General features: G+C 45.8%; 4 protein-coding genes across 17 annotated transcripts in view; all 4 read left to right on the top strand.

The window, feature by feature from the left end:
* The window catches only part of LOC137864206 (serine protease inhibitor Kazal-type 5-like), a 96,890-nt gene extending 64,469 nt beyond the window's left edge, over positions 1 to 32,421 (top strand). For 7 of the 13 annotated variants that reach the window (XM_068698107.1, XM_068698100.1, XM_068698096.1 and 4 more), the window contains 14 exons: positions 11,087 to 11,292; positions 17,844 to 17,869; positions 18,876 to 19,060; positions 19,555 to 19,618; positions 21,073 to 21,200; positions 21,284 to 21,335; positions 23,376 to 23,506; positions 24,081 to 24,162; positions 24,654 to 24,697; positions 25,679 to 25,769; positions 28,017 to 28,144; positions 28,511 to 28,574; positions 31,655 to 31,707; positions 32,171 to 32,421. In XM_068698107.1, coding sequence (XP_068554208.1) covers positions 11,087 to 11,292; positions 17,844 to 17,869; positions 18,876 to 19,060; positions 19,555 to 19,618; positions 21,073 to 21,200; positions 21,284 to 21,335; positions 23,376 to 23,506; positions 24,081 to 24,162; positions 24,654 to 24,697; positions 25,679 to 25,769; positions 28,017 to 28,144; positions 28,511 to 28,574; positions 31,655 to 31,660 — 1,207 coding nt within the window. In that variant the 3' untranslated portion in view covers positions 31,661 to 31,707; positions 32,171 to 32,421. Of the gene's footprint in view, positions 1 to 11,086; positions 11,293 to 11,987; positions 12,053 to 16,257; positions 16,713 to 17,843; positions 17,870 to 18,875; positions 19,061 to 19,554; positions 19,619 to 21,072; positions 21,201 to 21,283; positions 21,336 to 23,375; positions 23,507 to 24,080; positions 24,163 to 24,653; positions 24,698 to 25,678; positions 25,770 to 28,016; positions 28,145 to 28,510; positions 28,575 to 31,654; positions 31,708 to 32,170 lie in introns of those variants that run through there. The other 6 variants (XM_068698104.1, XM_068698099.1, XM_068698106.1 and 3 more) reach the window with 6 other exon arrangements.
* Positions 32,422 to 37,821: 5,400 nt separating this feature from the next.
* LOC137864528 (ovoinhibitor-like) lies at positions 37,822 to 48,323 on the top strand. Its single transcript, XM_068698670.1, has 16 exons — positions 37,822 to 37,959; positions 38,752 to 38,771; positions 39,613 to 39,749; positions 39,933 to 39,993; positions 40,101 to 40,234; positions 40,667 to 40,727; positions 41,700 to 41,836; positions 42,303 to 42,363; positions 43,224 to 43,360; positions 43,797 to 43,857; positions 44,971 to 45,104; positions 45,199 to 45,259; positions 46,534 to 46,670; positions 47,068 to 47,128; positions 47,480 to 47,595; positions 48,130 to 48,323. Exons 1-16 carry the CDS (start codon positions 37,905 to 37,907, stop codon positions 48,173 to 48,175), a joined length of 1,419 nt encoding a protein of 472 aa, XP_068554771.1. The 5' UTR covers positions 37,822 to 37,904; the 3' UTR covers positions 48,176 to 48,323.
* Positions 48,324 to 55,094: 6,771 nt separating this feature from the next.
* LOC137864529 (ovomucoid-like) lies at positions 55,095 to 64,775 on the top strand. Of its 2 annotated transcripts, none has more exons than XM_068698672.1 (8): positions 55,095 to 55,210; positions 55,304 to 55,424; positions 61,404 to 61,540; positions 62,077 to 62,134; positions 62,427 to 62,563; positions 62,928 to 62,988; positions 64,002 to 64,111; positions 64,594 to 64,775. In XM_068698672.1, exons 1-8 carry the CDS (start codon positions 55,143 to 55,145, stop codon positions 64,637 to 64,639), a joined length of 738 nt encoding a protein of 245 aa, XP_068554773.1. In that variant the 5' UTR covers positions 55,095 to 55,142; the 3' UTR covers positions 64,640 to 64,775. The 2 variants fall into 2 exon arrangements, with proteins under 2 accessions (XP_068554773.1, XP_068554772.1); XM_068698671.1 differs by lacking the exons at positions 55,095 to 55,210; positions 55,304 to 55,424 and adding exons at positions 59,376 to 59,676; positions 60,659 to 60,678.
* Positions 64,776 to 66,245: 1,470 nt separating this feature from the next.
* On the top strand, positions 66,246 to 68,650 carry LOC137864227 (ovomucoid-like). The gene is made up of 4 exons (XM_068698145.1): positions 66,246 to 66,476; positions 67,317 to 67,333; positions 67,813 to 67,928; positions 68,438 to 68,650. The coding sequence occupies exons 1-4, from the start codon at positions 66,422 to 66,424 to the stop codon at positions 68,481 to 68,483; spliced, it is 234 nt and encodes a 77-aa protein (XP_068554246.1). The 5' UTR covers positions 66,246 to 66,421; the 3' UTR covers positions 68,484 to 68,650.
* Positions 68,651 to 68,993: the final 343 nt, after the last annotated feature.

The following is a 68,993-nucleotide window of genomic DNA, read 5'->3' as shown; positions in this document are numbered from 1 at the left end:
GTCAGGAAGCAGGGGTTGCTTCAGGAGCTGTTGTACTCTTGAAGGGTGTCTTTGGGCTCCCCCCTTCAACCTGTAAAACAGGTGCAAGTGGAATTGCAGCAGGAGGGGATGCTGAGAGCTCCCTTGGGTGGAGGACAAGGCCCAAATTTGCCAGCAGAGACCACCTAGGGCAGATCTGATGGGCCTTAGGGTTGGATCCTCATATCTCTTTCCAACCTTGGTGGTTGGAGCTCAGGTAAAAGCAGAGTGTCTGATGTTGGCAGGTGGCAGAGAGAAGGTGCTGGGCCCTAGCTGTAGGCTCTGCTCTGGCTCCCAGTCCGGCAGTATTTTGCCTGGATGCTGGGTTCAGTTCTCCCAGACACCAGGCGAAGAGATTATTTCTACCATGCATAAAAAGATTGCAGGGTTTGGCATCTGCTTTGAGGCTTTCGCTGGCAGGCTTAGTAAAGAGGCTTAGGACTGCTCAACCCAGGGAAGTAAATCTGCTGCATCTCTCCTCACATAATGGAGAGCAGGCTTCAAAGGAGGAGGAAAACCTTTGCTTTGTAGCCTGTGTACGTGTTTGGTCTCGCTGATCCTCAACCCTGTCTCTTTGCACTGGTGTAACAGTGGGGAAAAGAAATAGAAACTGATATGTCTAGGAATAGATCTGGTGGGTGGGACACCTCTAGTGCTGGCTGGGGGAGGCTCTTCAAAGAGCAGGGATGTCTGTCTCCTCCTGGGCTGCGGGCTGCCGAGGGGCAGGGCTGCGGCGCTGCACTCACCTGCATCGCACGCGGCCGCCCGAGGGGGATTTTTATGGAGCAATCATGGTAATTAGCGAGCACAAGTTTTTCCACGTACCAAACATTGTCGAGGGCAGTCATTCAGCCCTGTGCTTGTTATTGCACTGAGTGTTGGGCAGGAGTGTCTTGGGAATTTGTCACATCCCAAGGAGGAGGGGGGGGGGAGCCCCATCAAAGTGTCCTCGACTTGCTGATGTTGGCTTGCCACCCTGAAACAAAGGGCTGATGAAATAGCATTAGCCAAGCTGGTCGCTAATGAGGGCAGAACATCTGGAGCCAGGATTTGTTTATACCTCTTTGTTTTGTCATTGTTGGGGAGACAGAAGAGGAAGTGTCACTCAGAATATAAATCGTGACATTCAAACAAAGGGCTGACATCTGGGTGTGATTTTGGACTTCATGTGTGCGGGATCTCCTGAGGTTTAAGCCCAAAATTTTAGCCCAAGATGCTGGCAGTCCATTCTGTTTTCAGAAGGTTTAGTGTCACTTCAGGACAGGGACTAAGGAGGCATCCCAACCTTCAGGCTGCAGCTGGCATGTGCTGAAACCTGGGAATGTCCACATCAACTCCGATGCTTCAGCAGCTGGGGAGAGCAAACCCCAAACCTGGGTGCTGATCTGACCATGGCTGGTTGTGGATATTGAGGGGAATAAACAGGGCGAGCACAAAGCAATTCTTCCTGTGATAAAGCTTCCTGTGGCTTGGGGACTCACCAGCCAGAGGCTGCATCTCCATCATCATCATGTTTAATAGCCACTGATGGACCAGTCCATGAGTTTAATTGACTTTTGACTCCCTTGATGTGTTTGGCATCCACAACATCCTGAGGCAATGAGTTCCACAATGCAATTAGATTGTATGGGAAGGGGGAAAAAACTTCCTTTTGTTTGTTTAAACCTACTATACGATAATTTCATTTGCTATCATTTATTTTGAGAGCTGTGAGTAATCTTAGACATCTCCTGTTCATTTTCTCTGGGCATTCCTTATTTTAGACTGTCATACTCCTATTCTCTTTGTAGCCTGCCTTCCACTATAAGTGTTCTGGTAAGTTTAATCCTTCTCTGGACAAAAGCCCTTCCTACCTCTGTTCCTCTGGGTGGCCAGGGCAGGGGCTTTCTGTGGCTTCCTACAGCCCTGCTGTAGGAAGCTGCAGGATTATCATAGTAATAATTTTTCTTTTCTCCCTCTTAATGGTTCCAATCAGGTGCTAGATATATCTGGTTGCTGAACTCTGGCCTGATGTCTACCTGTGGCCTTACCTACAATATCTCCATGATACACCCCTGAGGGAGCTCTAATAGGCAGCTAGAGTATAGCTAGCTAATTTCCCCTTCTACATCTTTCAATACTGAAATTCGTCTGCCATTTTCTTGTCTAGCCACTGTGTCATGAGTGACTTATGCTTTTCTCTTGGGTGATTTGGAGCTTTGAACTTTTCTGAATCATTCCAATAGTCCCCTTGCTAATCCCTTTTCCGAGTCATTTATAATAACTTGAGCTGCAGAGATTCCTGTTGGGTCCCACCCCCACTGGGACAGCTGTCCTGTCATTACTGCTTTCTTTTTTAACCACTTCTTAACTCACTTCTCCTTTACTCTATGGTACCTTAGTTTCCTAAGAAGCCTTTAGAGGAGGGATCTCAAGATTGGATTAGAAGTAAAAGTCAGTTGTGTCAAACAATGCCATTGTCCATGCTTGGTGGAACTCTCATGTATGACAAGACAGGACTTTCCTACCCAAAACCTGTCATGAGTCTTCCCTGGTCTGTCCTTCCTCTGTCCTTACTGCATTATTCTGTTTGTATGAGCTTTTCTCCCTTTACTGCAGAAGTGCAGTGCAGAGCTTGGGCTGGATGATCATTTTTTGAGTTCCTTGAGTGCTGCTGAAGGATTTAGTCCCTGTATGTGACCCTGTGTTAATGGGATTTATCCATGTATTGTGAATAAAGAAGTTAATTTAGCTTTTCTGCTATGGTGTTATCTTCCTTGGAGGCTCCCTTGTCCCTCTGATCATGGACACTCAAATTTGTTATTAGTGCCTGTGACTTGAAAAGTTCTGCTCAGAATATTTGTAGTATATTTTGGCACAGCAGAAGGCTTTATATTTTAGATTGTTTTTAATTCCATTATTTGAACAGTACTTCTTAGCCTTGTCTTAGTGCTGTTTGTACTATTTTCTGCTAAGCACACTAACTTTTTTAGAAAAAAAAAAAGCCCTTAGGAGATATGTACTTACACTAATCGTTTCTTCAAATGGTCTTCTTGCCTCTGGGGCATGTTTTTTCCCTATTGACTCTTCCTTTCTAACTTTAAACACGTGTCTGTATTTTTAGGCAGCTTCCTGTTTTTAAGTGAAGTTTACAGTAGCAGGGTTGTAAGGCCTCTTCAGGACTGTTGGTTTTGAGCATGTCACCAGTGGCTCCTTGCTTCTTGAAATCCAAAGAAGTGGTGCTCCTGGGTGCTGCTCAGAACATGATGAAGAAGTGACTTAATGCTTCAGAGGTCACTAATTGCTGCTGGAGAAGCAATAGCTTCCGTTCTTAAACTTTGACATCTTTCTGTCCTGTTACTTGCACCATCTGTATGCGAAGATGGATATCTCCCATTGCTTGTGTTTGCTTCCTGGTATTTCTATCACAGCCTCATCTTAAGTTTCATGGTCATTGCCCTGTTCTGGATGGGTGATGGGATAACTACTTAATATTATAATGTCCGGGCATGGGACTGCAATCCTAGGGACTCTGGCACTTGTTGATACAGTTAACTTGGTTGTGCTCTTTGATCGGCTCTCCTTTAATGTACAGCTCAGCTCCTCCACCTGCCCAGCCTACTCCCATTCCTGTATAATTTGTTGCCACTCATTACCATGTCCCGCTGCTTATCTTCCTTCCACCAGATTTCTAAGGTGCTGGTTATGTTAATAGTCCCATCTGAAATCAGGGCACTGCTGTTCACTCATCCTGCTTTTAGACCATTGGCACTGGGATAGAAATGCGTACATGGTGTTGTCTTATTCTGTTCCCTGGCTCTGCATGCCTGAGAGGGCTGTTGTCTGCTGGGGCTGCAGTCTGCTGTTTCCTCCCTGACTGTTTTTGGCAACTCTCCTATCCTTTTATTCAAGGATGCAAAATTTTCATGACTTCTCCACTGGAGACTGCATTTTCCCAAACCACATGTCTTGTCAAACTCTTGGCTCTCCTACAATATTTAGTTTAAAAGACCTTCTTTATGTGCCAGCAGCCTTGATCTATTTTCATTTGGATTTAATATTTAGATCCTTGCCGCATGATCTGTGCCTATTCAAGCCTGTCCTCAAGGTACTATTTCCTGAACCTTGCGATGTCTCTGGATTTTTCCACAGAGCACTGGAAGGAGCTTTTCTAAGCATGTAACCGAGTTGGTCCTGGCCTTTAGCCTGCTAGCTACCAGCTAAATCTTGCCTTCAAGATTGTTCTCCTCCTCCATCCTGTGTTGGTGGAGACCATGTGGACCACACCACGAGTTCTTCCCCAGCTCACTGAGTAGGGGGCAGTCCAGATGTGAGACCACCCTCTTTGCATCTAGCAGGCAAGTGATGTTCTGCTCCTCAGCTGTTTCTATTGCAATAGCCTTTCTCATCCTTTTCACTGAATTCCTCATCTTCAGAGGGATGTCAACAGAATGGATCTCCTTCCTCAGGCAATTTTGGAACTGCTGGTCTAAATAAGTTTTCCCCAGCATCCTTAAAGGTGTCACTGTTGTGCCTTAGTCCCAGCAAACCTCTAGCCTGATCATTCTTGCTACAAGGCATGGCACTTTATCATTGAGGTCTATGGGCTTTCGTCACCATGTACAGACCCGTATGACCTGCCCATGGCCAGCCATAACACGTGCACCTTGCTGTTCAGCTGTGCAAGTCTAACAGCTCAAATCCTCAGCAGTCATCCTCAGCTCAACCCTCGTGATACCATTAGGAGGGACTGAATGGAATGATCTGAAAAGGGTCTTCAGATGCCCACTAAAAAGACTGGATAAATTATTCACATGAATAATATCATGATCAGATGTAAATACTTGGATGTTTTTATTTTGATAAGGTTTCGGCACTTGTCTCAAGGCTGTTGAGGCTGTTGCTTTTTGAGAGCTCCTACAAACATCCAGCACAAAGCTACAGAGATGTCTTCCCTGCTGGGCAAAATGTGATTGTTTGTCCTGTTGCTCAGAGGCAAGGTGAATTCGTGTTCTGTCACTTAGTGATTCAACCCTCCTTCCCCCCCCCCCATTCCCACTGCGTATGCAGGATTCCTTAAGCAGAATTTGCTGTGAGTTTTGGGCAATTCCACTATTCATAACCTTACACCTGGCTGAAAAGCACCCCAAATGCAATGGAAGCATTAATTCTGAATGTGTTTTGAATGTTAGTGATTTGCTATCTAAACTACATATCAATCTGGAATATTATGATTTTGTGAAATATGAAGTACAGAAAGATTAAGAATGTAGAAAAACACTGTTTGAACTAAAATTATTTTATCCCTTTAAGTTTATTTTTTCCCCAGAATTGACAGTGAACAGCGTGTGTACTAACACCGTTATAACCATGATGAAATGTATACCTGTTCAGTTAGGAGAAAATATTACAACAAAAATTCCCCAGGTCTCTTAGTAAATGAGACTTATTTGTTTATTAATTAAATCTCTAGCCTGAAGATATGCTAATTATCTTAGATGTCAGCCTAATCTCTAGGAGAGCATCTTCAAAAGCATGTGGAAAAAAGCCCAGGGCATGTGGATGCAGTACTTCTCAATTTTATTTTCTTACCTTGAAAACAAATAAATTCCAGCTAACTGCTTTCTTTTGGAAGCCTGGTGATGGGTGCAGCTCTTAGGGTGGGATTTAAACCAGTTAACTGTAGCAAGAGAATTGCTTTGAGTTAATTCTTGTTTCAATGGGAGCAGTGATTTTTTAAAACCTTTTCTTTCAGCTTGTGGATTCCTATGGTTCTCTCCAGGAAGGTGAAATTCCCACTGAGTGTACTATTATGGAGCTGATGGGAAAGGCTTTCCTTTGCCTTTTGCAAACCTTGTATCAGTAGTCCAAAGACATGTAAAGTTGAGGCAGAAAGCCACTGGATAATACTGTGTTGGTAAAACATTCAGACTAGACTGAAAATTTTCAGGTGATGCAGGATGCCCTGGACTGCTGCTCTTCTGCACAAACCTGACACCGTTAAATGGGGTAACCCTTGTTGCCAGCCTGACTTCACCTAGGTGCAGCTTCCAGACTTTGGATCCTTTATTCCTCTGCCAGACCAAGGAGCCCATTAGCTGTGACAGGCCAATCAACCTTTTCCTAATTGATCTAGTGATGTGGTTACTAGTGACGACAGGCAGATGAACTTGATGACCCAGGAGGTTCTTTCCACTTCTGTACTCCGTGGAGGTAGTGCAGTGTTTGATGCCAGGGTGAATCACGGGTGTATCTGTCCTGCATCTTTGGAAGCAGGTTCCATGGAATCACCGACAACAGTGATTAACAAGGCAGAACGTGTTCCCTAAAGCCAGTACACCAGGTAAAACAGCCAAACGTGTAGGGCAATGAATACAAGAAAACAGCTTTTTGGGTGCAGCATCTGGTACTGAGTCAGTCTGCAGCAAGTGATGGGTGGACAGCTTCTGGAGAGATAAGGACTTGCTCAGGGATGGACCTCAGCACCAGCAGCAGCTGGGTGGTGTGCCCGTGCTGCAGAAGGACAAGCAGCAGCAGAAGCCATGTAAACATGTAAAAAATGTAGAAGGGAGAGAAAGGAAAAAGGCTGTTCAAATGCAATAGACTTAACTTGCTACAAGCAGAAATTTCTAAAAAATGAAGGGGGGATTCCTGAGGTAGCAGCTCAGTTGCTGTGGCAATGTCTCCTTTTTGGCTTGTAGCTGTGTGTGTACAGGTGTACTCAAGTGCAATAGCTCATCTGTGGCATCCTTTGTCCCATGCCTTGTTCCTACAAACGGTGCAAATGCAAGAATTACAGAAACTTACTAAATCCTATTTGGAAGACTGCATTTCTGCAGCCTAAATGTTGGATCATGGCCTTATTTTCAGCTGGGAAATAAATGGCAAATGGAAGCCCAGTCCTGGAAGGGATCACAGGCTCAGATCCCAGAAGTCTGCCAGCAAAGACAATATTGCTGTTGGTCCCTCACCAACACAGACAAACACATAGAGCACACTCAGCCAAGACACTGGATGTTTTAATACAAAGGTGAGTGCCCACGGGAGCTTGGCTCCATGGTTGGATAGCACCCATATGATATTTTATGGGTGTAGCCCTTCCGCCAGGCACTGACTGGTGAAGAACAAGGCCAGGTCATGTTCTAGATGTTCCTAGAAAAACCTTGAAATAGCTTTGACTTGGGTATTTCCCTGGCCTTGTTTCAGCTCTGGGGTGCTGTTGGTGTTTGCCATGTGCTGCTCCCAGTAGCAAATTTTCTAATTGATCCCCACTGGTGAACGTGCTGCTGCCACTGCTGTCATTAGGCGTTCGTTAACCTCTCTGCTTCTCCACCAGACTGGTGACCTGGTTGCAATGGGATGCTTATTAAGTTGGACATGGGTACACAGGCTAGTGTGTTGTGTGGAATGGTGTTATTAAATGCAAGGGAAAAGCCACAGGTAGTTAAAGGTAATCAGGTAAACCTCAGGGCTCTGTGGTGAGGACATTCCTGCTGCAGGTATAACAGAACTGCGTGTGGATGAGTGCCCATGGAAAAGAGTGGTTTATAACAGTCCCTTGGGGAAAGTGGTTGGGTTAAATGTGTGCTGAGCTGCCATGGAGTGCACGTGCTTGACAAGTTGACAAAAGCACTCTGATTTTTCAGGGGTTAGGAGAGTGCTTCAGACCACCAAATAAGATGAAAAAGCCTGAAAGGTCCAGAAATTCTTTAGGAAAAGTTCTTTCCCTATCTTTGATGGTGTAAGTGGGAGGTCAGAGACACGGAACAAAAAAGAGCCAACAGCACAGATATGGTCTCTTGTGCTGTTGAGAAGGAAGATGGCTTATTCCCTTCTCTGTCTTCCAGAAGAGGAGATGAAGGAAAAAATAATAATAAAAAAAAGACTGCCATGGCAATCAGCTGTGTCTGCTGGAGATGTTCTGGAGATGTTGGAAGGTACCCGTAGCACAGCAGATGACCAGTTGGTGAGTGTTTAGCACTCCTGCTGGGTGGTGTGATCCATGCCTATGCCTGGGGGAGCCCAGAGGCAACCTTCATCCTACCTGCAGGGTGGGCAGGGCCTGGAGAGTCCTGTATATGGTGTGCCCCAGCTCACTGGCCACACGGACAGCTTGCTGGGATGTCTCCACAACATTTATGTGGCTCAGATCAAGCTCTGTACTCAGCACAAACAGACCTGTCTGGCTAGAAGGTATTGTGTGGAAAAGTTCTGGCTCTCCAACACAAAGGAGAGCTTTACTGTGGGATGCTAATGCCAGAAGTCTCACATCTGCATGCATGCTAGCTGGAAATGCTCAGTGTCCTAGTACAGTTGCTAGAAAGGGCCTGGTGAACACTCCCAACAGAAAACAGGGATTATTCGTTCAGTAGCAAGCATATTAGCTGGGAATCAGGTACAAACTTGCAACTTTAAATACCCACATGAAACCCAGGTTTTGGCACGTGGATACACAGCTGAGTAATGAGGATGGAATGAAGATATGTGTTAGACCTGATGTGATTCCTGAAAATCCTGGTGCATTTCTGGTGCTTTGTCTCTCTCCTAAAGTATCAAGGACTGTGCCATCAGCTTTGGCAAGGATGAACCAGAAGTGATTGAAAGTAATGATGCTATTTGACAACATGCCTCCCCTTTCAGCTGTTTAAACCTTTATGCACCTCACAAAGGAACAAGTTTTGTCTTACCCAGGTATTGCCACACCATCATCAGATCGGGGAAATGTGGCACAGTGTCTGAAATGCAAGCTATGGGTACCTTGAAGATGTCTTGTACCTCTTAATTTCAAAACAGGGTTTTCCACAACATGCAAATCTGTGTAATTTGTGTGCTTTCACCTAAGTTGGAAGAATACAGAAAGACAGAAGATTATGGAAAATCCATAGGTCTCATGCACACACTTCACTTCTTCAGATGTGACTATTTTTTAGAGTAAAATTGATAGTTTTCTTTGGAGAACTTTCAAGCAGTTCTAGTCACAAACCACGGCATCAGGTACTTCTAGTAGTGTCACTATTGTCTTCCCCATCCTTAGTCTTTTGTGTGCATGGAAATGCCATATTCTCAATTACCTTCTACAAGGGAAAGAAATGGGGAGCCTTCCTGCAGGTTCCCCCAGAGGAACGACCAGTGTTGTGATGGATCACGTGCATGGCTAAAAGTAGTGGCACTGGCATATGGTGGAGATCAGAGTTTCATGCTGCAATTAGCAGAGCGGGGCGTGGTGATACTATAATCTGAGAGCAACCAACACCCACACAGGGCATGTTTTGGCCTCCTGCTGTTGCTGTGCTGATGGGTACTGGCACTTAGGCCACCACGCCCTGTGGCCAATTCCAACATTATAGAGCCTTTGCCACTAATAAAACATAAATAATAATTTTGTAGAGAGAAAAACACTGTGTTCTTGTCCCTCCTTGTTCAGGTGGGGATGGCTGGGGATGAGGGTTGCTGGAGGACAGGGAAGAGCCTGGTCCTCTCTGGAGGGCAGCTTATTGATACCCCTCAGTGGAGCAGTGCTTCTAGGGTCCAGCTGGCAGCATGGGAGGGGGCAATGTTACTCAAATGGGTTATTTCATGTTGCATAATCCTTTGTGAGCTGTGCTTGTGGGCTCACTGCTGCTGTTCTTACTGTCCACAGGAAACCAATCTCAGGATGGATTTTTCTTCCTCTGTTGAAATTCTGCTGTTTCAGCAGCCCACTGACAGTCATTGTCTTTTATTTCCATGTGTGAGCTGAAGCCAGAATCAGAAACATCCTACTTTGTCTCCAAACAATGGGGCTGGGATTTTTTTTGCATGATGACTTCGGCTTTTCAGCTGGTGTGCTGTGCTTCGCTTCTAGCTGTGGCCCATGGCTGGTGCTCAGCAGAAGCTGGAAAATACCCACAATGAATCCAGGCAGTTATGCAACGCTGCACATGAAGTAAAATTCCTTTCTAACCCCTGCAGGCAATCAGTTTACGCCCTGAATGATGAGATTTTGATTACTCTTATCTAAGCTACAAATACTGTTAACGGCCACGAAATCAGCTAGCTCTGGTAGGGCCCATCAAAGTGCAGATCTTGGTGGCCTTCCGAGCCTGCAAGTCCTTTGCAGCTCCATGGGATGTCAGGGTGGGAAGTCCTTTCACTGTGCAGCTGTTATTTGCTGAGGCCTTGTAGATCAAAACCCAGCTCCCGCCACTTCCAGCACAGCCACTTTTAATGAGCGAATACTGCCCTGGAAAGCGTTGACATCAGGATCGGCAGGCTGCTTCCCCCCAAGCTGGCAGGGAGAGCTTGTTGCTTCCATGCTGGATCTCCCCTGAATGCAGAGGCTGTTTCCAGCATCCTGTTGCCCCATTCCCACATGGTATTGCTTATAGCTCGGGGAGCAGCTTTGCTCTCTCAAGGAGCCCACTTCCCAGGGCAGCTTCATTCTTCTGCGAACAAAAGCTGTTGAGCTGTGGGGAGGCTCCTGGCTGGAAGGTGGGACCTTTCCATGGGCCAGGCTGAGACTGCTGCCCGAATCGAGGCTGGGTGGTATGTTAGATGCTCCCAGATGCATCTCTCCCTTGGTTTTCTGTCATATTTCACATCAAGAAAGATAAATATTAAAAGCATCCAAGCCAGCAATGAGGCAGAGCTCCTTGTACCTTCAGCCTGGTAGGAGGGGAGAATTGATTAACTGGTAGGTATTCAAGGCCAGGAGAGATCAATAGGACCAGTCAGCCCAGCATGCTGTGCAAATCAGACCATAGATCATACTAGTGATTCCCACACCAAGCCTGTCTGAGAGATAGCATTGTTGTTTTGACTGGTGGGAGGATCTCTCACACCACAGGGATGAATACCAGTATAAGACCAGAGATGAATAGTCTGAAATAGGTGTGACCCAGAGGATAATGTGGCCTTCTGCATCTTAATATACCCATCTGTGAAATGCAAATAATAACAGGGGAACCTTGTAGGGATTCATTAGTGCTTTGAAGATGGCATGTGTTACACGCTGTTATTGTGATCTTCCAAAGTTAGCCTCATCCCTGCCTTTCAGACATACACCTCTCACGGTTGCTCACTTCCTGATTCATTTCCCCCTCCTCCCCAGCATCGTCAAGCCAAGTCAGCAGTGGCAGAGGCCTGTCCAGAAGAGTCAGCCACATGTCATGGTGGCTCATGGCCTAAGAAGGATTGCAAAGGCAAGGCTGGCTCGAGCACAGAATGCTGGAAGTTGCTGTGATTGTACTGCAGATGTGACGCGGGGAGCTGGTGTGTGTCACGACCTTTCCGCGCTGGAGTTTGTGCAAATGACATGTAAGAGTCCATAACCAAAGATGCTTTTTGCAATTTTAGTGTTGATCGGAGCTAAAAGGTAGATTTGGGCAGGAAAAGACATGGTGACAGGGAAGGGCATGACTGATGAGATCCTGGGTCTGGAGGAGGATGCAGTAGGTGCTGGGTTTAGGCAAAGCTGTTAGATGCTCTCTGTGCATAGAGGTTTATAAAACTGCAGATACAAATTAAGCTCATCCCTATTTTTTCCCTTTGAAGCAGTGAGTCCACTTGACACACAGTTTTTTGTTGGTGAAGCTTAGTGCTGTGCTCCAGACATGCTTCTGAAACATTTTGCTGAAGCTCTGCGCACTCTAGGATGTGCAAGACTTGCTCTGCAACCGAAATTCTCAGAGGTAGATGGAGTCAGGAAATTCCTGTCATTCTCCTCCTGGCCTCTAGCAATTCACTCTCCTTTGTGATCCGCTCCAGAGGGAATAGTGCTCCAGGATGCTGAGAGTTAACACAACCAGCCGTTGCAGCAATGCAGCCAGGTGGTGTGCTGCTGGGCTGAATTGCATACACAACACAAGGGTTGGAAATGAGAAGCTACTTGAAGGACTTTTCACTGGGTCGGGCTGGTGGGGCTCAATTTCGGGCTCAGAAAGCTCATCCTGCTCGAAGGAAGAAGACTGTGGTATAGACCTTGGGTGACTGTGCTGTAATTTGGATTTCAGAATGACTGAGACTTGCTTCCCTGGAGGTCTGGGCAGAGCTTGCCTGAGAGCTGTGGCAGCAGCAGGTATGAACAAGGGAGCTCTGAGGCACATAGCTATTGCAGTCTGGAAGCTCAGACTCCGTTAGTTTGGGGCTGACTGGCTTGTTGGCTGATCAGCTACTGGATTTCAGCCATAGAAGTGGGTGCAAGCTAAAGAGGTTTGTCTGCTGTCATAAACCTTGTCTTGCACGGGATGTGTGCAGGTGAGGTGCCTCCCAAATTGTGCTGAGGAGATGGGTAAGACTCGTGGCTCTTGCAGCACGGGGTGGGTGAATAACCGGGTATCCCTGGAGGGGAGGAAACGGTACTGATGTTGTTGTTGACAGAAAAGATGAGTCCTTTTCCAAGGCACTAAGCAAGGCAGCAGGATGCAAAGAATGGGGACTCTGTGCGCAACACCCACATAGCTGCAGCCCAAAAGACTGTTAGCTTGCAATGTTAGTGTAGCAGCATGGTGCTCTACCCTTTATTTTCTATTTGAGAGCTGCAGATGAGCCCAAAGGAGCTGCAAGGGGCCTCTTGTGCTGAGAGGCTGATTAAAAATAGGAAAGTGCCTTTGAAGTCCTTCGGTTTTGAAATATCTCACTCTGGAGGTGCAACTCATATAGCACTACTGACGTTGAGAGCTCTGGACTCTGCTTCTCTGGGAAGCAAAATACCATCTACTCTACATTTCCTTTGCTAAATATGCCAAACAACCATGTCTCTTCTCTTTTAGCCCTGAGGGTTGCTGGTTTGAGAGAGATGTAGTGGTGGGCTGGAAAAGAAGTTTCAGAGAAACAAGCATCAGGTGTTGCTGTGGCCAGAGTTGCTCTGAGAATGGAAAAAGGGAGGGAGGTAAAAAGCATGCCAATCAGGACAGAAAAGAATATCTCTGGTGGGAATAATGGCTAGCTCTATTAAACATTGGATTATTTCACTCCTCATGTTATTTCTTGCTGGGCATGAAGGAGTTTATTTCCCTGGACCGTGAGAGCAGCAGAGGGCAGCTGGTGTCACTGGTTGCATGCCCTAGTGAGAAGGGGGTGCCTGGAGAGGTGACAGAGCACGAGCTGCCCAAGGGAGCACCCTGAGACCAGTGAGGCTGTGCTAAGGTGAGCTCGGCTGGTGCTCAGCAGGAAAAGTGAGGAGCCCTAGGCTCTGCAGGTGAGCAGGGCTAGCAGCTCATGGAATCATGTGTTACTTTTTTAGTTTGGTCTGAGGACCCAGCAGTGGCACTGGGCAAAGTCCCTTTTGTCACTGGGAGTCACAGTTACGGTGCTGGAGTCACAGCGCTGATCGCAGGGATGCAGGGCATCCTGTGGAAAACAAGAGTCAAACTTAACGCTGCAAAGGGGACAGTCCCCGGCAGAATACCAAAGTAGATGAAATGTGGGCTTGTCCTTATTGGGGTCACTTTGTTCTCACGTGGTGCCTTTAGAGATTTGAGCCAAAACACTGCATTGCTCTGGGGTGAGAATGGGGCTGCACTGTTCCTGCTCTCAAACATGGAGCACACCCTTGGAGCTGCTTGGGGTGGAGGCTGGCATCTGACCAGCGAGGAACTACCAAGGCAGAGAAGCTGAACAGTTATACTGTCAGGGACTGAAACATCCCCAGGTGATGCCGAACCCACCAGAAAGGAGGTGATGCCATATACAAAATGGGATAGTGCCATGTCACGAAAGGAAGGAAAATGATGAAAGGATAAGGCATTTAAATTATTTGTTTGTGAACTATTTGGCTGTTTATTGGACTCTTTCCTGAACTTTTTGTGGGCTCTGAATGAGGAAGAGGTAAATGTCTCTGCCTGTGTCCTGCCCACGCTGGGGCTGTCCCAGTTTGATTGCTGTTCTGTTTTGTCCCTAGGATTCCTTAAAACCTGTTGGATTTCTGCCTCACAAGTTTGCCTAAATTTCACATTATTCTCCATCCTCATCCCCTGCATTTTCCAAGTTGCTCCTCCATGATTATTTTTATCCCATTCTCCAATTTTTCTAGCAGAGTGCGTAGGAAATTGGGCTCTGTGAGAGCTGTCCTACCTAGCACCGTTTTATACGCTCTTTACTTCTCTTCTAAATTTGAAATGGAGAAAAGAACAAAAGGGTCTTTGCAGCATCTCTTGCTTCCAGCTGCTTTCCTCAATGGCACATCGCTCTTCAGATGTTTGGCATTATCTTTAAATCAAGATTAGCAAGGCACTGTACCAAATTCATTGCTAAAAGATCAGGAACATCTCTTCTACAGCAGATTAGATCCTGCAATACAAAATCCCACAGAAATTAGTGGGTTGACTGGATTCCAGTGCAGGATGGAGACTTTATTGTGTAAATCCATCAATAAAGGCAATCAAGTGAGTCAGGCAAGGTTTGTTTAATACTCTTGCTGTCATCCTTCGTTATTGTGACTGGGTTTCCTCTTGTAAGTCAAGTACACAGGACCAAATCCTTCAAATCCTATGGCTTTGTAGGGTTCTCCCCATCCCCTCACATCACTTTTCATACCATTGATTGTTTTTATTTTATTTTTTTTCAGGAGATTGTAATTATGTGGTAGTAATTAGAAGGAAATCTTTCTCTTTTTTGGAGAGATTTAGTACTGAAAGTGGCTCTGGCTTTGGTCTTAAGGGACTTTTGGGGTATTCTGGCCTTCTCCCACACATTGGTGTGGGTTTGGCTAGTGGATGGGGTGCAAGGGTGCGAGGATGGGAGTGAGATGCAGCAGTCACAGGGTTGGTCTGGAGTTGGGGTCTGGGTCTCTTCCCTCTTCCTTGACCTGAGGTGTGTTGTCAGGGCTGCAATTTGTTCTCACTTGGCCAGTCTGACCGGGCGCAGGACCCACAGTACCTCCTTCAGGAATGAGGTGGTCAGCCAGCTGTCTGAAATCAGGGCGTTCTTTCACTTTATGGGAATGGAACGTTTAGTGGAAAAAATGATCTTTAAAATAAAACCCATCTAAAAACGCATCTCCCTTACTACCCTGTGACTGACTCATGGGAAGACACCTCAGTAGCCAAGAATGTCTTTTGTTTTTGTGCTCCAGAAAGGCTTCCAGCTCTATGTAGTTCTAAATTACCGTACATTTTGGCTTTTTCCATCATGGTTCTTTTCCAGTTTCTCCCAAGAATTTACTGAGACATGCTATATCAGGTTAGTTATTTTCTTTTCCTGTTGGTCTCCCCTCTAATTCCATGCCCAAATACGTGTACAGAAATGATGTCATGGTTCAGGGCAACACACAGCTCTTCCAATCTACCACTAAGCATCTGTGTGACCTCGGGCAGTTTCATTTTCCAAATTCACCACTGTGAACCTGCCTATGACTTAATTTTTTGAGTGGAAAAGAAACATTAGGGATGACCACATACCAAATTAGGACTTTCTACTCGTTTGGCTTTGGCTCCAGTTGTAAACAGTAGCAACTATTCTGATTTGGGAAACATGTGGCAGCAATTTATTATGAGAGTTTATGCTTGAGCTGAGCTGCGTTGGCCTCTCTGGCCAAGTGCATACGTCATGCGAAAATATGTTTTCTTCCTTCTTCAGATGGAGCTGACTTGCCTCTCTGGTACGGCCTCTGCCTGCTTGCCTGTGTTCAAGTACCTTGCAGCTCTGGTCTGCTGGATTGCCATTTATCCACCTTCAAACCTTACAAATGACTTTTCTCTCCAAATTCTCCTATTCTTCCCAGTGAACAAGCTGCACAGCTTCTTCCTGTGTAAATCATATTCCAAAACTTTGACATTAACCTTATTTTCTTTTCTTGCATCTTCTGATAAACTCTGTCCCCTGGAACAACCACCTTCATTATTTCACCTTTTCTTTGGGAGAGACTTAAGCGAGGCCACGTTGCTGAACCCTTTAGCATCAATAACGTCACACCTCTGTGAGCACTGATCTGCTTGAGGAGCAGTATCTATATGGTCTGCCAGGTCCCAGGTGGGCTGAGGAAAGGTTTTTCACTAATAACACTGCCCTTTCTTCCAAAGATAATGGAGAAAAACTGGGAAGGGATGAATGAGGATCTTGCAATAAGGTTTTCTCGTTAACGCAGCACTATGTGAATTGTAGGAACAAATTCAAAGTCTTTCAACACTGCCTCAACCCTGGTGTTTTTCAAACTTGCCTGGATGCTTACTATTTGGCTTCAAACTTAGGTGCTTTAATGAAAGCCGACTGACTTGCAGAGGTCTTGAGTGACCCAGTCTTCCCGTTGTCTGCTGAAACAAAATAATTACAATAAACCCCTTTCAGCTATTTTGTTGAGATATGAAAAACAATTAGTGGTATGCTCTGAAATACCTCTGTCTTATAAACCACCCTGAAGGTGGTAAGAATTCCCCCGGCCATGTGGGTAAAATGAAATGATCCATTTATAATTTTCTTACCTTGACAAAATGCAGGGAGTGACTCAAATATGTCCCATCCTTATGGAAATTAATTGTGTTAATGGGATGATTAGAATTTAAAGCTACTGTCATCAAACTGGTTTTTGCGGCTAATGATGGTTCTTGGGAAGATTATGTCATAACGAAGGCGGAGAATCTGCTCATCTATATATACGTGATCTGACCTGAGCCCTTTCTTTGGGTCTCATTGAGCAATGCACTAATAGAGTCAACACAGGCAAACAGTCGCCACCCTCACCATGAAAATAGAAGGTGCCTCGGTGGTCCTTGCTCTGGCATTTTTCTGCTTCTTCTCAGGTTAGTAAATTCTGTTCTTTGTGCTGAAATCTGGGCCTGGTACAGCACTTAAAGACAGCAAAATAGAGGATTAGAGAGCCCTTGCTCTTTAAAAGGAGCAACAGAAGACCATTTTTTCTGTACCACTTATGGGATTGATTTTTATTTAACACATTCTTGATAATTGCTTTTTCTTTTGCACATGAGAATGGTAAAGTTCCACCAATAGATGGAAATATATTTAGTAGGGTTAACAGTTTAAAAATAATAAAACAAACCCTAAAACCAATCACCCCAGTTGTTTATGTGGAAGAATACAAATTTCCAACCTGGCTGGACTTTCACGTAAAATGTTTAATTTTGAACAAAAGTATATTTTGGTGAATTCAGAAAAATGGGAATTTATTGTCAAAGTTCTTGCTAGTGAATGCATTTTCATAGGGCTGCAGTAGAGAAACTTCAGCAGGAGTTCAGACTTGATGTAATGGTCTTTCACTTTGCTGCCCATTTATACTGAAAAAGAGCTGATGGAGGATTTTTTGATGGTTCCCTGTGATGCCACAGATGATGCAAGAGAAAAGGATGAAATATATATTATACTTGCTCTAAATGGCTTAGTAGAAAGAAACATATCAGTGACTCATCTACTGACTCATTAATTTGGTAATTTATAAGAAATACTGCGAATGGAATGGGCCTTGAAAAGGAATTTGAAGGTTTGGATAAACAATGATATTATGGGCTGGCTCTAGTGTCCCAGTTTTATGTGAAGATGAAGAAAGCTAAAAGTATTTGTGTAAGGCTGATGCCACTACCAAGGCAGTGGAGTAGAATAATAGAGAAACAGTTATCAAACAATCCTTGAAATTGGGATTTTAATACTCTGAAAAGTAACACAGTGAAGGGGGGCACAAAAAAGGATTTGTTTTTGCATTTGAATTGCAAAAAAAAGCAATCTTCCAGAAAGTCTCTAATGCCCAGTCCTTTCTATCAATGTACAATAATGTATTGGATTAGTTTTTATTTAGAGGTATTTGAGTGGATTATGAAACTGCATCAAGTATTTTAATTAAAGGCTTTTGATTTTAAAAATTTCCTTTCAAAGACTTTGTATGGTTTCATTGTTTGTTTGTTTGGTTTTTTTCTCCACAGATGTTGCCAGCCAAGCTTCGATTAAGGCGAGTCCAACCTTTTCTATTTTGGTTCTTCTTTTGTTTTGACAGCTACACTACTTAATGCACGCTTTAAGCAAAGTCATTCAGACAAACTGTACTGAGAGATCATGCTGTTGTTCTAGGGCTGAAAACAGGGATTGAATTTCACCATGTTTAGAGACAACATGCTTATAATCAGCAATGGCTCTAGCTGACAGTGTGTGTTCAGATATGTGTTCAGCATAGTGCACCAAACTGCTCAGAGCTGGAAGTCTTATGGGATGAAGTTAGAAATGGCATGAGCTATATTTCTAATGTTATTTGCTTCTGATTCAGCAGAAACCACCTTTTCTGAGTCTGATAATTAAAAGAATTAAGCAAAGTCCTTTGAGATTCAGAAAATGATCTGATTCAATGACCAAGAAGTCAGCTCTATTCATGTTTTAATCAAACTAGCTTGTCTCTCCCTAGCAAAGACCCATTTAGAAAATATAGTAGACAAAAAAAAAACAAAACAAAATACAACACTAAATGCTTCGTTCATTCTCCCTAACATGCATCTCCAGTTCCCCAGCAGAAGAGGCAACTGGCTGATGCCATATGAGACAATGTTGGTGCTCCGCTCCCTGAGAAGATTGTACTTCTCTGTGGCTCATCCCTTGCACCCGAATCTCTCCTCACTCTGCTCTGGCCAATTCATTGCTTTCACATCCCGCTGGCACTTCTAGGGCTTTATTTGCTGCTCTTGAATTACTTTATAATATACAGTCCTCCCCTGCAGTGGGTAGCAATTTGCAGCTGTATGCAAATTAAATGTGTATTCCTTTTCTCATGAATAATGGCCCTTGCAGCGGGCTTTGAGCTTTCTTGTTGTCTCTTCTGCCTCGGGAGCCACAAGAGGGGCTCCTGGCACAGCCTGTGGTGAGGGATGGGGGCAAGGAGTGTGGTAGCCACCCTGGTGTGGAAAGCTCATTGTTGTCCAGAGAACACAGACCACCCCAAAAATGAAATGTGAATGAACTGTCCTCAGGATCTCGATGGCCTCCGAGGGAACCCTCCGCTGACTACCCTCTTCCGCACGTTTCAGAACGAGTGCATGAAAATTTGGTCCCTCCTTCGCAGCGGCAAGTTTTCCTGCCCCACCAACAAGCAGCCCATCAACGGCCCGGATGGCAAAAGGGACCTCAACAAGTGCCTGATGTGCCAGAGGCTGCTGTGAGTATCGGTCGCCCGGATCCGTGGGTGCCTTCTCTCATCCCATAGCGAAGTGCCTGCTCCTGGGAGGCTCCATCTGAGTGCTGCAGCCCCGGGCCAGGCAGATCTGTCCATAGATCTTCATCAAACCTGCGTGCCCGTTAGTGCTCTGGAGCTGATAGCACAGAGGGCAGGGGGGACAGGCTGTGAGGAACAAGTCCACGGGGGAGAAAAAAACACGTGGATTTCATTTCTTGTTGCTGTAGATGATGTTGAATGGGATGGAACACCTGGGTGTTAGGCAGAGAGAAAGGATGGCAAAATGCCACTGATGAGGAGATGCTAAATACCCTGAGCATGTCTCACGGGGCTGGAGCCCCGAGTCCTGGGCCGTCCCGCTGCGTTGCACAACGGGGAGGTGGGGTTGGCAGGGCTGGCCTTTAATCACCCCTTATTTTGGTTTTACGTCTGAGGGCTGCATGCTGCTCTGTCGCTCACACCTCCCTTTCTTGCAGGGAAAGAGACTCAAAAAACAAAGGGAGTGGTGGAGAAGTGAACAGAGACGTGAGCTCCGGAGAGGTGAGGTGAAGCATCGCTACTTCTGGTGGGACACCACCAGTGGGGCGATGCCGTGGCATGGCCTTGTCGGTCTCCAACCCACTTGTTGTGTGCTTCCCTGCCTGCAGTCCCTATCAGGCAGTTACCAACACAGTACACATGTTCTGTGTAGAGTGTAGGCTAAGGAAGATGTCTCCTGCTTATAAAGCACACTGCTGGCATTCGGCAAATAATTAATAGCAGTGGTGGTGCATGTGAGCTCTGACTAGGGCAGGGTGTGGGACAGGCTGGATCTAATTGTGCCTTGTTTATCTTGTTGATGCACCTGGCTGGTTTCTTTTTTACCCACAGCTGTTTTTCTAGACAGCATGTCTTTACGTAGAGGGACTTGTCCTTTCCAGCCTTGGGTTTTCATTCTGTGTAGGAGAGAGTTGGTGTTCATCAGATAGTGTTGGTTACAGGGATTTAATTTTTTATACCTCCTGGTTAAGTAGGATAGCTTTCTTGCTCTGGTCTGTCCAGGTAATTGAAATGATTTGTAAAACATAGCTGATTGAAGGGAAATCTTTTTTAAACATCAGACTTGCCAGCGTGTGGCAAAAGGACTGCTCCAGGGTGTCAGGCAGAGACCTACCCTGAATCTCGTTGTTCAGCCACAGGTTCAGTGTGGCTTTTGGCAAGTAATTTTCTGGGCTTTCCTATCAGCAGATCTGGGATAAGCTGCAATACCATCTCCTCCAAATGCACTGTGAGGGGAAAAAACTGTTACAGACCACATGGCAGATAACCTTAAAAGTGCTGCATAAAGGATTTTAAAGACTTGCACATAGTGTGTGCTGCTGGTGCTGCAGGCCTATTCATGTGTCCCAAAAGCCATAGGAAAGCTGCTCAGAAGAAAGTAAAGGCCAGGCTGAAATGCTGAAGAAGGTTTTGCTACAAAAGTATTGTTGTGGAAGAGTGCTTTGCTTAAATTAATACAGTGTCAATCTATGTAGAGGGTAAAAATGTCCACCTATTTTTCCTTTGTGCCTGGAAGTGTGAGCTCTACAAGGATTTTTTTTAATGCCTGCAGCTTCATCTGTCTACTGTCCACTGCTTTTTAAAATTCTTGGTAGCGTGTTTACTCGCTAGCAATAGGAAAACTAACAAAATTGTTGCTTTTATACATAGAGCAGAACCTAGGTTCTTCAGGCAAGCTCTTGCATGTTGTCTCTATTAGAAGTAGGAATAAGACTACCCTGGATGGAGATGATAAATGTGCTCATCTAAGAATACAGATTTTTATGCTGCATGCTACGGTTTAAGAAATGGTGCATCAGGCAAACGATTTATGGTTTGCCAGTGAGTTTTATGCTTCAAGGAAACAAGTTGTGTCTGAAATGTAATTGATTGGATGCGTGATGCTTTGTGGATTTGTGGGAGATGCATTGCGGTCAGCATGTCTATGTGAAACCACGTTTCTGGCGCTTCTACAGGATGAGTGCCGGGAGTTTCGGGATCTGTTCAAGAAAGGGAAACTTTCTTGTACAAGAGAGAATGACCCTGTCCGGGATTCCTCAGGGAAGCAGCACAGCAATAAGTGCATCATGTGTGCAGAGAAGTTGTGAGTAGAGAAAACCACTGCTGCTGTTACTGGGGCTCCCTGGAGCAATATTTCTTCACTTTCTCATCCTGTTTCTCTTTCAGCAAAAGGGAGAATGAGCATAAAGCAACTACAACCAGAGGAAGAAATGATAAGGTGAGATTTAAGTATTAGGTCAATAGACAACTCTTTTGGATTTTCATTCAAGATAAAGAGGCAGCATTACTGTACTCAGTTGCTCTGTCTCTACTGATTTCACTTGGAGATCCACTTTGCTTTCCCTGCTTGTTTCTTGCTGATGCTCTTAATCCTCTGAGTAAATAGTTTCTGTTCGAATGTTATGGTCTATCTCACTGACCCACCGATCTAATGACACAGACAAATCCCATGAGAATAAAAAGTGTGCTGTACTGTCCTGACACCTGGCAAAGGATGGGGAAGCCAGTGCTACTGAAGGTGTTAATTAGGTTAAAAAGAAAAGCTGAGTGAAAAGCTTTAAATCTGTGCTCTGAGATGCTCCAAAGATCATTATGTTGTGGGAGGAGAGCTCAGCCCTGTGCAGTCTCTAGGGTAGCTCAGTTTTTAGCTTTCCCCATTGGAAACTTTGCTCTCATAATGCAGCCACTGTGGTGTTGTGCGCTGATGCTTTCCTGGTGAAAGCAATTCAGTAACGAAAAAAAGAGGTACTCATCGATGCTTACCTTTTGATTTCTGCCATACTGGGGACTAGTGTGGTCCCCTTAAGCCTCAGTCTTGGGGATAATCCTGTTTTAGTGCTTTTCCTAATGACATTGGCACAAAAAAATGGAAGAGTGAGTGAAACTTGCTGATGGCAAAGCTGGGAGGCAGCATCAGCAGAGAAGGATCAGCAGATCAGTCAGGACTAATTGGATAGTGCTGAGGCCTGGAGTAATAGAAACAAGATAAAATGTAATAACAGAGTGCAAGATCACACAGGCAGTGATTAACGAGAATTCCTGCTCGTCAATTAGAAATGACAAAGGATAAGAAAGCCCTGCATTTATTAGTGGGTCAAGGATGCGACAGACCCATGAAAAAGGCAAATTTATGTCTCAGCAAGGCTTTTTCAGCAGAGGTCAGGCTGTGAACAAAGCTCCAGAAATACTAGCTCAAAGGGAGAGAGTTTAAGAGAGGCTGCTAGGGGAAAAGCAGATCAGTCTCTCAGGCAACAGCAGGCCCAAGGGTCACCTGGAGCTTGGTTCACCTGGTGTCAGGTTGGGCCTCTGCTCCCCACAGCTGGTTTGGCACTAGGAAGGTGTGGGTTTGTGTGCTCGGAGTGTTTTGCTTGGTGGCTGCCAGTGTTAGTCCAGTAGCAGAGCAGAGGAGTGGGAGGCTGAGGGATTTGGGGTGTGCTGCTGGGGGAAATCCCCCCTGGGCACAGACAGCTGGTGACTTCTAGGCAAAGGAGGAGGCACTGACCTGCTAAGGACCTTAATGCAAGCTGGCCAAAACCTCTTGTGTAACCTCTAAGTGAGCAGAAAATAGCAAATATTAAAACCTATTTGTAAGATGTAAGTGGGATCCAGGTATGCATCTTCAATATCTGCTATTTGGGATCAGCTGTTGCAGGATCTCCAGTAGCTGAAATTGAAGGGACCGAATGCTTCCCTCCAGGTTACATAATGAGGGCAAATTAACATGCTTTCTGTGCGGTGACGTTCAGCAGGGAACAAATTAATCATCTTCTCTCCAAACAGCCTTCCACAGCTCAGGGACTTTTAAGGATGTTTGCATTGTGCTTTTGTCCCAGAGTGTGGTTGGTGGTGGGGGGTAGTACTGCTTTCTACATGGAATTATCTGAGCTAAGATCTGGGATAAAAGCTGTAGCTGCGTGCTAAGGATGGTGGGAGAAGTGGGACGGCTTTGTTACCTATCGGCCACATCACTGGCGTGCTTTGGATAGCCCAACACGGAGCACAATAATTAGTCAGGCTGTAGTAGAAAAGTCCTGACACGTGCTGTGCAGGCAGAGGCACCCATCATTTTTCTGACTCACTCTGTTTATATACTAAGTGGCTGATACTGCACACCCTCTTCTCTCGTTCGCACCCAGCCTTCCCTGTGATGCATTTGTGATGGTTCAGTGCTTTCCTGGCAGGAAACCCCAGGTTTCTAAGAATCAGGTCAACGAGGCAGGGAGGACGGGGTGCCCTAACCGCTGCCCTCCTTCCACAGGATGACTGCAGTGAGTATCGCTCGCAGTTCGAGGCTGGAGGACGGCTGTCCTGCACGCGGGAGAACGACCCTGTTCGGGATTCCTCTGGCAAGCAGCACACCAACAAGTGTCTCATGTGTGCAGAGAAGTTGTGAGTATAGCTTCCAGCAACGGCAAAGAGGAAAACCTCGTGCTGTGAAACTGCAGCTTCTGCACCTGGGTGACGCCTGGGGGAGTCCTGAATCCCAGTGGCCCTCCGAGAGATGCTCTTGCCATAGGGCTTTGGCTATTGCCCCTCTTTCTACCTCCCTTTTGGTGAGAAGGGCCCAAGGGCAGGTGAGAAGCAGTGGGGAGTAGAGGAGAAGCAGGGTTGATAGAGGGCTACCCCTTCCCCAGGGGCTGTTGGCCGCGGGTAGCTCCCGAGGAGTTTCCCATGCGTGTACTTTGCCTTCCAGATGCTCTCTCTCTACTCCCATAGAGCATATGCAGAAGCAGCCCTGATATGAAAGCAGCCACCTGGACCCAGGATGTAGCGTACAGTGGGAATGGTGAGGAGAAGGGAGAAGGCTTAGGGGAGGGAATTAGGAGCAGGGCCACCAGGAACAGGGTCTGTGGATGGGGAGCTGGTGCCTGATGGCATGACATGGGTTTGCGGGGCAGCCCCAGGTCCTGGTGGCACTTGCACTGCCATAGCGATCCCTCTTTTCTTGTATCTTCTTCTTCAGCAAAAAAGAAGCCCAAAGAGGAGGCCAGTCTGGTGGAACTGCCCAGCGCAACAAACCGCTCACTGCAGAGTGTGCAAACCAGGTGAGATCGAGCTCGAAGCCTCCCCTGAGCTCAGGGAAGGGGCTGGGGGGTTCTGAGGGATCCTTGTGGCCAGGGACTGCCAGGGACAGCCTGTGGTGACCCCAGGGCTCAGGATGCTGGAGCCAGCTGATGGTGGGGGAGAAGCAGGTTGTATTGCAAGCCCTGCAGTGGGATGGATGTGTGTGAACATACAAAAAGTGGCCAGGTTTGGACATGGCAGAACAGGCCCTTTTGCTATCCTAGTGGCGTGATGCTACATGGGAGATAAAGGGCAGGTTTGGGATCTCCATGGTTCTGCCAGATCATTTGGTGGGAATGAAACCCTGTATGGAGCAAGCTTCAGAGCTGCTTCTTCAGGAAGAGTCCCACAGTTTCCTGGGCCTGGGAGGAGGATGGGGCAGGATGGGAGCTGATTTAACTTCCTGCATCTCTGCTCATATGAAAGACTTTTCTGTTTCTGGTTGACAAATGTGCTCCTGCCCCTTTTGCAGAAGAGTTGCATGAACAACAGACGGCCCTTCTCCACGAACAGAGGGTGAGCATGGCAGCCTGGCCCCACAAACCCCGGCACCAGTTTCTGTCCCCTTCCACAAGTGTGGTGTGCTTTCTCCTAGGGGTGGTTTGGAGGTTAATCAGGGTGGGAGTGGTTCAGCTGCACCCAAGGGCACCACCTGGGATGGAGCAGTGAGAGCTGAGGTGCTCAGCACAGCACTCGTCAGTGATGGGGAAGCTAGACATAGAGCAGGGCATGTTTCTTGTGCAACCTTTGCTCCTTTTTAAAGGCATTCTTGCTGCTCCTGTACACAAAGCAGTGATTGCTGTGCTCAAAATCTCTCAAGACAGCTTGCCAAGCAAAGCCTGCCTCCTGGCAGCCAGCCCTGCTGCCTGGCCCCAGCACATCCTCACCTGCTGGCTGGGAGGCAGTGCCTGGTGCCCCACATGCTCTCTGGGCACTGGTCAGTCCCCCTGGATTTTAGGGCTGCCAGGCTTGAGCAGGGGTCAGTTGCTGCTTTTTCAACGCTTTTGCTGAGGAGCTCTGAGATTTCTTGGTTTTGGCTGCTGCATTCCCTTCGTTTCCCCCAGCGCAGCAATGTCAGCGGGCAGACAGGGTGTAGAGCCCTCTCTGCAGCAGCAATTGCTGTAGAAAGCTGGTTCCCTGGCTCTCCTGGGATAATCTCTGTAATGGGGACCTGCTGCTGACTTCCACACAGACAGGTGGGGGGGAGCTCTGTTGCAGGGACTGCCTGTGCTGTATGGCAAGCCAAGCTCCCTGTTGAAAAAGTGCCGAATAATGGCATTGGACATTAAATTGGTCTAGTTAAGCCCCCAGGGTGGTGATGTGGCTGGGCTGAGTGCAGGGTACGGTTTTGGTACATGGCCAGGGGCTGCTTGACCTCCTCTGCCTTGGCACAAGCAGCTCTGTGGGGACTGGTGGGGAGGGTGGGTCTGCACTGGGCTCCCTGTGCACTGCAGGGGCTGTGCCATGAGCAGCTTCTGTGCTCTTTCTCCCTGCCAGCCCACAAGGAAACTCGGCCCAGAGCGGTAGGGACTGCAGCCCGGCGCCTGGCCGCACAGGACAGCGTGGAGGCCCCGACACCTACCAGCCGGTACGCCCAGCTCCCTTTCCCAGCAGCTCCTCCTGTTCCCAACATCACCCCAAAACCTCACGCTGGGACCTGTGTGCTCGGAAGGGCTTGAGTTGGGTGGCAGAGTTTGTATCCCGCCACTGTCCCTTGGCACAAGAGGGGTGTGAGGCTGGATGTGACCATTTGGGAGCCTCTAAGGCCAGCTCTGCTGCTGGAACTGGTTTGTTATAGGTGTATATCAGGTATGGGGGTGTGGTGGTGGTGGCCTGGGGCTCAGGGAAGTGGTGGTGGTGTCCCCCCCGAGTGCTGAGAAGATATCAAGTCAAAGACCCTGAACAGGGCTGGGGCTGACCAGGGGACAAGGACAAGGCTGACACAGGGAGGGAGCGCTGGAGGAGGGCACACTGAGCCATAGGTAATGACTGCGTGGAGTAACGTGGGAGGGAGAAGGGGGTGTGTGCTCTCCCTGTCTCCGCAAAAAGAAAATGCATTAGTTTCAATGAAGCTAAAGTGGAAATTATGAAACTAATAAGAGAAAATAAGTTACTATAAAAAGGATGACTAACCTGTGGATCTTGCTGTCACAGGGTGTTGCCAAGAGCTAGGGTGATTAAAAAAAAATGACCTGCCACTTATAGTCAATGCAGCAATTTAAATAACATTTTGGAAAGGATAGGAAATGCTTTTCTGTGGGGCTGGAGGGACCTGATTATGGACTCCCCTAACTCTCTGAACCCTCTGTCACTGATTGCTATTAGAAAAAAGACACCTGAACCAGCTCCTGTTTTTTTCTATTCTGGTATGGCAGTTTTAATGCATTCCAGAGGAAGCATCAGGCATAATAACACCAGTCTGCTTCAGGGCTTAGTGGTATTTCCTGGTAGCTCCAGAGGAGGAGCAGATGCTGATCAGCCTGACTGACGAGAGGTGATTCAGAGAGCAAACCTGCCCCTCTCCTCTCTCCAGGGCCATCTGTGGGGTTTGTCACAGGGAGCCCCAGTTCCCAGAGCTGAAGGAGGGGCAGCACTCGATGCTGGTCCCTGCGTGATGTGGGGCTGCCGGTGAGGCGGTGGTGGCGCACGCGTGGGTCGCACCACAGGCAGCGGTGTCTGATGCATAGGAAGGCATCTGGCAGGGAATTGCAAAGGTCAGCGCTGTCTGTCTTCACGTCATCGTTGATTACCCAGATGAGGGAGGAAGCAGCACATTAATGAAATTAGCAAGTGACGTTTAACCAGAGGGTGTTGCTGCAGCACCCCGATATCACAGAACCCACTGTGCCACCCAGCAAGAAGCTTTCCGTCTGCACGATGCTTCCCCCTCTGTAGTGCTGTTGACTCCAGCGAGGCAATAAATGATCTCTTTGTGCCAAATGGCACAGGGAGAGGAGGTGAGATGCCTTCCCTGTCCTGGCTGCAGATCTCCTCTGATTGCGCCATTCGCAGTCATTGCGACACATTTGTATAGGACCTGGAGAAAGAAAGGGGTTGGGAACATGTTAGTCACTCCTTTGTCTTGGACTTTTTTTCAGCCCCTGGTGCAGAGGTGGGCAGTGAGGCTGGGAAAGGGTCTGTGTGTCAGGGAGCAGGCTGCGGGATCTCTGATGAAACTTGCCATGACTCTGCAAACGTCTGTGCTGGTGTGGTTGTAGGATAATGACCTAAGCAGGAGAGGTCTTGTTCTTTCTGCTCTGAGTTTTTCCTGGCTGTGCCACGTGTGCTTTGTAGGAAAAACTGTGTTTAGATGCTTCTGCTGTCACGCTTAAGAGGAAACAGGAGGGCACACTTAGTCACAGCTGTTCATACATGCTTGCGTCTCCTCATTCCATGGGTGTCAAGTCGCACAGTGTTGCACCACCCTCAGGTGGCTGGACTCCTTCATTTTTGGCAATGAGTGTCTGCTGTCTTGCAGAAGAAACAGGCACGAAAGCCCTAATAAAGAAGGATTAGGGACAGGTAGCAGAAGTTTTTTTGCATTCTCATGGTTCCTCAGAGAAGTCAATGTGCCCTGGACCAAAGTGTCAGGGCAGATCAGACGAGCAGCTCTAGGTCTGTGCCTGGCAGGGGTGCTCTGGCCCCCAGATTTTGGCTGCTTGGTCCAACAGGAGGTGTTACCTCTTTGCACACCTGGCTTTGCCAAAGGTATGATGGATGTGCCGCAGGGCAGAGGGGCCTCAGAGCAATGCCTGGCTTGCGAGCACTGTTAAGTAGCATAAAGGAGGGTCTTGCAAGAGAACCAGCACCAAATGTGATTTCTTTCTCTCTTCAGCTGGACTGTGATCGAATTCTGCACGGGGTAAAGGGTGGAAGGATTTTCTGCAACAAATCCTCACAACCCGTCTGTGGCACTGATGGGAAAACATACAAAAATGAATGTGACTTGTGTTCAGCTGCCATGTGAGTAGGCGGAGAGATTTCAGTAATACAGGGCCATCCACCATTCCCGAGTGTCTTTTGCAGCACAGTGTTTGTTTTGATACATCATGACTCACTATCAAGTGTGTCCTTGGTGCCTTGCTGTTAAGCAAACATAGATCAAAATGCTTGAGATTAATCTGATGACAGCTAATTAAGATACACAACTTTCCAGAGTCCCCTGTTCCCCTTCTACCCGATCGTAAGATTGCTTGGGGAGTAATAAATGCCATCAAATTGGAAGTAGCATCAAAGTATTAAGGAGCCCACAGAGGACCATCATGCCGATGGCAGAGAGCTGTGGCATGGCAAGTGAATAATAAGCAGTGTCTTGTCCTCCCTTTGCAGGAGAGCGTCAGTCTACATCACAGTAAACTATCGAGGTGAATGCCGAAACTCTGTCCCTGAAATGGTAAGCAGCATGTCACTGTGGGGCTGGGGGAGCATCAGTCTTTTATTTTCCCTTGTGAAAGTCCTCTGCTGGCACTGTGTGAGCTTGTGGGGCCCTGATCCACATTTGTGGTGGAGAGGTTGTCGAGACAGAGTGAAAAATAAGAAGCTGTGGCCATTGGTGACGACCTGCCCTGCTGTGCTCACCCAGCAAGAGCCAGGAGTCCACATGTTGACCTTCTAGGCAGGTTAATTAACAGGTTAACTGAACTAACAGGTTAGCTGAACTAACGGCTTAATTAAAACCATGCTCTGGGGGTGCACTTCTGCCATGTGGCACAACAAGCTAGGGAGTTAGGCTCAGAGGGGCAACAGAGCCCCCCTATCTCCTCCTTTTTTTTTCCTTTCTTTCTGTCCTTGCTGGAGTGGGTGGTTGGGAGCTGGAGAAAATGGCCACCCAAAATGCCTCCCTGCTGTGCCACCCTCATTCCAGGTGTGTGCTGGGGTCCCAGCCTGCACACTGTGTCTGTGGTGAGAGCACCAGAGCCTTGGGAGTGGGGTGCTCATGTTCAAGAAGCATTCAGATAGGTTCAGACTTGGATTTAACTGAGGCATGATCCCCATATTTTTACCTAGACCATATGGTAGGAGAGTGACACAACATCTGGGAAAACATCTGGCTTTTTTCCTGAGACATTGGTGATACCAAAAAGTTCAGAATTGCATAAACCATAGAAGCCTCATTTCCCAAATAAAATCCATGAAGATGGTTGGGAAGTGAAAATTGTTCATGAGGTGACGTACTTTTGGGAAAGGTCTTGAACCTTGTGTGATTTCCCCCATAGCAGATGACTTAAAGACTTCTCATTAGCAGCTCAACAGCCCTCAGAGCTTTGTTCTACAGCCAAGGTCTCTTGATTTGCGTGTCCTGGGTGCGCAGGACTGATCTTAGTGTTGGCATGAATTCTTGAGAAAATGAATATTCATCCCTAGGGAAATGTTGATATTTGTTCCCACTCTAAACCTGGAGCGAATCAAGATATCAAGACAAACTGACAAGTTGTATAAATTTTTGTATGTGAACTTTGGCTTCTTAATATGAATTTTCTATTGATGTTTCCGTAGGCAAAACAGTATCGCCCTTGGCATAAAGGGCTTTATAATGCAAAACAGCCATCACAGGGGTTTTACCCTCCTTTGCTCAGAGCCAGGATGCCTGTAGATCCCCAACATGTTAAAAGTGAAGCATCCCAGCTTGTGTTCTTCTGTGAAACAGCATAATGCTCTCAACACCGTTTAAATCTGAAGAAATTGTAGTGCAGAGAAAAATTTTGCCTGTGATTGTAGTGGAGGTCTCTGTGTCTCGCCCTTCATTGTGATGAAGTCAGTGTTGGCTCCTGTACACTGGGAGCAGAGGCACTACGCAAACCTGCCAGGGGCTTTGCTCACGTTGCTGGGGACGGCCAGGACTGGGTGTACCATGGCAACTGAAAAACACAGAGGATCCCCTCTGAGCTGTGTCTGGATTGGGATTCCTTACCATTTTGTGCTTTACCAAGCTGTGCTAAGCTCTCAAGTCTTTGCAATTAGAGGAGTACGCCATATACTGAAAGTCAGACAATTTCAGCTATGTTAAAATTATTCCAAGGAGGGTTGGAAGCAAATAAAAGGAAAATGATAAGATTTTCCACTGAAAAAGGCCAAAACACCCCTCTGAACAATGAGTTATTCTTTCCTTATGTATATTGTGTCACTTGAAGAATCAGATTGGAAATTGATGGAAGCCCGTTTCCTTGGGAAACCTCTTGTGTCCATCAAAGACTTCCCTTATTTCTCAGTTGGAAGCTTATGAAAAATACCCTGATCAATGTTATTCTTCACCACTGAAATTCATGGTAATATGTGTTTTAATGCGTGAAGACCCAGGTACTTGCTACTTGCTACAAAAACCTGGAGGAGACCAGCTCCAGCCGTGCCTTTGGCATAAGAAATGGTTTTAGACAGCTGCAATATGCAGAATGAAAATGCAAAGGACCAAAGTTGTCTTTAAACTTCAGAAAAGATAATATTACATTTTTAGTAGCAATTTTCCTTGCGTTTTATTTTGAAATTAGCTGTGGAGGTGCTGTGTTGCCTGACAAAATGTGTGTCCAAGCTGCCTGATCTCTTCCCAGCTCAGTGCCTGCAGCCACTCCTGCCAGCAGAGCTCCTGCTGAATTTCCAGGAGTTGCTGGCAACGCTCCCTTGATGTCAGCCAGATTGCCATCAGGGAGGGGTGGCTGTAGGAGGGGATGGGAGCAGTGTGGTTTGAGAGAGATCCAACATTAAAGGGTACATCTGGACAGCGTGCACTGATGTGGTGGAAAACCTTCCTGCAGAGAGAGCCCTGGGGCTGTCTGGCATCAGGGCTCCTGCCTTCCATGCAAGGTCTGTGCCATAACCAAATTCCTTTGATCTGGTTCTGCTTTAGTGCAGAGGAGTGTAGCTGAGTCCAGGGCTTAGATATTTATTTTTTTTTAGCAGACCAGCTGGCCATTATGTCCTGCTATGCTGTGTCATGTGGCTTTATTAATTGTAGATCTTTCCAGAATGTTTCACTTTAATGCTCTCTTGCAATTCAATTTCTTGTTCAAAGGCTTTCTCCTCTTTCTCCTAAATCTCCCATGCAAGAGGCACCAGCCTGCCCATATTAGTTAGCAGGTCAGGCAAAAAGGGGATGTCCATTTTTAATTTGTTTCCTAAAGAACAAACAGACAAATTCCAGGTTTTCAACAGGCTACTCCATTTATTTACAGTGCTCTTTTTGTCATGCCTCTCTTTAAGAACGCAGAAGGAGGAGGAAAAAAAAAAAAAAAACAACAAACAGGACCTTTCTCAGCTAGATAGTGGGTATGGAAAGCACCTAGCTTCAGGCTGAAATTTGTCGTGTTTTCTAGTCTGGCAGTGACCCAACTTGCCTACCACAGTGCCACACTCTGCCCCAGCTGAATTGTGCAGCCTCTGAGCAGGCCGGAGGGGCTGTCATGCAGATCCTAATGCTCTGTCAGTGTAACAACGGTGTTGTGCTTGGGGATGAGCTTATTGCTTGCTCTTTTTTTCCAGAAGTAATGGAGTTCAGACTGCCAGCAAATACCAGGGATCAGCTGTGACCAAAGGTACAGAGAAACAGTAATTTACTCCCTTTTGGCCAGCCTGTCCTCTGGGGGTGGCGTGTCACAAGGGTTTGGGTGTCAAACCTTGCCTGGGCAGGTGGCAGGGCTGGGGCAAAGGGCTCTGCAATGTGCTCTTTCCCCCTTACCACAGCCTGGGAGCAAGGTGTGGGTCCTTTGCAGAATCAGAGGGGTGAAGGGAAGCCAAGGGGGCTGAGCCCATGGGAGTGTGCAAACTTCATGAGGACTTCCCAGTCCCCACAGTGGTGGGCTCTGCCCATTCCCTAGCTGTCCCTGCAGGGGCGAGAGGATGCTGGCAGAACTTATTGCTGTTGTCCCCTCATCACAAGGAGGCAGGGATGGCACGGAGTCCTTGAGAGTATCCCAGCTTGGAGCTTTCCTGGTGGTCCTTACAGGTCCTTTGCCTTCTGGGGCTACAGTAATAAACCGTCTCTCCCTGTCTCCCTAGGGCAAGTAAAGGAAGAGTTGACGTCAAGCATCAGGGGAGCTGCGGAGTTCCCAGCGCTGTTGGAGTCACCTTTGTCCCCTTCTGCAGCAAATGGGCCTGTCCTTGCTCAGGTGGAGGGCGAAGAGTTGTGGGGACCCAGCGGTGGCTTCCCAAGTTGGCCCCACGCGTGCTGTTGCGGTTGCTGCTCGGCTCGGGCTCTGCCACCTCGCTGTGTCTTAGCGTGCTTCTACAATAAAGATAACTCCACAGCGTCCTGTCACTTTTCTTCACTGAGCCTCGTGGGAGGGATGTGCAAGTCCCTGCTTCGGCTTGTCACCAGGCGTCCCTTGGGCAGTAAACGTGCATGGAGGCCCCAGGGGTGCATCTGCTGCCGTAAATGCCATGCGAAGATGTCAGACCCAGAGAGGAAGAGTGTGGTCTGGGTTTCATGAGGAGGGGCCAGGGGTTGGGTTCTCTGAGATGTGAGGCCTTTGATAAATTCCTTCACCTCCCCCTGGCCCTTTTCCTCTTGCCTGTAAAATGGACATTAAAAGATGCTTACCTACCTCAGAGGGTTGTTTTGAGATTTTAATTGGTTTACATGTGGAAGCCTGCAGAGGGAAATCTGTTTTAAAACACTAAACCTGGTGTGCAGGCAGTTTAACTGCTGCAGTAAGTGCCTTCTTCCAGCCCTTTCGGCTTTGAGAAGTGCTGGGGAGCAGATGCACCTGATGGGTCATGTCAGATGGACACGAGGCTGCTGGATCAGGGGCACGGCTGGGAAGGTCTCTGGGATCCACAGTGTGCATCTGGCCTGTGGCATCTCTGAGGCTGTGCTGGCCAAGCAGAGAGCTCAGCAGCCCACCTTGGTGGCCTGTGGACCACCACCACGTGCTTCTGGGTCACCTTTCTGCCTTGGCTAGTTTGTGCACAGCAGGTCCCGTGCAGCTGTCTGATGTCCCGGAGGGCACATGGGCTCAGCCAGTGCAGGAGGGGGAAGAGGGGAGAGAAGCTCCATGACTGTTGAACGGTTTAAATTATTTAAGGAAAGAAAAATGTCACTTGGAGATTTAGCTGTTTTGCAGTTAGATCTAGTTCATCTGTATTCTGAAACTATTTTGAGATGAAAGTGGGTCTTTGAGCTAAATGCTCCCGGGGCTAGCTAGGGGTCTATTAGCACCATGCACCTGAAAATTGGGTGGGATTTGCAAAGGAGGAAAATGTGATAGTGGATTAACAGAAACCTATTGGTGGTTTGCATGCCTTTCCTGTACTTTTATAGCTGTTACTTAAAGCAAATATGTTCTTATTTGTATAAACTTTATTGCAGGACATTTCCAGAAGACCTTGAGTGAACACGCAGTGTTTGAGTCCACTTTAGCTGTGACCTGATCTGTAAATACGCTCTGTTGCAGATAAGGCTGGAGTAACTTTCTTTCAGATTTTGGCAAGATTTCACTCAGTGCCAATTAATTTGGCTCTCCTCACAGATATTGATTTTTTTTTTTCAATTAAGTTATCACAATTCTTTTTTTTCCTTAATGCAGCTAATGAAAATTGATTTTTTACTCTCATAAAGTACTTCCGCATGTATTGCATTTATCAGTCTATGACTTTATTATCAGCAGATTCTGACATAAACAATGGTTAATATTTTGTATGCTGATTTTTAACATGTGCAAACACTATCATTTAGAAATAAATTATCACTGATTATTTCTACATGGAAAATCCCACCACGTACAGTTATGCAGGGAAAAGTCACTGGTTTCGTCCTATTTAGCTGTTTCTGGAGGTCCAAAATTTGTCTGTCTTTGAGCTGATGAAACAGGTGAACCCTTGAATGTTATTTATGCAGCTTGAGAAGGATGAATATGAGGCAGTAAAAATGTTCGCTGATGATGTCTGCTCACTGATTCCAGCTAAAATCATGTGCAGGAACTTCTGTGTGATATTTTTTTAAAAGCAGTACACAGTTTGAGGCTTAAAATAAATTCTTGCAGATGAAAATCAGTGCACTCGAAAGTGCTATTATAACTTGTAGTGATTTCAAGCATTCAGATTTTGAAATAATCACCCATAAAACCTACATTAATTGTGTTCCAAAACCAATGAACTGATGAGGAGGGTGCCCTACTAGCCTCTTCTGCCAGGGCTTGAGCACCTTCTGAATTTCTCCTGCTACCAGCAGAAATGATCATTCACAGAAATCATAGCTGGCAATAAGGGTTTATTAATCAGATTACAAAACTGCTAAGAAGGCCCACGGCAGTGACTTGCTAAATCTGCCTTTGCTGTTGTTAGTGAGCCTACCAGAGGTAGCAATGGCAACTCTTTCTTGCTTTCAGCAGCCCTCCTTCTTGTCATTCAGCCTCCCTTTGCAGATCAGTCCAAGGACTTATGGACCCCAGTAGCACCATATGCAGCAGAGCTCCAGGTGGGACTCCACATGAGTGATGCCAGGTGTTATTTCCATGGGGGTCCTAGGGAGAAGGAGGCAAAAACCTCAAGAGGTGTTATGAATATATCACTCTCTCCTTTTATTTTGCTCTTGGTTACCCTTGGTGTTGCCCTCTAATGCTGTAATGAGACCTAAAGAGCTCTTGATGAACCTGGAAAGGTACTAATACTCTGGGACATCTTCATTTTGCCGTAAATTGCACGTTATTGAGGGTGTCTTACTGCCAGTGGGCACGGCCCCCATGTGGTTCACAGCATTTCCTGAAGCTTGGCAGGACTGGCACTACAAATTGGCAGCTCTAGGCTGTTCACGAGTCTCCTGCCTTCTCGCACAGCGTTTCCTCGAGTTCTCCCAAACATTGCCGGGGTTTTGAGCTCAATTGCTCCCTGCAGGGGCCTTGAGCCACTTGCTTTTTTTGCATGGAAGGTGTCAGGTACTTACATAACCCGAAGGGACATGCAAATGCTGCTCTGGCTTTATACTGAGGACTGTTGACTCTGGCAGAACCCTTCGCAGACCTTGTACTCCTGTGCTGTTTCCCAATCCCCTGCGGCCTGTCCTTTTGGAGCCTGGCAGTGCTGCCCACCACCTCTCATGGCCACCACAGCAGCAGGGCCTGTGCATGGTGGCAGGGCCTCTGCATGAGCCTCATGCCAGTCTGCAGGAGGGCCCTCTGTTGCAGAGCCATCTCTTCTGACTGCCTGGGTCTCCCCCTGATGCTGTACCCTCCAAGCAACTGCTGTGTATGGGTTTCAGCCTTATCTCCCTTGATTATCACAGGCTGTGCTCCATGGCCCACCTGCTTTGTCTCAAGGACTGGTGAACGGGCCTCTCCTCTCTTTAAGGTTCCTATTTAGCACCCATTGGCATACGCCTCCTGTCCTGCAAAGGTCTCCCTGGTACACGGAGCTCTTGTCCAGGCCCTGGGACATGCCCTGCTCCTGTATGCTGCAGGGGTCCTCCTGCTGGCCAGCCATCCAACCAGGACTGCAGAACAAGACAGGGAGCTGGAAGAGCTCTCCAAAACTTTCCTCAAAATGAAGGTATGAGCAACTCCACTTGAGTGGGTCACTCAAAATAGTAAGATGTAGATGCAACTTGTTGCAAGTTAAAAAAATAAAATAATAATTAAAAAAAATCACGCGTGGAAATTCAGACTTTCCCTTGATGCTGAAGGTCCTAAAAGAAATACTTCAGTGTTAGCACAGGTGTATTGATATCTGCACTCTTGGTTTGTAGATAGGAAACAGAAAAAAATTCTGCATATATTTCTGAAAAACAGGTGGGTTGGCTTCATTGCCTTCTAGCCTCAAAGGGGTCACATCCTTTCTTGGCCCATATGGATGAACAAGCACTGCATTGCAGCTGAGGTGGGGGGTGGCAGACATGGGCTATGGCTGCGATGTTTTCTAGATCCCAATTCCTCCTCTAGATCACTGACAGGTGTTTTTTATTTGCCCCTTTAATCCATCTCCTATTGCAAACATTCCCTGAATTTAATAACTTAGCTAGAAGACAATTGCTGTGATCTTGACAGAACATGCTGAGTCAATCTATTTTAACTGCAGATTTGGTTTGCAAATAATGTCTCCTCACCAATAAGGTTCAGGTGTCATCTTTGTGGACATTGGCAGGGATTTGCTTGACCGTGACAGCTTTTATGGAGTCTGGCAATTAAGTTGTCAAGTTGTATTTTCCTCTGACAGGCAGCATTAATTGATGATGGACTTGGCTTCAATAAGCACTGAGAAAGATAGATATTGTGATCAGGGTGAATAGAGGTCCTTACACTTGAGAGCTGTGTTGGTCCAAAGCTCTGGAGTCCTTGACACTTGGTGTTGTTGAGATAAGGGACAGGGCAGGAGATATCTAGGCTGAATTTCGGGGAAGTAACGAAAGCAAGATATGTGAATAGAGACCTCTGTAACATCACTAGGCATCGACATAGCTGGAAATGTTGGTATCTGGGGAGGCTTTAACTTTGTAGATGCACACTGCAAACTACTAATGTTAGCAGAGCTTCTGGATATGAGGAGCAAACAGAATTTTTGATTAAGTAATCCCCCAAATCATGTCATTGTGGATTTGCTTTTCATGTGAGAAGGGTGTTGATGTCCTCCTCTTAGAAAAATAATACTGGGATGATTCAACCTGAGCTCACTCTGTTTAAATCATGCCAAAAATAGATTTGCAAATAAGGATTTTTACTACTGAGTACAGAATATGAAAGATTAAAACTTAGAAACTTGGAGAATCTAGGGTCCCAACTGAGGAGACTTGTTTTGAGACCAATGTATAGAATTGACAAAAAATCTGCTTAAATAAAGGAGAAAAACATGTTCAGGACTGATCTAAGCTGTGTTACTTTAATGCTGGGCAAACCTTCAGCTGAAGCTTGAAGAAAACTAAAGACATGAAGTGTAAAGGAATGATTGATGTACACTATGAATGTGCCGGAAGGTAATCGTGTATGAGCTAATATCAATCTTTACAAAGTTGGCTGACTTCCTAGATAAGGGAAGTACAGTAGATCTAGTCTATCCAGACAGCAAAGCGTTTGACCTGTTGCCCTGTGGGATGGTGTCATTTAGGCTTGGCGAGGTGGGTCAGGAATGGGCAACAGGGGAGGTGGTAGTATGTGAACAGAGGGTACGACAGGAGTTATCAGTGAACAGCCAAAAAGGTGGATTTGGGGACCAAACGTCATGGTTTTGTTCCTTGCCTTAATACAGAGAAAGTTGGTACATGGAGCAGATCTCTTCTAAGTTTTTTTTTTTAAAGGCAGAAGAACAGGATTTCTTCCAGAGGGAATGGGGTAACCTTCTGGGCTGCAAGTGCCCAGGCTCAAACTGACGTGAAATGTAGTGGTGAAGGTGCAAAATCATGCCCCAAGGTGAAATAACAAGGGTTTTGTCTACCAGCTAGAAGCTTGGTTGAAAACTACAGCAGAGGAGAAAAATCTAATTGCATTTATTCCGTTGTAGGGTAAATGAGAGCCTGCACTGTGCTGGGGCAGATCCGGGAGCGGAGGGGCCCTGGCACGCTCTCTTGCTGGCTCCCCTCAAGCCACACAAAAGGCCCCTTCCTGGCATACGTGCCTGCGTCAATCATTAGCTAGAAATCCAGAGCTGGGTAAATACATTTTGGTTTCCCGTGTTGATGACAGATTGGGTGTTACATCATAAGGTGGGACCATTTGACATGACAGTTCGCTATATATTCCCACTCCTGCCTGTGCCCTTCCTCTCCCACACTGAGAGCGAGCGGGCTGTAGTGGCACAGCTGCTGTCTGCCATGAAGACCACCAGGCTCTTTGTGAGAGTGGCTCTAGCCCTCTGCTGCTTCTTAGGTGAGTGTTTCCCATCCAATTGCATAGGTTGCTTTAGCTGAACCAGCGGCCGGGTGATCAGCAAAAGTATTGGGGTCTTGTAATGTGCAGGAGAGACTTATTCCATGAAGGAATATTCTTCCTGAGAGTGTAGCAAAGAATTAAACTGAAAGAACTAGGTTTCAACAAACCTCATGCAGATAACTGCTTTCATCTTGGTTTATAGGAGGAAATTGCTGAGGCAGCAATTAGTGCAGGGCAGGAGCTTGCATGTAGAACTGCTGGGTATAAGGGCAAAGCAAGGCTGTTTGCAATGGCATCCGTGTCCATGTGAGCAACATCAGTGCTAACTTTAATGGCTAGAATCGCTCTGTGGAATTTTCTGTGCTGTTCCCGGTAACTGAGAAGTTTGTGTCTTGGGATGGATAGTGCCAGTGATTGACAGCCATCTTAAATGCACGTCTGAGCTTCTCGAAATCAAATACAAAGTCTTTTAGAAGAGGTTAAACTCAGAGTGCAGAATTGAAAATGCCTATATCGCTTCCCTGTAATGTCTTAGGAACTGATTAATACATATGGTCTCCCCCATTCTATCTGCCATCAAAAGTGGAATAAAACTTTATTTAGTAACTTTTAATTCATCTTATGAGCACTTACTAACATAATGTAAGACTATATTTTCTTAAACCCAATAAACCGATCAACAAGTCACTGAATTTAATTGTTTCATTGGAAGATTTGCATGTCATCTCTGCACATCAATATATATATATATATTTATTTATTTATTTTCTGTCTCTACTTTTCTTTTAGATACTACCTTTGGAATTGAGGTAAGTTACAGATTTTTCCATTTATTCTGTTCTATTCTGAGCTTCTGGTAAAATAGAAACAGTATATAATTACCTGATGAGCAAGTGGATTAAATCTAATGAAATCCTGGCTTTTCAAATAATATTTGCCAGTGCATGATTGAATGATATTGCCAAATCATGAGAAAGTAAAACACCCCCCCCATTTATACTATTTTCAGTTCATTAAGTAAAATGAAGAAAGCAAGAAGCAGTTATACAATCCTATTATAATAACTCTTAACTATAATCGAGTTACTCTGAGTCAAAGGGCAGTATATTACCTCCTCAAGAGGAAAGCTGTCTTAAGACGATATGCTTGAACGCATCAAAGACCATGATTCTGATATTTTTTCTATACATTAAGACCCACAGTATTGTGTTCTTTTCTATCCCTATATTGGGTTGAGGAAAACAGCGGGGTCCGCGTGATGGATTTGTCTGCAGGTTCTTCCCACACAGTTATGAGACTCCTGTAACTCACCAGAGAGTGTAGCATGATTGGAAACGATCAGATTTGAGCTGAGGGACTCTGGCGTACGGCCAGGCTCCCAATTATCAGATGCCTTCATTAGGCACCATCTCTCCCACAGCTATCCTTCCTCCGTGTCGTGCCTCCCCCGGCCCCCAGCAGGAAGGCGTAATCAAAAACTTCTGTAGAGAAGTTTCCCTGCTCCTGACAGCCTGAGCAGATTCAAAATGATACCTCTGGGTTTCCTCCCGGCTGGAGCTGCGGGCACTGCTGCGGGGGGTGGGAGGCTGCGTGGTTTGTCCTTTCTGGGCAGGAGCTGACCTTGGGGCCGATGTTGTGCTGCTTTCCCAGGTTGATTGCAGCCAGTATTCCAGCGGCATCGGCAAGGATGGGACCCTCTGGGTGGCCTGCCCAAGGAACCTGCAGCCAGTCTGCGGCACCGATGGCTCCACATACAGCAACGAGTGTGGGATCTGCCTCCACAACAGGTGAGCTTTGCTGGAAACCCTGCAGAAGCAGCAAGGTAGGGGACTTGCGGTAAGGGTGGCAGCTTTGTCCCCCAGAGCTGGGCTGTGCAGAGGAACATGAATTAGCACCAAGGTGTTGACACTGCCAGCAGGGAGGTGGTGACTGCTCTGCACAATTCCTGACACAGGTCTACTTTCTTCTAGGGAGCACAGGACAAATGTAGAGAAGGACTACGATGGAGAGTGCAGGCCAGAGCACGTTACGGTAGGCATGACAGTAAGACAATGTCTTGCTCTGCTGTTGTCCATAAAGACTTAATTTTATTTAATTCTTTTTTTATTTTTTTTTCTCTATTCCTACTCTTTTTACAGATTGATTGCAGCAAATTCCAGCGAACTGCAAAAGGTGGTGGTGTTCTGGTAGCCTGCCCAAGGATTCTGAAACCAGTCTGTGGCTCAGATAGCTTCACTTATGACAACGAATGTGGGATCTGTGCCTATAACGCGTAAGTCTTTTCTGCAGAACATCCTTCTGGATAATTAGTAATAGCTAAGGCTCTTGGAAACACTTCTGTAAAACACCAGGATTTCTTAAAGCAGGTGTCTCGGTGGGTCTCTTTGAAGCTGGCTACTTGTAATTCTCCAGCCAACTTCAGTTTTCTTCCCCATTCTCTCTCTGTGCTCGTGAGGGGGATCACAAAAGAGCCAGAGCAGAACCATGAACGGATCAAACTGTTGCTCCTAATACCATGTGATATGGAAATACCGTGCATTTTTTGCTCAGTAAGGGTTGCTACTATCTGTGGGGTGCATCCAGACAACTCAGCCAGGTGCTGTGCCCTACATGGCGGGTGGGGCCTTTCTTGTCCCCAGTGGCCAGAGGGAGATAGGAAAAGTTATTCTCAAGGCTCCCTAACCAAAGAACCTCTTTCTTCCAGAGAACATCACACCAACATTACCAAAATGCATGATGGAGAATGCAAGCTGGATGTTGTCTCAGTAAGTGCAATAGAAATCAAAATCTCTCTCTTAGGGCTGTATAACAGAGAAAATCCCAGTGGTTTTTCTAGGAAACTGCAAGAGGATGATATGACAGGACTTGCAAGGGTCGCGGTCCATCCTCTGGCTTTCTGTCCAGTGAGGGTATTTTTTGCATCTTCCCTGTCCCAAAGAGAGGGTCATTCCATACATTCCACACCAAAGGGACAAAAGAGGAGGCCCAAGATTTTCCTGATATTGTGCTGTACAGGTTGGCAGCTTTCTCTCTGAAGATTCCTCCCTTTGCATTTTCACCCTTTGCAACAAGCATTCAAAATTCCCATCCTGGTTGCTTTCACAGACATAGTGAGATTCAGAAGAGCAATGAGCATACATATTTATAGGGTATAGCTCATTTTGTATTTATACAGGGCCAAGAGCCCAGTGCCTCAGGAAGAAAATCTTATATATTTCAGCAAAAAAATTTGGAGATGCAGAAAGTTCATTCTCCAACTGACAGATAGCCATTCTTTAGCCCTTCAAATCCCATGCTTAACTACAGGGAATTAGAATTAATAAATAATCACGGTGCTGGAGAACTGGAGAGAAAACTAACACAAACCAAAACAAAATTAGTTGGATTTCTTGTGAGTGAAAAATATTTTCACAACCATTTTGTTGATGAGAAGGGATCCTACAATTTTATATATGTTCCTCTGCCTGAAGAATTCATTCTCCAAGATAGGTCCTTTTTCCCAGCTCCTAAAGAATTAGGATAATATTCAGCCTATTTCTGATATAGTTTAATTTAAGTATGTCAGGGCTTTGTTCTGTCATAGAAACTACAATGGCTGTGTTGTTTTTTTTGTTTGTTTGTTTGTTTGTTTGTTTGTTTTTTTCCCATTCAGGTGGGATACCAAATGAAAAGGTTTTGCATTGACTTTTCTCACATTCCTAGGGCTCCACCGGGGCTAACTCTCCTTATTTTGGCAGATTGACTGCAGTAAATACCCAACAAGAGTCGCTGAAGATGGCAGAAAATTAATAGCCTGTCCCAGGATCCTGAATCCAGTTTGCGGCACAGATGGCTTCACCTATGATAACGAGTGCGGGATCTGCGCCCACAACGTGTAAGTGCCATACATACCTCACTCTTTCAAAGTAGCCAGCAGTGCTTCACAGTCCTGGGAACTTCCCTTCTATGTTGCTGCTTATGCCTATGTCTTAAAGTGTGTTTAAAAAACGGATTATTTGGGGGTTCATAGTGAGTTTCCTTCTGTGACCCCATCTTCATGCTCATGAGAGGAAACCTGCAAGAGTCAGAACATGGCTCCTTGGATTAGTCTGTAGGCTGGGCAGTGACTGAGCAGAGGAAGGAATAGTTCAGAGTATTGCTTTAAATTAGATGTTATGAGAAGACGTGAGGAGCTTGTTAATGTGCAGAGTAATGCAGCTATCTTGATACAACCTTGTAGAGAGGCTGAAGCCCTGTTTTTTTAGGTACCTGCTTTAAGCTATGTCTGGTTCATTTTGCAAGTGAGTGGGACCAAGAGTTTAAGCATTTACTTACTCAACTCGATTGTCTCCCTCTTCCAGTGAGCAGAGGACCCATGTCAGCAAGAAGCACAGTGGAAAATGCAAGCAGGAGGCTCCTGAGGTGAGTATACAATATCAGGCATATTTCTCCCCTTGTCTCTACCTACTGAAATATTTCCTGAGGCTACATCTACTCTGAAAGTGAGCATACTTGAAGCCTGGTTCTCTTTACAAGTCCTTTAAGTCTTGTCAGTCCCCCCCGTGTAAGGATGCCTACATATTCCAATCCATCCTGGTGCATGTGTCCTTTGGGTCCTCCTTGCTTGCACAACCCTGGTGTATGAGAGCTAGACACAGAGTTTACATTATGTAAATTTGTACCTACACCAACCTTTGGGCTGAGGATGTATTCTAGACTATGGAACACACCTGAAGTTCTGGACTGAGACAATAAGTCCCAGACCTGGCATCTAGGACATGCCAACATATGTACAATATGCAAACAAAATGAAACGTGGTCAGTGGGGGATTTAGAGCTTCCTTTGAAGATGACCTCCAGATTCATCACCAGCAAAGTCCAACTTGCTTTACTATTTTGTTTGCCTTTGTTTGTTTCGATAGTGCAGAATGAAAAAGATACTTTTTTTTTTTCTTTTCTTTTCTGGCATATCTTGCAAACATTTTCAGTCAAAATGTAAACTCCTTGGGTCAGAAGTGGAGTTGGATGGCATTTGGGACTGACTGAGCTAATTGCCCTAGTGATTTGGCATCTTGCAGACTGTACAGTGCTGTGTAGTTCCTTCTGGGAATGAGAGGATTCATGCAGAACTGACTCATGCTGGTTCTGAGAGAACTGAAGTACAGCACAAGTGTTGTTCCAGCATCCCAGTATAAAAGATATGGAGACAAGCATGAGATGATGCTAGGGTTTGTCTTGGAGAACAAAGGTTTCCCCAGGGCCAACACTTCTGCTTTTTGCAGGTCGACTGCAGTCAATACCCAGCAAGAACATTTAGTGGTGGTAAACGTATGGTGCGCTGCCCACGGATCCTGCTCCCAGTCTGCGGCACAGACGGATTTACTTATGACAACGAGTGTGGCATCTGTGCCCATAACGTGTAAGTACTGCAGATAGGACTTACTTTTGGAGTGACTAGCCATGGTTAGTACTCCAGGTGGCTTCCCTTTTGATACTGGCAAGTCTGTGTGTCTCTTTCTGTTCCTTTTTCAAACTCCTGAAGCTCTGTCACCTCCATTTCCTTTCCTGATGTGTTCATCAGGGAGCTGTGGGGGAGCCAGCCACCAGCCTGAGCACCCTGTGAGGGCTGTGGGTTTTGGGCAGAGGAAAAAGTGGATGGGACTGCTATGAGTAGACCTTAATGGTCTGTTACTGCTTAGGATTATGTTTGGTAATGACAGGTAGAAGCTGGTTAATTAAGCTGTCAGATGCCTCCTCTAACATATGCGCTGGTTAAGATTTTGATCTGCTCTGTGACTGCTGGGTGTCACAGGGTTCAGCTGGTGAGCAAGCTAATGCCGGCCTCTTCTTTTCAGGCAATTTGGGACTGACGTTAGGAAGAGCCACGATGGAAGATGCAAGGAGAAGAGCGTTGCAGTAAGTGTAAATAGATGTAAAACGAGTGCTTTCTGCTGCACTCCCCAGTCTCCAGGAGGAGCCGGGGGGTGCTTGTGCCTTGTGCTGGTGCCTTGTGCTCCCTATCCACTTGCAGCAGCTGCAGCCAAGGGGCTGTACATTTGGGCAACAGGGGAGGGAAATAGGCTAGGGCTTGGGAAACAAAATTTCTCTGAACAGAAGCTACCAAAGGCAGCCCAAGAACCATGCAGCCCATTTTAGCACAGTAGGAGAGGACGGAAAGCTGTGCTAGATGTCTGTGTTTTCATTCAGTGCTAGGATTTCCATTGCAGTAGACAGGCTAAAAAATCCTTGTGCTGTGGTCAGCCAAGAAAAATCTGCTTCCAGGTATGCATACAGAAATAGCTGTATAAACATGCACAGTAACAATATGTGCTGATAACATCTCAGCACATTTATTCTGCTTATGCAGAGCAGCTCTAAAACACTGGAAATAACTTCATGCATCCCCAGGGAATGAGATATATTTTCTGTAGTAAAGACATGATGTTACAGTGCTGTCTTTGCTATAATTTGCTCTTGGACTGTGTAGGAAATATGGGTAATAAGAGAGACTACACTGGGGAAAATATGCAAAATGACTGTGAAGTGTCAGATGTTTAGCTAGTGTAGACTGACTTCCACAGCCATCAATAGATATTTGCCTATTTATCCTCAAATATTTGAACCAGTTGTAAAGATTTTTGCAACAGGAGCTGGTGAACAGTTTATTGTTGCTGGTTTGAAAATTCTGAAACAAAACCTCAGGTTTAGTTAATTCAGGCTGGACCTAATGTCAAACTCCTTAAATCAGATTCCTTTGGTCAAATGCTTGTTTTGAATCTTATACACTTCCTAATCCAGGAAAACTAACTTTTTGGTCCACTATTCCTTTCTTCCCTCTGTTAGCAGGCAATACCAAACCCAACTAGAATTACGTAATTCATTTCTAATGGAAGACCAAACTTAAAACAGACCCTGATTTTCCTCTGGCAGAAGCTTTCAAAATCTGGAGGACGAGAGCAGACAGACTGTAGCTGAGGCATGTTCCCAGCTCCCAGCAGCTGGCCCAGCATTGTTACTTTTTCTCCCCAGCTTGATTGCTCCGCATACCTGAGAGAGACCCCAAGCGGCGAAGCCATCGCAGCCTGCCCCTTCATCCTGCAGGAGGTCTGTGGTTCTGACGGTGTCACCTACAGCAACGACTGCGCACTGTGTGCCCACAACATGTAAGCCCTGCAGGTCACCCACTCAGAGATCACCAAAGTTGCTTGTTGAGCTTTTAAAACTACTTTCTCTCTCTCTTTTTTTTTTTTTTTCCAGTGAATTTGGAACCAGCGTTGCCAAGAAGCATGATGGAAGGTGTGTAGAGGAAGTTCCTCAGGTAAGTGGGACCCAAAGAAAAATAAGAGCTTGAGGTGGTGCTTGTTGCCTAATTGTAGGAGTGCTGGTTGGTTTTCGTGGCATAGCCTCCACTGGGTCATGCAGCTCTTGCTGCCCTTTTTCTTGCGGGTGGACATCACCCCCCGGCAGCAGGAACTTCCTGCAGTCGGTCATGGAATGAAAGAGAAGAGAACAGGTGAGGAATGATTTATGAAACAGGTAGCATAAATGATTTAAAGCATTACAAGGAAAAATTTGCTTTACCACAGCAGTCTATCATAGCCGCCGCAGGAACTTAGCAGCCTGTTTTGGCAGTATGGGAAGGGGACGCAGGTGACCCCAGCTACCTGGTGCCTTCTAGATACTTGTGCTTTGCAAAAGGATGTGCTGCAAAAATTAGGAAATTACCTACTTTTTGAATTCCCATACCTAATGTACCAGAGGATTCAAACTCCTCTGTGTTTTTTTTCTCTTCTTTCCTTTTTTTTTTTTGTGCATGTTTGTAAAAACAATATAATCCAGTGTATACCAACAATGAATTTTGTAAAAATGCTGGATTAAATATATTTGGCCAGCTATAAACTATTTACAGTCACTGGGGAATAGAAAAACAAAGCCATCTCATTATCATGTGTTTGAAAGAGTCAACATCCTGAGTCAGATATTTCATTTCTATACAAACAGACTATGAAATGTCATTCCTTTGTTTCCTGGGTACGCTCTATGCTCAGGCCGGGTGAGATACATAAATCAGCGAGGAAGAGCTCACACTGGAGAAACTGGGACTGCTGAAACACAAGGCCAGTTCTTCAACCGGTGTAAATCATTTTCAACTGCTGTCAGTCCTTCTGGCAGATTTCAACACTCGGAGCCAGCCCCTTGCAACAAAAGGCCTGTCAGCACATCTCCCCTCAATTCTTGTGGGCCGTGAAACACTCCTTGGTCACATTCAGCTTCTCTTGCAGGAAGTGCATAAATCATGCCATTTTGATTTGTTGATTATTTATGAGCTTCATTTTGCAATATCCCAGTAGGTTCAGCAAGGTATAAGGGCATCATGATAAATACAGAGCTGAATGAGTGATGTGCACCTTCAAGCCTTGATTCAGTCTTCTCCAGCATAAGGCTATGAAATGAAATTGCTAGCTTTCAATGAAGAATGAGTTAATAAATAACCATAATCTGTCCTGTGGCAGATCCTAAAAGGCAGAGGCATAAACAGGGGTTTGTGTCTGGGCACCATGGCACAGAGCATTTGCTGTCTTTGTTTCACAGCTTGACTGCAGCAAGTACCCAACTTCCACGCTGAAGGATGGCAGACAGCTGATGGCCTGCACCATGATCTACGATCCCGTCTGTGCTACCAACGGCGTCACTTATGCCAGCGAGTGCACACTGTGTTCCCACAACCTGTAAGTACTTGCCCTTCTCCTTTGGGGAACCCACGGTGGCTATAGTTGGACCATGTCCTTGAGGGCTGAATAACGCACACGAACTCTATCTGAAACACTCTTCTGGATGGGTCCCCTCTTTCAACCCTGTTGCCCTGTTTGCCATGGTTGGCATTTGAGACGGGCATTTAGCAAGGCCCATTGCCCCCAGAACTCCACAAAGAGTGTTCATTGACTGGGAGACCATTATTCCAAAAGATACATCCCCACTCCGTAAAGGCACACTTGCTAATGCTATGCAGCCAATGCTAAGCTAATATTTCTGAAGATCTGTGTGCTATGCAGAAACGAGGCTGTGTTCTTACACCATGGTTCTAACAGTAAAGGTTGCCTCTAATGTTTTCCTTCATTCTTCCAGGGAGCATCGGACCAACCTTGGCAAAAGAAAGAATGGACGCTGTGAAGAGGATGTTACAAGGGTGAGTGGGAAAAGATGGGGACAAAGAGCAAGGTCCAGTATCTGCTACAGCCATGGGGAGCTGTGCCCTGCTCTGGGTCACAAACCGGAGAAGCAGCATGCAGCCTTTGGGAATTTCACATTGGCCATAGAACAGCTGCTCTCCATCCCATCGCTCTGTAACAGTGTGGGGAAAGGATGTGGCAGTGGGTAGGAATAGTATGAGGTCACATCTGCCACCAGGAGGGAGCTGAGTTGGTTATTGTCATAATTTTCCAGGCAGTTTTCATTTCTCAGTGGGGTGTCCTTGCTCATGGTGGGGGGGCCATGGTTTGCTCTCAGGCAGAGCCTCATGTCCTCTTTGTGTGTGCAGGATTTTTGCCGTGGCGTCACAGAAATCTCTCCCATCTGCACCATGGAATACATGCCCCACTGCGGCTCTGATGGCGTAACATACAGCAACAAATGCACTTTCTGCAATGCATACCTGTACGTATAGAAGTAAAACCCTTCCTCTCCGCATTTAATTCCTGTACCTGCTACAAATGTAGGGCTGTTTTTGTAAGGCATTTTTGACTAAGTGTTTCTGGGTGTGTGGAGGACATTTCTGGTGCACCATGACTTCTGCAGGGAGGTGGGGTGTTTGCTATTTAATGGAAAATGCAAAGCGCTCACTTCTGCCAATCTGTGTGTGGCTTCCTGTTGTGTGGTGGTGTGGTGTCTTTTTTTTTTTTTTTTTTTTAACTTCAAAGACAGTTTGCTTAGTTTCACCAGCGTGCAGTTTGTCCCACAAGCTCATCAGAGCATGAGAGAAGTACTTCACCAAACTAGCTGAATTGTATCAAATGTTTAAAACCTGTCATCGTTCCTTTAATGATAATAATGAAAGTAAATATTTGGGCTTTTGAGACTGTTCTTTACCTTCTGTCAACGTTAAGCCAACATTTGGGCTAGTGACGAGAGAAATAGGGCTTCAGCACCAAATATAGTCTTTATCTAATCCTTCTCTCCTCTTTTCACCAGGAAGAGCAACAGGACTCTCAACCTCATGAGCAGGTCCTCATGCTAACTCTGCAGTGGAGTCCAGCACAGGAAGACAAACTGCCTTGTATGTGACTTTTCGTGGGCTGATCTTCCCCAACAGCTTTCCTTCAGCTTGTTTTGTCTCCTTAAGCTCCTGAAACACGTTTTGGTCAATAAACTCACTTGGCAACATTTATATGTCTCCGTGTCACGTTTCATACCTTTTCACCCTTCTCCCCAGCATGGTACTTGTACTGGTGCTCATTGATTCACCTATTGATGTTCTGCTCTACCAAACAATGTGGGTAAAGACTTTCCTGCCAGGTGTCCATGCCATTCCCCCTCCAAAGAGGGGCCTGGGCTCCCTTTGGAGCTCTCTGGCATTTCCTTATGCCTCACAGTCTCCTTTCACCCAAGTTTTAACATCCTGGTGTGACCTGATCGTGGTCTCCCTCTCTGTAGTCGTTGGAGGGAGACATTCACCTCAAGGGTGGCGTGGTCCTTCTCCTCCACAGGGCAATGTCTAAGGTGGGGTGGATGGTTTGCTCTCACAAAGAGTATTCTCTTGATGTTGGCTAGAAAGGGAAACTCACGGAGTAGCTGACAGGTGCCCCTGACCTGGCTCCTGCTGCCTTCACTGCCTGTGCAGCCTGTCCTGTGGAAGAGGCAGCAACTGCTGTCACAGGAGGTGATCCCAGCCTGTCTCCACTGAACTGACCTTCGTGCCATGTGCTGTGTAAGATATAAGCTCCAGGAGGGGAATATCAAGCTTCTGTCAGGGTCGCAGAGCAGGAGTGTCCATGCATGAAGTAAATACCTTGATTTATTAATGCTACAGGACAGCTTCAGTCCTGGTCCCTGATGGGCAGGAATCGCCCATGCAGTGGGGGACAGGTCACAGTAAATCACTGCAGCCACCTGCCTTCTAAAGCCATTTGCAAAGGAAAAGGATGCAGGGGATTGCCTGTGACCAGATTTAACTGAGTATGTAGCAATATTTCTGCACGACAATTTTTTCATCTACTTGTTTTCAGCCCAAGGAGCTTGGTATGCAGTGATACAATTGCTGTCACTTGTGTCTGTGTGGATGTCAGGGGGGTAGGAAGACCTGGGGGCCACCCCCAACCAGCTCCACTCTGGTTCCCCCAGCCTAGGGCTATTGAAATTCCAATGTTTTGGGGTTAAAGGATTTATTTTGGGCTATAGCTAAAGCCTCCCTCCTTCAATGCCCCATTGTAGTTTACCAGAGAAACACAATTATTTGGACCAGTTCAGAAAGTGGCTCTTTGAATTGTCAGGCTAGATTAATAGGCTGAAGGCAAATGTTCCTGACTTGGAGATACTGTGGGTATTGTATCAGGGAACGAGGCCATAGTACCTCCATGCTATTAGATTCCATGGCTGGCATGTACTTTTCAAGATGATTTGTAACTAACAATGGCTTATTGTGCTTTTCTTGAGTCTGTGTCCTAATGTAAACGTTCCTTTGGTTTATATAACCTTCTTGCCATTTGCTGTTAAAGTGTTTTTGCAGAACATATGTTGCTTTAATCTAGTTTAACTGTTACTTGGTTATCCTGAGGGATAAGACCTGAACAAAGTTTTCGTGGATTTGGCAGGCTTTCACTTGGACTTAGCTCCGATACTGGCTTTTGCAGGCCTGTTCAGTAAAGCTGTCAGGATCCAACCGAATGACATTAGTCAGGCACAGACGTGCCAAATCCTTCTCTGTGGAACTCATTGTTTGATGACACCAAAGGCAAACATGAACTCAGACAGGCACAAAGTCGGGAAGAAGTCGGGGCAATCCAGGGCAGAAGCCAAAGCGGTCATTAGACGCAGTTGCCATGCAGTATTTGCCAGTAGGTTTCGTGTAAAAGTACAAAATGGAATAAACCACAAAAAATGGCAAAAGCCTGATATTGGAGTTTAAATATTCACCCAGGCTCAGGGGGTGTTTCATGAAGCAATATCACTCTATAAAAGTAGGGCAGCTGCCGTCTCATGGACAGAGATATTTGCTGTGCTGCACTGCTGTTTTTCAGCTGTTCCAGGGTCACTTACTGAGGGTCTGTTAGTTAAACGATTTCTTTTTGTTTCATGGTGATACAGAAGCAACGGCCAGGCAGAGATGAGCACATTCAAGAGGAAGCACTGAATCCTGTTGGCACGGGAGAGAGGTAGAACAATACCAGGTCAACAGAGTCACGAAGAGACCTGAAAGATGGTTTTAAGGTACAGTTGACTTGGCTGGATGCCTGCTTGGCCATAGATAGCCAGAGGTTCCTGTGCTGGAGAGCACCAAGAGATCATCTCCTGAGCTCAGTGCTTGGCAGCCTGTGAGATAGGAAGGAGCAATGAGGGTGCTGAGCTGCTCCAGCCTCCTGCCCCTTGCTTCTCAGATGCACGATGCTGCAGACCTTCAGGTCTGAAAGGCTGACTTTCTTACTCACCTGGGGCAAAAGCCTGGGCAGTTTCAGAGCGGTCAGGTTACTCTCAAAGACCTTTCAATTGTCAAGCTAAGCTTTTATTTATTTATGTATTTATTAAACTTGGAAAGAGGTGCTAAAGGATCGGATGCAAGGGCAGGGTTTAGTGGACTATTATTTTTGCACTCTTTCCATGAACAGCAATAGTTGCAGGTGCAGCCTCATGTGCTCAGGCAAGAATACAGTGAAGGAAAAAAAACAACACTGACTCCCCAGTGCCTTTTGCAAGTGCAACATCAGGCACCTAAAATTTGCTGCTAAACCACAGCAGGTCTGGCTCTGCACAGCGCCTCGCAGCTGCTCTGGCTCTGGGGACCAAGCTCCTGAGCAGCACTGGAGCTGATGAACTCCCATGTATTTCACACTGAGAATGGTCCAGCCTCAGGAATCGTGACTTGTAAATGCATATTGCAGAGATATTGTAAAATTATAAATGTTTTCTCCCCTTCCTTATTTGTCAAAGTTGTCTTTACAGCCTTATCAATGTTTTCAGAGACTGTAGTCATTTTTCTTACAACAAAAAACGAGGAGGAAGAATGAGGGGAATCATTTAATTTCTTGATTGATAAGTGGGATTTAGAAAACAGTACTTAACATAGTCTTTTTATATTGAGCTGTAAGATTTTTTTGATCATTTATCAGCATGGTGTATATCAGCACTCACCCATCTGACTTGAAAAAAACCCTTTTCACTGACAGCCTCTGTACCTAAACATCATTCAAACTCTTTACCAAAAAAAGCTATAGGTTTCAAAACTGTTTGCTGATAATCTGCCTTGTTTTAGCTTTTCTTCCATATGTTGCATTTGCTAGAGGCGTGTGGATGGGCCTAAATTCTCTGTTGCTGATCTTGAGGGGTGCTTGAGAATGACGCAGCTCATCCCACTGATTTTTTAAACTGTTCTCCTGGCACAAAAATGTTTCAATGATATTGTTTTTACCACTTCTATAACTAGATGTTGCTCAGGTAAAGGAAATACAGAAATAATTATACAAACTCAGTGCATCAGTTGCAAAGGTCTATTTAACTGTCTGCTAGCAAAGGAAATAATTTGGGGGACTAAAAAAATATTTCCTCAGCCCTTTATACTTAAGAGTACATAATTCTGGCACCCATTTATTTTGTCCATCACCATGTTGATACTCAGAACCATCCGTTCTCTTCCTGTTATCATTTGATACAACTGTATTTGATTCCTTGCCATGTTCTGGACTCTGGTTGCGTGCTCTCCACTGATCAAGATGTAGATAAGAAAAAAGCAGCCCAGGGAGGGAGCTGATCTCCAGCTGGCACACAGCCACCCAGCCTGGGAGGGCTTTCCAGATTTCCACCAGCTGAGGTGCAGCCCCATAAGTTTAAACATACTGTGAATTTGCAAACAAAGAGAGTTTGCATAGCATATTCTTTTCTGCCTATTTTTCATTCGTAGAAGCAAAACTTTAATTCCCTTCAACTCCTCTGAAGGATGAGGAGTATTTGGAAACGTATTGCTTGAAACTTGTTGTCTGTTTCCTTTAAGGCTTAGCCACAAGGGCACTGCGGAGGATGGCAGTCGGGGCCCCCTGGCCAAGCGCCAGACCAGGACCAGATCTGTGGCACAGATGGTTTCACTTACATCAATGAATGTGGGATCTGTGCCTATAATGTGTCAGCCTGACAGAAAGAGCATGCCTTCCGAGTGACAGTCCCCTAGCCCCTGGCTTCTCCCCGTGCTTTTCCAATTCATTCTCCTTCATCTCCACTTGCTGTTTGTGCTCAGGGGGATATCATGAAGATTTAGAAGAGAAAACAAAATAGCCGGAGTGGTAATCCAAGTGATGCAGCTTATTCAGCTGTCATAGTTTTGTTGACTGATAGGATTATAGCAGAAATGCTCAAACGACTTCATTGTCAGTGGTTAACTCAAATGAACTCTCCTCCACTTGCATCATTTGGGGGTTTATTTACATTCCCAGCATCCACCTCCCTTTGGGTAAATGGGCACACTGGGTCTCTAATGGCAGACTTTCCCTCCTTCAGAGAATGCGGGACGTGCAGTGACAAGAAGCATCAGGGGGCTCGGGCACAGCAGTAATCCCAGTGAATAAGAACGGACGCAAAGCACGAGGCGGCCCGAACTCCCATTGCCATCCGTGGCAGCATCCCAAATGATGTCAGCCGGATGCTGAGCAGGCAGCGTACGAATGGACAGAAGCGATGCGTATACCTTCTGTTGACATTTTGTTTGGCAGTGATTTAATGCTAGCTTCCTAACACTGCTATTCTCCACAGGCTGCGTTCAAATACATGAAGAGAAGGATGGCAAAAAGATGCAAAATATGAGACAAGTCACAGATCTGTTTCTTTGCTACGGAAGCATGCACAAACAGCCTCCTCTGACAGCATCAGGAGAGCACAGCGTACCTTTTCCAAGGCCCGATACGAGAATTTTTGTCAGGTTGCAAACGGGGCACAGTGCCAAGCCAGCGGGTGCAAGGGCCATAGGATCACACACAGCACAGCAGTCATCGCACACCTATTAAGTCAGTAACTGCATTACTTTGCTAATGCAATCATTCAGAGGTGGTAAAAGACCTGCTATCTATTTCTTGCTCATAACCATGCAGTAGTAAAAGCCTCTAATTCAGCAACATGCTCCTTTCTGCCAGCACCAATGGCACTTCAGCCATGTCCAGCTGCAAAGACTCGGCCAGTGGTCTCACTAAGGCCCAGCTCTGCAGAATGAATTAAATTGTTCTTCTTTCTTTTGATGTTAACAATGAAGGAAGAAGTGTCTTAAGTTAGGGTCCTAATGGTCTGCCAGACATAGAAACTCTCTCCATCCAGCTCCTCCTGTTCCAGAGAAGTGTCCTGCTTACAGCACCATGGAGCATGTTCTCTCTCATTCTCATCTCCTTCTCTTACCCACCAGGGAGAGCTGTGTATTTTCATTCTTAGCCACTCTGGAGGATATGAAATTGATATTGCACCCTGTCTCTCAGAAAGAAAATCCCTTGTTGCTTCTTTATTTACAGGAGCCTTCTTAAAAAGCAAACCATCATTCATCCCAAATCCAGAGGTTCCTGGTTTTTTTTCCACAAACAAAAGCAACCACCTTCATTTGTCTTTTTCAGATGTTGTTACTCATTGAATTTTTGCTAGTTTATTGGCTGAGATCCAGCAACATGTTTCTGTTTGATGCTCTCCTTATTCCTGCTCTGCATTGCATCTGCCTGTGGCTTCCATTGGAAAGAAAACTTTGCCTATTCTGTGTATAAACTTTGGCCTCTCTAGCTCCCCAAAGGAGGGCAGAGCCTCAGCTCGCCTGTGCTGAGCCTGCCTGAAGCAATACCCGGGTCCTGGCCCAAGGGGCCACAGGTGGTGGGAGGGTCTTGCTAGCAGAACTGGGCTGATCCCAGAGCCTTGAGTCTAAGGCTTTGGCCATTTCCTCAATGAGTAAAGTTCCTCAGTCACCTACAAGCCCAGGTAGGACTCAGAAAAAGTTATTCTAGCGCTCCTGTTCCTCTGCTCAAGAACATCACTTGTTTGCAGCTGGTCCTTCCCAAAATGCACAGACTTGGTGTGTAACTTATCTAGCAGAGGGAGATGTAAACACCAAAGGTTAATTACCCTCCTGTCAGAAACGCTTTGTGGTCCATAGACATTGCTGTCAATCTTATGAAACAGAACCGAGGGCAAGAAACACTGAAGGCATGTTCCTATGATAAATTAATGAGACTTGGCAGATTGCTGTGAAGAGATGATCCCTGTGCTTCATGGGAGGCTGTAACCTGCCTCCCCAGCCAGCTTTCATGTCGTAGTCCTACCCAGGACACCTAGCCCTCTGCAAGCAAGCTGTGGGATGCAGCTGTCCAGGGATCAAGAGATCTTCCCTGAGGCCTTTAGTATTCCTCTTTGCTGCTCAGTAACACGTAGCAATTACTCATCCCAACCATACTGAATTGCTTCTTCCAGCCCTGCTAGCTAGTCAATAAATATATCTTATTTTTGCCTATAAGTCTGTCTTGGCAACACCACTCTTTGGTGACTTATGTAGCTGTTTCAAATCCAAGGGACACAGCCACAATCCCCCTGCTGCATGCTATTCTGGGGACACATGCTGCTAGATGACTGGTAGCACAAAAATGCCTCATCTGCTGCCCTTTAGAGATGTGTTCAACTATTCCCCTGGTTTACATAACCTCGGAGCAATTTACTTTCATGGCAGAACACACTTATTCACTCTACTTTAACTACGCATTGAGCTATAAATAACATCTCCATGCAGATAAGAATCAATTTTATTATTTTTTTTATAATCGTTGGAAAAAAATTTCCCAAACCCCAGCTCCTGAAAGAGACTTTTACAGCCCGAGCAGTGAAGCTGCCACGCTGGCTGTCTCCTGGTGGGCAGCACCGCTCCCAGGCTGGCTGCTGCTCCCCCCAGCTGCCTCCTCTGCATTACTGCTTGGGCTGTAGCGAAACGAAGCACTCAGCAGTGCACAGCTGAGATCACTGAAGTGTCACGAAAACTGATTAAACCGATGATTTCCACTTCCTCTGGCCAGCTGCAGGATAACATCTCCTGCATTACCTCCAAGCTACCTTCCCTGTAGTATATTTGCTCCAAAGAGTAACAGCCTGAGCCATTGTCGAGCCAAATGTCCTGCTGCTTATTGCCTTCCTTTTCTGCTGCTTGTTCTAGTGTTTTGCCTCCATTCACACAAGTAACACTTGCCCAGGGGCGTGGAGCCCTGACCTGCTGCCCTCGCCATCCAGAAACCTGCCCAGAACTGGAGCGTAGCACGAGCTGGCGGGGAATAAAGGTATGTCCTCAGAGCTGGTGGTGCTGAGATCTGTGTCTGCACCAGGCTGCAGCACTGCAGCAAAGGAGTTGCTATTTTGGCAAATGATTTTTTTTTTTTTTTGGTGCAGATAATTTTTCTGTAGGTTTGAAGGCTGATGCTCCGCTGCAGAAATGTGATGGCGGGGGGTCTGGGCTATAGCAGCAGTAGAGAGACTTTGGAATCATTGGGAACTAATAACAGTCTTGAATTTGAATAATTTTGTGGGGTTTGTTTGTTTGCTTTTTAACAAATATTGTAACCTACTCTTTTTGATATGCACTCTATTTCTGGCCATTCCCCATAAAAATACACTGGGAGCTCTTTGTATCTCTTACACGTGGCCTTTAGCAAAAATTGTAGGAAAGCTCTGAGGCTGCTCTCCTGGGCCAGGGAGAAATTTTATGTTCCTTCATTAACAAAAGTCACCCACAGGAGAGAACACTTGTTTAAGTATTGTACACATAAAATCATTCAGGTTGAAAAGGTTCTCTGGAGGTCTCTAGCCTGACCCCTGCTCAAAGCAGGGTCAAAGTCAGCTCAGGATGCTCAAGACCTTCCTTGATCAGTCGTGGCTTGAATATCACTGAAGTAGGAGACTCCTGTCCGGTTCCTACACCACTGCTTGACCACCCTTGTGGTGAAGGATGTTTCCTTGTATTCAGTTTGAATGCTGTCGTTCTTCTGGGCAGCTTTGAGGAGACTGGCTCCATCTTCTCTGTAACCCTGTTAGGGAGCTGCAGATAGCAATGAGATCCCCACAGCCCCCTCTTCTCTGGGCTGAAGAAAGCCGGCTCCTCCAGCCTCCCCTGCATGTCCCGTGTGCTCCAGCCCCTGACCAGCCTGGTGGCCTCTGCTGGCTGTGTTCCCACTTGTCAACAGCTGTCCTCGCAGTGGGGCCCGGTACACTTAATTCATCACATAAGTAACGTGAAACCATGTTAGCCTTCATCTGCAGGGTACAAAGTTCTGCCCAGGGTCCTCTTAGTTCAGGAAAACATTCAGTGGTGTTACCTGAATCAAACTCTGTTTAGTAAGTTCTTAATCACATGAATATATTTTCATAGTGATATGTTTTAAATATATCAGTGATTTTATTTGCTTTATTGGTTTGCTCAAACAGCACCTTCAGGCACTAGGTGAGAGACAGATCTTCCATTTGTTCTGCATTGATTTCTCCAGACGTGTGGCTCAGTTCAAACAGTTATTGGCCACTCTGTGGCCAAAAGAAAGACAAAGATGGAAACTGCAGTTTGAGTTGTATTTAGCGGACATTTTGGAGTGGTTAGAGACAAGTTCATGAAACAGCTACAACTAATCATTGTTATTTCTACTTTTTGCAATGGATTGTTGATGAAAATAATGTGACAGAACCCATGAATGTTTAGAAAAGTGTAGTTAAATCATTTGTCATTCATCTATTACCGTATTACTTGCACTGAGGGGTCACATAATTGCTGAGAAAATGCCCTAACTTCAGTTAGAGCCTTCCAGAGAATATGACATCAATGTTAATAAGAAATTATAATGGGAAATGTAAAACAAAGAATTCCTTGCGTAGAAGGGAGAGGATGTTGCATAATGGCCAGATCCTGCCATCTGCTGACCCTCTGGAGCTCATGGCCTTAAAATGTAACCCTCTCTTTACTTACTTACAGTTCTCTGCCCTTGTGATGGCTTCTGCACACCTAAGAATTTCCCTTTAGCCAAACAGCCATTAGCCATATGCTGTACCTGACTTTGAGGACTAAAAGACCATAATTCAGTGGACTGCAGCACAAGATTAGTGGCAGGATTGCAGATGAAATCCTTTCTGTCTGTATTTCTGGGGGTAGCTATGAACAACCCATGCTACAGAATGAGCTTAACCAGTGTGGGTTTTTTCCATGCTCTTACCAAAGGCAGGACAAGCTGGAGCTGCAGCCCTGGATGGGGAGGCTGCGGATGTTGGCTGTGAGTCTGCTCCACGTGCTGATAGCGGGTGGTTTCTGGGTGGTGTTTTTGTGCCTTGTACCTAAGCGGCTCAAGAGAGAGCAGTGCTCCCCAGTCAGCCTTAATTCAGTAGATTTCAGTCTCCCTGGTGTGTCTGTGGGCTGCGTGGTGAGCCAGGGAGGGAATTAATCTGCTGAGAAACAGACGGGCATTGCTGTGGGCTGAGGAAACCTGCTGGTGGCTCAGGGCCAGGAAGAGCCAGATCCAGCCCTGAGCCTGGGGCACTTGCAGTGGAAAATTTTTCTGTGGTGTGTGCAGGCAATGCACGGCAGCCTTTGGCAGGAAGGTGCTCTCCACCCATTGGGAGAGAGGTCAGTCCTGCCTTGGGGAGCAGCCTGTCTGGGGCAAGGAGCAGGATGGAGCACAGCACAGCACTGCATGGGCATGAGGCAACCTGCTGGAAGCTGCCAGGTCTGGCTAGGAAGGATGGTGAGGACAGCTCACGGTGGTCTCACTGCATTGCTCAAGAAGGCAGTGCCAAAACTCGTATTTGGCACAGAAAGGTGAACCCTCAGCTGTGCAACCATCAGCTTATGCAGGCAACGAGCAACAGGAGCCCTGGCATGCTCCTCTAGGTGCTAAGGGGAGAAGTCTCTGGTTTCCAGAGACGTATTCCACAAGACACATAAGGACAATATATCTTGAAGATGTGCCAAATCTCTCTGAAATATTCATGCATGCTTCCTGTAATTTATAGAAGCAAGCCCAGCAGGAAAAAAAAATGTAATGCTTCTCCCTCTAAGGAAACCCATCTTTTCATGTTGAAATGTAATCTATATATTCACACATCCGTGCTGCGGCATCCTTAACGTGCCAGTGCCCAGTATACATGATTGCATGCACTATACTGTGATTTGTACATTTAAACATCAAATCATACCTTTTAGACTACTGCAATGCATCAGACACCAACACGGTTCCTTGGGCTTGCTTTCAGTGATTTCAGCTGAATTTTGGCAGATTAATGGGTGCTGCCTTGTTTGTTCAAGGGAGCACCCATAAAGCATCTCTTGCTCTGCATCTCCCACGATGCTGAAGTCCCCGTGGCAAAATACTACAGGTGTCCTTGCCGTTTTGGACCTGTCAAAGGAAGCATGGTGAGAAACCTGAGGTTGAGGGCTGCAAAACTAAGCCTGCTAAATCAGCAGGGGTCCAGAGCTCCTCCCAGGAAGGAGCCACTTGAAAAAAGGTGGTGTGAAGGCTGGACATGCGAGACAGACAGAAAAACTGGGACAGGCTCTATGTTTTTAGTATTACTTTCTGAAATGTCTGTAGAGGGAAAGGATCTACTGTACTTTCAGGCATAGCTGGTGCCCTAGTGTAAATAAGTTCCCCAAACTTCAGAGTCGTTTGTTCTTAAGATGGCTTGGCAGAACACTTTGAATCAATTCATTTAACTGTGACTAGGTCTGTAAATAAGTGCTCCCTGCTGATAAGGTTCAAGTGACATTTTTAGTGGTGTTTCACAGAATTTAACCCGCTTTCAAGTCTTCTACTGAGCTCTTCTATTCCTAGGTGGTGAAACTGCCAAGCTCTTTCCATTATCAAATCAATGTTAAATACCATTAACTTCGCAGGATAGATGTGGTCCTGCCAGCCTCACCTGGCAATACTTAATCAGTTCTGCTGATGGCAAAGCCTCGCTGACCTGTGTTCATACCTAGTGGTGAACATCGAGGAATGCAGAAATTCATGCTGGCCCTCCGATACTGAGTAGGAAGCAGAGCTTCTTCGTAGCCTGAGCTGCAGATGGGGTGGTCCTGAGCCTCCGCTACTCCGTGCTGGGAGATGTCACTATAGAAATGAATGGAAGAACTGCAGCTTGCTCTCCTCAATATTTTGTGCTACTTAGGTTTCTACTGCAGTCTTAAAGAATTTTTTTTTTTGATCTAAAAGGCTGTTTGTTTGGTTTTGACCAATGAGAGCATGTGACACTTGTCTCAAGCTATTAACCGAATGTCCAGCCAAAATCAATTGCCTAGGAGACGCAGACCATTACCTGGAGGTCAAGACCTCAATAAATATTACTGGCCTCATTGTACCAGTGACAGATTCAGCTGGTTGCTTCGTGTTACAGCTGAACAGTTTAGACACTGCGTTTGTATATATTTGCTGCCCGCCTTGGAGAGACCATCTCAGGAGCAGAGCACCAGCGGGCAGCCTGTGGACTCGGGCAGTACTTCCACCACGACCATGGCAGGCGTCTTTGTGCTGTTGTCTTTAGTGCTTTGCTGCTTCCCAGGTGAGTAACCCTCAGGGTGTTACAGAGGCTTTGTACCTGAGTGTCCTGGCTATCCCAAAGAGAATAAGGTAGTAGCCATCTAATAGAGGCTCTCCCACAAAGAGCCAGGCTGCCTCCCTGCACTGGCATCTCACAGGATGCAGGAGTAGATTTCGTGATGGTGTTAAATGTTGTAGCTGGGTGTCTGGAGTTCTGTGCTCCTAACAGGTGTTGTTACACGTTTTTGCACTCTTGGCACTGTTACAATGCTTACACTTGTTGTACAATTACAGAGAGTGGGTAACTGCTTGAAACACGGCCGCAATGAGGTGGTCAGACCTCCAGCGACTAGTCACAAAAATATTGTAATGGTACAGGCAAGTTCTGTATAGAAACCTGGCAGCTTTCCTGCAATGCTTTTGCTGCTAATGGAGAAACAAGAGATGCAAACAAGCCCGAGTCTGATGTTCTCCTTATGTATTTACATCTCATGAAATTACAAAATCAAAGACAAGTGTTATTTTTTTTAACACTCAGCTTCTTTAGATTGTATATCCCTGACAACAGATGCTGTATATGTTTGCTTATCCTGTACGTGACTATTTGCATTTGCATTTATCTGTATTGATTCAGGTTTCTTTTCAGATATGCAATAGCTGTTTTCTAGGGTCAGAACGGATATGTAAAAAGATAAGGAAGGAAAAGCTATTCTTTTCTCAATTAATAAGTCTACCAATCTCTTTAAAAGAAAAGAAAAAAAAAAAGAACAAAGCCATTCAAAAACACATTTAATCAGCCAGCAATAAGAAACAATTATACTTATCACCATTTTAAAAAAAGTCATACATGGTTTACTTACTTCAGGAAACCAGTCAGTGGAAATCATTCAGTTTGGTCCTCTGTGTTGGAATTTTACATCTAGGTTTCCAATTAACTGAGATATTATTGATCACATTGGCTTTGTTTCACTTTTTTTTTTTTTCCTCTGTTCTTTTTTTCCTAGATGCTGCCTTTGGGGTTGAGGTGAGTAGGAGATTTTTTTTCTTTTTTTTCCCTTCCTTTCTTACTTAATTAGTGTTGCTATAATCAGATCCTTCAGTGTAAAATATTAAATTATGCTGTTCTGCGCTCTACATCTATGCTGTATGTTAATAATGCAGTAGTAATATAAAATTGTTGGATTAATTAATTTCTGACAAACTCTAAACTGGTCTAAGCTTAAAGCTGGTCATATGTGACTGGTTCTAAACTGATGGCAATAGACTATGGTATCAGAAACTACCCCAAAACAACTTACTGAAAGAACAAAATACTGTGAGACTTTCCAGCTTCCAAACGCCAGGTCTTTAGACTTGTTCCTTTGATTAAAACTCTGTGTATGTTGAGAAAGAAAGAGAATTAATGGAAATGCACTGGAGGGGCCATGAGAACATGAGAGTGAGGGACCCATGCTCAGCCTGTGCAAAATGATGCCTAGAAAGCGTAAGAGATCCCTGCTGGTTTATCCCTGTGGGGGGCTGCATTGCTGTAACTCTCCCTTCCTGCTGCTCCTCCTCCTCTTCCCTCTCTGCATGGAGAGATCTTGGCAGGAAGGATTTGCCTGTTCCTAGAAAGACACCAACACACGTTTGTGCTGTGGCAGTGAAAAACCCACTGTGGGGAGGTTGGGTCCGGTCACTGCCACATGCAAAATGAGAGATAATCATAAAATGCCTTCTCCATCCTCTTGCTGTGCGTTCCTTTGACAGGTGGACTGCAGTAGGTTTCCCAACACTACGAATGAGGAAGGCAAAGAGGTGTTGCTCTGCACCAAGGAACTCAGCCCCGTTTGTGGCACCGATGGAGTCACGTACAGCAACGAGTGCCTGCTGTGTGCCTACAACATGTGCGTACTGCGTAGGGGAGCTCATCCTGCAAGCAGACAGCAGTGCTTGGGGCTCCTGGCAGCAACCCCTCCCAACAAACAGTGATCTGTCATGTGTCACTTATGTCAATTCCTTCGGAATGAGCTTGGGTAGCACTGCGTGACACTCCGTTGCCTAGACATCACTTTAGTTACTGTGTCTCTTTTGCTGGTGTAATTTATTCAGGCTTTTCTTCTCCATCTCGAGGATGAGCCAGATGACAGCCCCTAGGGCACATCTCATCCCAGCAAGAAGGAGCAAAAAGATGGAGATGATCGACTCTGAACCATCCAAAATGATTCTAAAGGTCTCAGGGTCTTTATGTTCCTGCCAGCCACTCAGTGCCAGCTGGTCAGGGAGGATGGCACTACCTTCTCAAATACATATATACACAGATAGATTGCAAAGAGTCAGTCCTCCCCTCCCTCCCGTGTCTTAGGTACTTATTCCCAGCACCTAGGGTGCACCAAGAAGTCTTTGCTGGACTTCCTAATATTTGTTTTTTTCCCATCTGCAGAGAATATGGAACCAATATCAGCAAAGACCATGATGGAGAATGCAAGGAAGCTGTCCCTGTAAGTGAAACCAATGGCAAAGCAAGGGGCAGGCTTATTTGCTGTGCAGCCAAAGCTGTGTATTGATTTGCCTAATAAATAATTCAAACACTAGATAAGAGCACAAGATATGTCAGAATTTTGTATTGGTCATCCTCAGGTGAACTTTCATCATAATGACACCCCCCAAAAAAAGATTTTTTTCCTGCTGTGGTGACATCCCAGAAGGCCAAATGATGCATGTACTCTCCGGGTCTACTTGCTTCCTGCAAGCAAGCCCTCACCAGTGCTTTGTTGCATGTTCCCTCAACAGGCTGACTGCAGCATGTATCCCAACATGACAAACGAGGAAGGCAAAATGACGTTACTCTGCAACAAGATGTTCAGCCCTGTCTGTGGCACTGACGGGGTCACCTACGACAACGAGTGCATGCTGTGTGCCCACAACGTGTGAGTACTGCGGGTGAGAGCTGCCTGGGGAGGCAACCATGAGGCTGGCATGGGATTTCTACCGAGGCCTCTTCTATGCCCAGTGCCACAGAGCAATAGCACTTGAGACCATTGGGTACCATCCTGTGTCTGGGGGGGACCCAGGCCAAGCCCCCTGGGGAGGTGGCTGAAGGCAGCCTCCCCTGGAGGCCAGCCCTGAATGTGCTCAGAGGCAGGGGTGCTTCCAGGGCTGGTGTCTCTGGCACTGTGAGCAGCTGAAGCTGGACATCTCCTGTACCTGTGGCTGATCAGCATTGCTGGGACATGGAGTGTGGCACAGCAGGGTGCAGGCAGAGTTCCCTAACATCGATCTTTTTCATCCTAGAGAGCAAGGGACCAGCGTCGGCAAGAAGTATGATGGCAAATGTAAGAAGGAAGTTGCTACAGTAAGTGTGAGCTGCCTAATGAAGGGTTGGCTTCTGGTCCTACTGATTTCAGTGGAAACACAGCCAGTGTTTGTAACAGCATCAGGAGCATCACTTGGGTTTCAGCACAGGGAAGATTTTGCCTTCTGCACATGTAATACACATTAATGTGGATAATGTCAGAAAAAGAAGAGGGTGAATGCACAGGAAAGGATTGGTAAAAGATCATCAGCAGAAATAATCCATCAAGGCAGAGCTGAGAGTAAGAACAGAGGGCCATCACTGGGGTCAGACCAGTGGGCCATCAAGCCCATGGTGGCTTGATGCAGAGCTCACTCTTAGGGGCCATAGGGACTGTGTCGGGAGAGAGTAAAAGTAGGGTGAGTAAATACAGGTCTTCCTGAACACTATTCCAACCTCCAGCTATTTGCAGGTGATGGAACTCAGCTAGGTGTGATTTCTGTGCAGTCAGTGAGCCTCAATGGTTTTCTCTCCCATGAAATTCTCCAGCCTCTTCCTGTAACCATATACTTTTTTTTTTTTTCCCTGTACTACAATGCCCCTCAGCGAGTGCAGTACCCATTTCACAAAGAAACAAAAGCCCACTCCCATGGCATCTAGCTAAGTGCTGATATTTTAAGCCTATGGGAGAGATATGGGACCATTATACAGGTATCAGTGCTGTCTCTTCTCCAGACACCAGCGTTTTTCCATCTAATTTCCTGGCCAGGTCGGGAACATGGTGCAATGTGACTGTAAGCACGGCACGTTCAGTGAGTGAGCTGCTGCTGCAGCTTGGAAATGCAGCAGCCGGGCTGTGATATACATCTCTTAAACAGGAAATTATGCTCTATTTTTATATTATTAAATTCTGGCATAGGAGAATCACACCTCAGTCGATATCAGATCGTGCAAGGAAGTTAATTATTTTTAGTTAGATCACTATCGTTAGCACTGCAGCCGCAGTTAGGGGTTCAAGCCCTTCTGCTATTGACCACTTCCCACCCTTTGCATTAAGGCTTCTTGTTCTGCAGGTTGACTGCAGCGGCTACCCCAAACCTGCCTGCACGATGGAATACATGCCTCTCTGTGGCTCCGACAACAAAACGTACGGCAACAAGTGCAACTTCTGCAATGCAGTCGTGTAAGTGCAACAACCGCGGGGCGCGTTCGCGTTGTCGGCTGCCTCCTACAGGCACAAATTTGCACGGTTTCTGCTTTCTTTGCTGACCAGGCATTCGGGGCAGAAAAGAATAGCAGGCATTGTACCAACCGCTCGTTTGTGTTTTTGTTTTGTTTTTTTTTTTTTTTTTTCGTCAGAGTCCAAAGAGCTATGTCTGGTTTATTAGTATGGAGGGTTTGAAGACAATTAACCTGAATGGTGTTTTTCTTGCTTATTGCAAAGAAAATTAAATTTGGAATTTCGTTACAGTTCCCCCCAATATTTTTCTGAATGGGTTAAATGATTTCACTCATTTCTTCATAATCAAATAGCTAATGAGACTCCGAGTCCCCCAGTTTTTGGCTCGGGGCAGGATCCTAAATTCTCTAGAAACCAAGTGAAAGAACAGATTACAGCACACAGGGCTCCGTGTCTAATCCATTTTTCTCTCTCCGCACTTTCAGGGACAGCAATGGGACTCTCACTTTAAGCCATTTTGGAGAATGCTGAATATCAGTGCTGAGAGAATTCACCACAGGATCCCCACTGGCAAATCCCAGCTAGAGATCTCACCTCAGTTCATCTCGCTCTCTGGGGAACTCAGCTCACTCCTGATTTTCTTTCTCAATAAACTAAATCAGCAACATTTCTTTGTCTTGTTTAATGCTCTGCCTCATGCAACGTTTTCTTCTGATTTGTTGAATGATGATGCCAGGCTGAATATGTTCCATGCTCATAGCTCTGGGATATAACAAGAACAACATCTTGCTCCCCTCACTGTCATAAAAGGCAGAAAATTAAATACAGATGCATAAACCTCAGCTGTGTGACTTTGCACATAAATGATACTCAGACTACATTAGTGTTCAGACCCTTTTAGACAGTTGAAATAGTGCTCTGAACTGGTGAGGCTAGCAGATCTCTACTAAGGTATTTCTAGTGCACTTTCCCCATGCAGGCACCATCAGCAAAGCAGTTCAGCCTGGTGATGAGCAAGCCCAGAGCTGCTGCCTGGCCTCCTGAGCACAGCCCTTACCTAAAAGCATAGCAAAGCCCGTATTTTTCAGTCATGAGTGGGCCATGCCTGTTTTTCTGGGACCTCCAAATGACATGTTTCTAGATTTTCCCTCATCTTGGGATTTTATTCCACATATTTTAAAATAAATATCTTTTTAAAGCTTGTTTCTAATCCTGTCTGCTTGTCTTCTCTCTTAGTTCTTAATAGCATCATGCTCCTTGTGAGTCCAAGAAGTTTTTGCAGTCCAAGGACAAAGTATACTTCTGGTTTTAAGAGTGTGACCTCTGTCATTGGTGCATTGTCTGTGAAAATTATTTTGCTTTTGTCCTTTGTTTGTGTATTGAATTGGTGGGCTTTTGATCCACACAAGCGAAACATAAATAAATTGGGCATATCCCTTCTAAAGAATAATGTCTCCCTTAAGTGTTCTTTTTCCTTGGTGGAATGAAGTCATTTAAAAAAAAGGATGCTTTGGTGGTAAAACAAAGGATTTATGTTGAGATGGGCAGATGGATGAAGCAGACATTTCCAGTCTGGATTTTGTGGGATCCAGGCTACAGGCTTTGTTCTGTCATCATCAGGCTATCAGTCTGCTGCTGCAAATCTAAACGATGCTAATGGTTTTTAGGGAAAATAGCAATTGTTACTTCTTTGCAGATGCCTGTAAAAGTTTCTCATGTGCTTCTATAGTCCAAGGACTCCCTTCAGTGTCTGGGACACCCTCTTGCTTGACCTCCCAGTTCACAGTTTTCCTGGATTTACTGCAGTTTAATGATGCTTTATGGGATGAGGCATGAAAATAAAAGACCTTTCTTTCTGGAAGCCGTTCATTTCAGATCAACAAAATTTTGTTCGTGAGAAAGCCCTGCGTGTAGCACTGATAACGTGCACATAGAGGAAATCTGTCAGCATTCTCTCTTTAGGTTTGTACAGTTGTTCTTCTGCCCACAGGAATTTTCCATGGTCCTTCAGAAAGCACCTGTCATATATTTCACTTCAAATAATGACACAGAGGGCGTATCTAACGTATTTAAACTTCTTGTGATTCCTGTTGATAAAGAAGCATTCTTTATGGCTTACAGCATGGCTTACATCTGCTAGGCATCATCAAGATTTACCACTCTGACAACAGACCAGGAATGTTATTTCAGAATAAGGGTGGATAAGAGAGATGCGAACGCACGCACACACACACGTATGTGCATGATTACGATCTGAGGGCAGCATTAGGGCTGCATTCACTGAGGAAAAGGTGGACAGACACCCCAGCCACCATGAGGACGGCAGGCGTGGTGGTGCTGCTGGCTCTCGCCCTTTGCTGCTGCCCAGGTGAGTGGTTTGCTGCCTCCTGCTCTGTGCTTCACTAAGTGCTGGCTGCCTTTAAAAACACAAAAACATCCTCAGACTGGAAGGAGCTTCATTCTACAAGGACTTATTTACTCCTAGAGAGATGGTGTTGAAAAGACTTGACATCAAAGACTATCACTTAGGGGGTAATATTTTAGCAACAGAACTGAGTGGGTAAGAACAACTGTGGGAACAGCTCCGCGCTCGGTGCTAGTTTATGCATAATGAAGGAGGTGACATGTACGTGGTACCACCCGGCGACTCAGACATCCAGTGTTTAACCTCTGAAACGTTGCCGAATCACAAATTATTTTCCTGAATGGCAGTGAATGTTTCTTGCAGTCATCCTGAACTGAGGCGCAGTTTGAGAGCCTGAGCAGTTGTAGAAGCTTTAGAGGAGTTACACCTCACTAAGTACTCCTGTTATTTAAGCAGTATTATAGAAATACATATAAGAAGCTGCCTCCATGTACCTGCCAGCTTTATGGCCCTGTTTTCCTCAATAATGTGCTTGTCTTTGAGTACATATCCTTGTTCATCCTGTGAATCATGGAAAATGACTTTCTCTTTTCTTTCATTTCGTATACCCTTTTCCATCTGGGCTGTAACCCTCCTGAAAAAAATTACAGTACAGCACCAATGTGGTAAACATCCAATATGGCACAAAATTTTGCCTGAAATTCCTTTTGTCTAAGAGTCACTTGCTAATAACCACTGAATTGAAAGTTGTTTATTCAGGACATGCAGTCAAAGCTTTCAACACTAACAGAAGAGATGAATTGCATTCGTGTCATACTTCAACTTCTTTTTTCTTTTTTCCAGATACCGTTGCACTGAAGGTAAGGGGCAGAGCTGTCTACTTTTCTTCCATCATTTCTTTCCTGAAAGCAGTTTCCATATAAATCATTACTAATCGCATTGTGATCGAGCATTTGAAAATCCTGAGTCATCCAGCTGTCTGAACAATATTTGCCACAGATATTACTGGGTGAAATTGCCATTTTCATCTGATAGTTTCAAAATAAAAAAAATAAAAAAAATAGTGCAGTATTCTGTTGGCATCCAAGTTATTGTCACGGTTACTGCAGCAGCATTTATGATATTTACACAGGCTTTACATCGGCAGAGACTGAAAGGGCACAGCAGGAACAAACCACCCTGTTCCTGCCCTGTCCCTAGGCTTTTTTTTTTTTGACATCTGCTGATGGACGGTACTGGGGGAAGCCCAGGGGCGGTGGGGGTGTCTCATAACATCACCCTTCCTACGTATCTGCTGTTGAGGGCATTTTTGTGAACACAACACTGCATCTATCTACAGGGCTACTGCAGTAACTACGTCGTACCCCGCAATTTCTGCACGCTGGAGTACATCCCACACTGCGGGTCTGATGGTGTAACATATGCCAACAAATGTTTATTCTGCAATGCATTTCTGTATGTATGAAAATAAATCTCTTCACTAACTAAATGGTGAACCAACTGAGCTTAACCTAACTAATCAGTCTTGGGGACTGGCTGGAGAAGTAAAGTTGTTTTATTTTGTGTTTTCCTGTTCTCCTACTAGCAAGAGTATTATTCTTTTTATTTATTTATCTATTTATTTATTTTTTGGTGGGAGAATTTACCAAGAATTTCCTTCTTTCAGGTATATAGAAGTAACATAAGTAACATTTAGCACAGATCTTCATTTCCCTGTTAAGTAATTTGCTGAAGAGCTCTCTTGCAACAAATAAAATCTATTTCCTACAGACTATTTGTTCTTCTTTTAAATTAAGTCTTTATCTTGTCTTTGAATGTTAGCAATAAGAGGAAAGAGCTGGAATAGCTTTGAGGGTGTTCAGATTTGGTTAAGTTCCTCTGTGATGTATCCTTTCCCAGTGGGGGGGATGAACAGCAGAAGTGCAGATGTTCTGTCTCTAAGGTACTGCTTCCTTTCTCTGCAGGAGAAGCCGTCGGACTCTCAGGTTGCTGTACCTTCGAGAGTGCTAACACCTCAACAGGCTCCAGCTCAGACAGGAGACTCCTCCCTGGCAATATTCCCTATGGCAGAGGCTGCCCTAAAACCTCATCCTGAACTTTGAGAGCTCCTGATAAAGCCTGAAATGAAACTCAACCCAATAAAACAAATAAACAAACAACAACAACCCTTCAGCATTTACGTCTTGTTTTAATGATATGTCTCATGATGTGTTTTTTTTTTTTTTCTTAAGATGTTTTGTGATTATTTCACTGCAACAGTCCTGGGGTGTGGGTATTAATGGGTAAATTACAGGGAGAGAGAATGCATTGTCTGATCTACAAAGAAATCAGCTCCATCTCCGAAGGCAATGAGTTTCTCTGAGGGCCTTCACCCAGATTTCCTAAAGAGAACCAGAGCTGGGGATGCAACCTGGTGCAATGCTCCAGTGGATTTATCCTGCTGAGGGGATCCCAAACAGACACTCGCTGCCTCCCTAGCAGGTGAGGAGAGAGGTGGCGAAGAAGGGCACTTCCCAGCTG

The sequence above is a fragment of the Anas acuta genome, chromosome 14, assembly GCF_963932015.1.
Source record: "Anas acuta chromosome 14, bAnaAcu1.1, whole genome shotgun sequence".
Lineage (NCBI taxonomy): Eukaryota > Metazoa > Chordata > Aves > Anseriformes > Anatidae > Anas > Anas acuta.
Note: the sequence above shows the minus strand (reverse complement) of the source record. Positions and strands in the feature narration are given on the sequence as shown.

What these genes read in the sequence shown, in the direction of transcription:
- LOC137864528 (XM_068698670.1), top strand. Translation starts at nt 37,905, where the DNA reads ATGAAGACCACCAGGCTCTTTGTGAGAGTGGCTCTAGCCCTCTGCTGC. An exon ending in ATACTACCTTTGGAATTGAG is followed by an intron (nt 38,772 to 39,612) that starts GTAAGTTACAGA and finishes CTGCTTTCCCAG; the next exon opens with GTTGATTGCAGCCAGTATTC. An exon ending in ACACTGTGTTCCCACAACCT is followed by an intron (nt 46,671 to 47,067) that starts GTAAGTACTTGC and finishes TCATTCTTCCAG; the next exon opens with GGAGCATCGGACCAACCTTG.
- LOC137864529 (XM_068698671.1), top strand. Translation starts at nt 59,391, where the DNA reads ATGTCCAGCCAAAATCAATTGCCTAGGAGACGCAGACCATTACCTGGA. An exon ending in AGTGCTTTGCTGCTTCCCAG is followed by an intron (nt 59,677 to 60,658) that starts GTGAGTAACCCT and finishes TTTTTTTCCTAG; the next exon opens with ATGCTGCCTTTGGGGTTGAG. An exon ending in AACTTCTGCAATGCAGTCGT is followed by an intron (nt 64,112 to 64,593) that starts GTAAGTGCAACA and finishes CCGCACTTTCAG; the next exon opens with GGACAGCAATGGGACTCTCA.
- LOC137864227 (XM_068698145.1), top strand. Translation starts at nt 66,422, where the DNA reads ATGAGGACGGCAGGCGTGGTGGTGCTGCTGGCTCTCGCCCTTTGCTGC. An exon ending in TTATTCTGCAATGCATTTCT is followed by an intron (nt 67,929 to 68,437) that starts GTATGTATGAAA and finishes CTTTCTCTGCAG; the next exon opens with GAGAAGCCGTCGGACTCTCA.